General features: G+C 43.3%; 4 protein-coding genes across 5 annotated transcripts; all 4 read right to left on the minus strand.

Annotated features, from left to right (window-relative positions):
* Positions 1 to 1,616: 1,616 nt before the first annotated feature.
* Positions 1,617 to 18,963, minus strand: LOC139343714 (transcription factor MafG). 2 transcript variants are annotated; one of them, XM_070981483.1, is made up of 3 exons: positions 18,236 to 18,963; positions 6,085 to 6,157; positions 1,617 to 5,985 (listed from the first exon to the last, which is right to left on the minus strand). In XM_070981483.1, the coding sequence occupies exons 2-3, from the start codon at positions 6,118 to 6,120 to the stop codon at positions 5,533 to 5,535; spliced, it is 489 nt and encodes a 162-aa protein (XP_070837584.1). In that variant the 5' UTR covers positions 6,121 to 6,157; positions 18,236 to 18,963; the 3' UTR covers positions 1,617 to 5,532. The 2 variants fall into 2 exon arrangements, with proteins under 2 accessions (XP_070837584.1, XP_070837585.1); XM_070981484.1 differs by lacking the exon at positions 18,236 to 18,963 and adding an exon at positions 17,476 to 18,207.
* A 191-nt stretch (positions 18,964 to 19,154) lies between these two features.
* pycr1a (pyrroline-5-carboxylate reductase 1a) lies at positions 19,155 to 22,663 on the minus strand. Its single transcript, XM_070981282.1, has 8 exons — positions 22,519 to 22,663; positions 22,220 to 22,291; positions 22,033 to 22,103; positions 21,679 to 21,858; positions 20,836 to 21,057; positions 20,622 to 20,714; positions 20,092 to 20,255; positions 19,155 to 19,784 (listed from the first exon to the last, which is right to left on the minus strand). The coding sequence occupies exons 2-8, from the start codon at positions 22,284 to 22,286 to the stop codon at positions 19,616 to 19,618; spliced, it is 966 nt and encodes a 321-aa protein (XP_070837383.1). The 5' UTR covers positions 22,287 to 22,291; positions 22,519 to 22,663; the 3' UTR covers positions 19,155 to 19,615.
* Positions 22,664 to 24,081: 1,418 nt separating this feature from the next.
* On the minus strand, positions 24,082 to 24,993 carry LOC139344001 (myeloid-associated differentiation marker-like protein 2). Its single transcript, XM_070981874.1, has one exon. It carries the CDS (start codon positions 24,991 to 24,993, stop codon positions 24,082 to 24,084), a length of 912 nt encoding a protein of 303 aa, XP_070837975.1.
* Positions 24,994 to 30,347: 5,354 nt separating this feature from the next.
* On the minus strand, positions 30,348 to 36,603 carry notum1a (notum, palmitoleoyl-protein carboxylesterase a). Its single transcript, XM_070981495.1, has 11 exons — positions 35,984 to 36,603; positions 32,969 to 33,021; positions 32,748 to 32,843; positions 32,330 to 32,390; positions 32,188 to 32,246; positions 31,988 to 32,090; positions 31,700 to 31,891; positions 31,486 to 31,583; positions 31,195 to 31,342; positions 31,059 to 31,106; positions 30,348 to 30,951 (listed from the first exon to the last, which is right to left on the minus strand). Exons 1-11 carry the CDS (start codon positions 36,310 to 36,312, stop codon positions 30,648 to 30,650), a joined length of 1,491 nt encoding a protein of 496 aa, XP_070837596.1. The 5' UTR covers positions 36,313 to 36,603; the 3' UTR covers positions 30,348 to 30,647.
* Between the last annotated feature and the right edge of the window lie 34,767 nt (positions 36,604 to 71,370).

Raw genomic sequence — 71,370 nt, forward strand, 5'->3', positions numbered from 1 at the left:
AACACATGAATGCATGAATAATTATAAGATAATAATATTTTACATTTGGGACTTTATTTTGATGCTAATGCTTTTGCACATCTACCAAATCAAGATTTTGAATTCCGAACTTTTACTTGTATTTTCACACTGTGGTATTAGTACTTGTACTATACTTCTTCCACCACTGGTAAAAGAGAAATAGAAACTATTGTCCTACCCTGCACTATAAGATCAGTAGACTATAATGTGAGACTTTTATCTTGCCAAAATTACACAACTGTTGATGGAAGTTGGCTTGGGGACTATGTGAGACTTCAACAAGTGTGGAGAAATTAATGACTTCTCTGTTTAGTGTAGTAAAGCTGTGCACTAGAGGGGAAATCCTCCTTCTATGACACTATGGCGTCATCTTGTGGAAAAACCCTGTTAAAGCACACACAGTCTTTACACACAAGTGCCAGCAGAGGGAAACCCAGACCCACATAATCCTAAACTGGAGCAAGGTAAACTCCCCCATGCAGTAATATTTAATATCTTGCTATCTGTAGTCTTGTCTTTCCTCTTTCATCTGGCAGGAACGCACATTGGCTTTTTCTCATTGCTGGGACATACTATCTGAAAAATCATGCTGTTGGAGGTGAGGATAAGAGTTTGTGTCCCTTCAAGTGATTTCAAATAACTGCTGATGTGAGGAAGAAGCGCACCTCCCGCCCGGTGTGGTATCTCTTACAAACAGGCATGTCCTCTGCCGTGGTGACATTTTGCAGAGTGGAGCTCCGTGCCGAGCTTTGGCAGCGTTAAGGCGTGCTAAATGAACGGCCTCGCTGATGGGGATGGCAACATTAATTGTACAGCGGGGCTGTGGTCGGGAGAACTGGGGCAGGCACCTGCTGCAGAAGTGGGTGAAGATGAAGAATGCTGTCCTAGATTGCCCACCAGCTCACCTTAAACCCAACCCGCCAAATTAATCAACTCTTCAGAGGCCATCCGGTTTGTCTGGGGCAGGCATCCGAGGAGCCTGTTTTAAGGCACAGGTCACACAGACCTGTAGGAGCCTCCTCCATTTAGGAGAACAATGCCACGCTGCAACGGTGCACAGGCACTGGGGTTTAGACTTGCCCTGCAGGATGGAGTGGTAAGATGTAGCCCGTCTTCAGCCATCTGTCTCTTTGTCTCTGCGCGCTGTCTCATGAGATGCGTTTTGAATGTACCGGGGTTGAAACGCTGCTGAGGAGGGTGATGTTTGATGAGGTGCGCTCAGACAGAGGGGGTTTCAGGAGGCCCACAGGGAGCACAGATGACTAACTCACTACTCCTCCTAATCTAGGACAAGCACACCTAGACATCCTTCATGACTCTAATGTTTTACTCGTGTCGGGCCAAAAATATGTCCACCGAGGTTAGCCAAAGTGGGTCGCCCAGCGGCTTTTTTTGGATCACAGAAAAAGAAATCGTGCCATCTAAATGATCGCTGTCTTCTAAAACCCACCCTGGACGGTAAAAAAGCCTTCCCCGCCAGTTTATTTTTGCAAGTATCAAACTGGGTCAATGACGCCACAGAATATGACAAAACCCAATTTCAACAGCGTTTAAACGCCTCCAAAGACAGAACAGCAGTGCTTAACATCCTTTTTCAAAACATTTTTATTGGTCTTATAGAAAATAAAGTAAGCTGTATCAACAAACATACAATATATACATCAATAACTTAGACACCTCAGAGAATCACGTTTAAATCCACAGTTGTTACTGTATATATGAATACATAGTACTTATCTACAGATTGCAAAAAGTACAATAATTTAATTTATAAATAGTTACAATTAACTATTGTCTGTTTTCATACAAAGTACTGCAATATTTTATTACAACCCATACAGAAAAATAACAAAACAGATTATTAACATTGTATTACTCGCTTTAGTCAGATTTTTATACCTTTGAAACACAGACCCACTCCATGGAGTAAGAGGAAAAAACCTGCACAGTCACCTGTTTACAAAGCATAATATCATGAAAAAAGCCAATGTCTCGAGAGCTATTAAATTCAACAAGTGCTGTTATTTATCCTCTCTAACATGTCGCTTGTAGAAACAACACAGAAACAAACAAGGAAAGGAAACGAGAACAACAAAAAAAAAAAGCCATAACGAATTCAAAATGAAATCTGCAGAACAAATTACAGTGTTAAGATCAATTTCAAACACGCGCTCAGCACACGATGGGAACAGAAACGCTGTGGGTGACGCTACAACAAACAACGAGCATTAATGACTGGTGTAGCAGCAGAGGGACCTCGGACGCACAAACACACACACGCACACACAGGAGAAAAGAAAATATTGCAAGTGGCCCTTGTGACAGAATCTACTGTGGCATCCGTTTCACCCAGTGCACGGACACTTCTATCACAGCAATATGTTTCAGACAGATATCCAAGTCCAATTTATGGATCCGGTAATTCAGCTAATTCAAGACCAGAGTAATTAGTGAGTAAGGCTTGCGTGCAACTGTCCCATGATTCCTTTAAAAACACTATTACATGTTAACATATTAGCTACTATAAACAAGGGCCAATTGCTTCTTCCAGTTCAAAAATCTGAGGGCAACATAAAAACACGCTTTACAAAAAAAACTACAAAACAGCAAGAATCATTAAATAACAGACCATAGTCACTTTGACGATATTGATTACTCTTACATCTACTCTTTCACACCTTTCCACTGAGTTGCATATTAAGGGTCACTTTTTCACAATGGTCATTAATACCTACTGTAGCTACATATTATACACCTGTATGTGTGAGAAAGAGAGACTCGTCACCTCGAGCGGAGATTGAGAGATTGGTTGACGGTGCCACTCGAACACCTTAAAGACACTTGACACGAAAAAAGATTCACTCCACAAGACTGCCACAGCAATAAGGACGCCAACATCGATACTGGGCTATGTCAAGAGTCAGATATATATTTTCCCACAGTTAACCAGTCAATGTAGATAGCTAAGCATGTTGACAAAGTGAGGACAGGATACTTGCGTACAGACTGTATAACCAGCACCCAGGTCTCTGGCATGGACTTTTGGCTGTAGATTAACACCACCAACACTGTAAGACATTCTGACCACCAGGAGAGCGAGATCTGGATGAAGTGCATCCTGTTAATGTCACTACGCGACTACGTTCACCTTGAGGTGTAAAACTCCTTCACTGTTAAATTCCTTTTAGAGGACCAGGAGAGTGACGCGACACTTGGCACAGAAGGAGCGCTGCTGGCAGCTGCTGCTGATTGTAATTCTACGTGATCGTGCTGTGTCTCTGTCTGAGTGTGGATTGAAGCCCTTTATGACATGCTTATTATAAAACCAGAAAAAAAAAAAAGGAAACACGAAATGAACGGAGCTGCCATCCCTGCCTGCCTTCTTCTCATCGAGAATGGTTTGTTCATTTTTAGAGTGACCTGTTTTGTCCTGAGCAAAACAAGCAGGAGCTTAGTGCATACAAACCCTACCGCTTTTAATCTGAAAATCTGAAGACCAGTGGATAAATTTGTACAAGTGGTGCTGCACCATTTGGCGATTACCCTTTGAGTTCATTGATGCAATCTCTTCGTTATAGTCTTGACAAACTGTAAACGTTCTCAACGCTTGGAGAAAAAAAAAAAAGCCCACAGGTAAACTACAAAACCGCTACCTTCACATTTCATTGAATCTGTCAAAAGCGAAATTTGAAGGGTTATTAATTTCCAGCCCTGCGATCTCATTCAGACCAATTAAGTGGTTGGAATGAATACGATAATGAAATCTTCCTCTCAACAATGAAGCCATTTACTTTCAGGTTACAGAGGACGTTTTCCGAGGGCTTCCAGCACCGTTTGCAACCATTATTCAGATTCTAGCGACGACAGAATTACTTTAAGCTTCAGGTAAAAAGTCTTTTGAGTTAATGTCCGCTGATGCCATTTCACCCAATTCTGTCTTACATGGCTCAAATGTGGTAAACTCTTAATGACAGTATGATTCGTAACTAACACCAAGGAAGCGGAGGATATCACAGATGCCAATACGCACAAAGACAATTGACCTTGTTTACACCACCTAGTTTAGCTCTACAGATTTGTTTTAAATAGCACAGCATTGACATCTATACAGTGAACGACACTGCCAACTTGTCACTTACACATCACATCACGCGCTACCCCACAGTACGCGCCTAGTCACTAGAAAAAGCTATCAGACTTCAATAGTAAGCCACTTTCGGTACAATTGCAAAAAAGATGTCACAGGATTTTTTTTTTTTTTACGTTTTCTTTATCTTTATTTCTATAAACAATGGAAGGTAATCTACCTAGTAATAAAAACCAAGAACTCAACATTAGACAAAGTTTTCTACACCTTAACAATTCAAACAGTAAAGCTTGTGTAAAGATTTTCTTTTGGAAATATCTGACGGCCCTGTCGACAAGTAATTACAAAAAATGCAATATATATCTTTTAAACAAAACAACTTGAACCTATTTTCTCTATGAGCAAAAATGATGTTTCAAAATGTCTGTGGATTTCACTGTCCCCACAAAACACGAGGATATTACTGTTATAACATTCAGGTTTTCAGATATTGTAGAAGAATCTTGTCATATTGGAATGGCACTCAGCTCTGGAACAATATCATTAAGAACTGCTGATCATTTTTAACGTTTCCACTTAACCATAAATATGCAAGACCTCTTTGTATTTTCAGTGCATACATATATTATTGCATCTACCAGTCATATCAATAATGACAAGTTCATTAAAGCCTGTCACAGACGCATAAACAGAAATGAATGCTAGATTTGGGAGCATTATTTCATGCTTATATTCTTGACAGACGACCAACAAGATCACAAATTGGACTAATTTGCTAGTTTTGGGTTAGTCAGGCTGTTTTGAAGACATCTGTAGCATCCACACCAAGAGTTTCTGACCGTTTGTTACTCATCCCGATTGAAGTCAGTGCATAATAACAAGCAAAGCGGTTCATACGCGGTCAGATACGTGCTGGCTCTTTTTACAGTTCATGTTGTGGAGTGGGCGAGGAGCAACGTCTCGAGGTTATTATTCTAATGGTTGTGAGACTGTTGTCTCAGTTCTTAGGACGGAAATTTAACTTAAGAGCTCAGTCTTAAAAAACAGACGCATCACATACCTTACCAAGACTCAGCCAGCTATTAAGTCTGAATTTGATGCCACTTGTAATTTTACCACCCAATATTTGTAACAATAATCTGATTTTTAAATGAAACGCTTCACGATTGCCAATATGTCACCGTTCTACAATAACCGACTGATCTCCACAATTGTACAATTTGAATGTGTCGTCCCAAAGCACGGTGCGTCTGTCGTCAGGTGCAGACTGCTGAGTCATACCTTAAGAGTGAATTTGGGAAGCATATTGTTAGTGTTAGTGACGAGGGTTAAAATGGAGAACTTACACAGGTGATCCTGCGCCGCGTTACAATGCACTGACTAGAGTTTAGTCTTGAAAATCTTCCTCCCGCCCCTTTCTGCTACTACGACCTAGCCTCCGTTTTAGATTTGACGATGGTGATGACGCTGGTGGCACCTACTTTACCGGGGATGAGGGGTCCTATGACAGAGGCCATAGGTCCCCTGGCTGAGGTGACGGGGCTGCGGGCCACAGTCCTGGCAAAGCTCTGCAGGGCCTCATACTTTGAACGCAGAGCGTCCAGCTCCACCTTCATGCTGGCATTCTCTGTGGCCAGCTTGTCCACTTCCTGCTGTAGCTGAGCCTTTTGCTTCTCCAGCTCCTCTTTCTGGGTGACACGCTTCACCCGGCAGCTGGCAGCGTAGCCCCGGTTCTTCAGGGTACGCCGCCGCTGCTTCAGCTGAAGGATTTCCTCCTTCGTCAGGCCCCGTAGATGCTGGTTCAGCTCCCGCACTGACATGGTCACCAGCTCGTCATCTGTCAGGCTGGTGCCATTTTCCCCTGGCTCCCGCTTCACCTGGCAGTGGGGGATTCGTTAGCATTTAGCATTTAACATTAAGCACGGAAAATCCTTCACACTTTGACAAATTATTTCTGTTTCATACATGCTAATTACCTTCAAGGCTTTGTTTCCCTTGTTTGTGGTAGTCATGCCACAAGAACCGCGTCCACCTGTACTGCTGGTTGGTCTGTGGGTAAGAAAAGCCAACGTCAGTATGTAAGAACAATCCCACCAGATAAAAAGCTTGGAGAAAGAACATTTCAGTGAAACACACAACAAGTATTCTCTGGCACAGAAGCTACAGCATGACTAAGTCCTTCAAATACACAAAGCACAAAGTGGGTCAAGGACTTAACACTTCCTTTGTAAGCGATGCCAGGTCTATTCAGCAAGTGGTACCTGGACTATTACTGCACCTGTCACTACAAGCAAACAATTTGGTGGTATGCATTTCCTCCTCCAACATCGGACTCTCACTTGAGTCCTGCACTGAATTCAAACTGCAGCGAGGCGAGTCACAAGGAGGATGACATTTAGCTGGCTGGCAGCGGTTCACAAATGATTTCTTGGAAAACAAAACTCAAGTCACTTTCGTTAAGTGCAGCCTCTTAGAGCAGAAACAGCAGAGGACGTGGACGGACTGAAGCAAAGCCTTCAGCCTTTCTCCTGTACATACAACCTCAGCTAAAATACATTCGCAGGGCAGGCTTTTGTCTACTTTATGAGTTATCCAGTCTAGACAGTCACACCTGTCTAGATTTGGCTGATGTGCGACTATAATCCCATAAATCAATGAAAGAGGGACATGCTGTAACGACTGCAGAGCCTCAGCTACCATCCAGAATAACAGGGCTGCACTGCAGTTTATTCTGTCATGTCAGTACTGAGGGAACACCAAGAGAGGCTGTGCAGGCAAGAAACCTAACCTACTGGTGTTAAGACAGACAGAAGGTTGGGTGCCTTCCACTGTGTGAGCTCTGTCCCAGGATAAACACACACACACAAGGTAGGTTTTCATCACTTTTGGGGACATTACAGAGACTTACATTCATTTCCTGGAGACTTACCTTCAGCATAACCATAACCCTAATCATTACTTGCCTAACCCTAACCCTAACCCTAACCCTAACCAAACCTTAACCGAAGTCTTCACCCTAAAAAACGATTTACACCATGGGGACTTGCATTTTGTCCCCACAAGTAAGGCGAGTCCCCACGATGTGACTGTGTAAACACATTTATGTCCTCACAACATGAGTAATACATGGTGATACACGCACACACACACTCACACACACAGTTGTGGCTCTGGGTGCTTTACACTACACACAGTAAATGCTGTGTCAGCGACATAGGCACCCACCACAGTCAGCCCAGCCAGCACATTGCCTCTGTAAGCTGATTTACACAGCCCAGCAGAGTGTGTTTGTGCTGAGCACATAAACAAATACATGTGGGCTATTACAACTTTTTAGTATCAAAACAGGAAACAAAGCAGGGGTGGGGGATATGGCCAAATTCATCTATCATGGAATATGTAATTTCATAGTACCTTAACTGTTCATATCACCATACAGTAATTGTTCTATACATTGAATTAACTATGGTTTAAAGTCGTATTTCATCAAATTTAATTATTTTTGGAACTTCTGTACAAACAAAAACACCTGCCTCACATGAGACAACAATAAAACCGACATTCTTTCTAAATCAAAGCTTTAAGGTTGCAAATGAGAACAATAATTTCAAGGGTTTTAAGGTGCAAATAAATACCAGCCTGACTTCTGTCAAAAAAAAAAAATCACAAAAATTTGTATTTTTGAGTACATCAGAATTTATTTTTTTTTTTTCATCTTTCATGTCAAAAAGCTGACAAAAGTCTATCAAAATAAACTACAGTGTGCAAGTGTCTGGTAATCATGTGACTCCAGCTTCAATATTTTTGAGAAAAATGTTGCCTCCTGCTCTTTACTTCCAATTCTACTGACCTCTTTCATATTGTTCGGTCACTCTCTTCTTTGGCGGTGCCACCACCAATCACCCTCACGTCACATGAGAACTTGGGTACCAGTCCTGCCGCCCAAATCATGTTACTTCACGTGTTTTTTTTTTGCTGAATCCACCCATGATTCACTACATAACAAGTCCCAAACATATAGCACAAACACTGAGGGATTATCTCTCGCAGTGGAAATGGTATTGCTAAATCTCTACTAGTGACCGCATTTCTAGCATCACACAGTATACACCATCATATCGCCCAACCCTAAACACTAAAAAACACTGCTGTGGACTAGTGTGTGCATGTGTTTACAGCCTACACACCCACTAAGCAAGTAATCATGTATGATGTGTGCAGAGAAGCTCAGAGAGGAAGGGAAAAAAACATAAGAGATGAGACGTAGCTCTGAGGTGCACTAAGATGGCCAGGATATTTCCATGGCAACAAAAGGGTGCTACAGGTGGACCGGTCACCTGAGCCAAACAGGGAGAGACAGACGCTTGTTAAAAATGACCTGAATACGACACTATCACACAGGCTGGGGACATAACATGGGGTCAGATTGTGACTCGCATTCTTGATGCTTTCACTTCAAAAAGTCCTCTGGCTCCTCATAAAACAGCGATGTTTCCCTGTGCTGCAGATGCCCATATAAAAAGGCCTTTCACGTTCTGTGGAGGACTTTTTAAATGTGATACTTTCATCCCCGTTGGGCTGGCTATGAATAGCTGACTGATAGTAACACCTACCTTTCACTGGCCTTTGTGGTGACTCATTTCCAGTAAGCATTTGGACCACAGATGCAAAACATAATGGGATAATGGTCTGCCTGATGATGCACAGATAATGGACAAATAGACAGGAAAGTACTCCACTAATAGCTACTAGGATGAGAGCGGGAAAAAAAGGCTGCTTCTTCCAAATTTCATACAAGCCTATCATTTTCTCCTAAGCCGCCTAGACCCAACATTGTTCAATAACCAGTTGAAATCTTGAAAATGCAGAGAGATGGCACATTGTCCAGGTTGAAGAGGCGTATTCGGTCACACAGCTGTGTAGGGTAACACAGTAGGCATGGCTTGGCATGGCTGAAAGCTCACCATATGACACTGTGGAAGGATTGCGCCCAGGCTGCAACCCTCCAGCACAGGCTGCTGCCAACAGACGGCTACCAATGACAGGGCATGGCAGCACAACACAGACAAGGTCCAATGCACAGCTGCTCCCTTCCACTACCAGGCATGTCATACCTCGCAGAGACAAAGAGGCCTGCTCGCGCAAACACACACAGCAAAAGAAAGGGAAAAACACACCTGTAATTTTCCCAAAAATGTGACGGCAAAATTTCAGACTTGCTGCATTGATTTGCAACAGAATGCCCTTGCGTTTGACAAGTTCACCCTTTTAACAGTCGCAAACGAGGCCAGCGGACACCAGTGTCTTCCTTGCACACTTGTATTACCTCTATTAATGATTTCAGGTCTTTTGTGTGTGCCGAGCAAAAGGAACAGGAGGCAAAAAGCTGCAGCTTGGAGCACAGGGGCAGTAGAGGTAGGGAGCAAGTGCAGGGACACGGACGTCTTTTGTAGGTGCTTGCTGAATTTTTATGAATCGCCTGGAAGAACGCTGACAAATCAGAGCTGATTGCTTGTGGAGGAGAGACATCACACCCACAGGAAATAGAAATCGCTGAGTGTGGTCACCCAGAGAAAGGGAAGGAGGGGATGGTGAGAGAGACGGACAGAGAAGGAGAGAGCAGGAAAGAAAGGGTGAGAAGAAAAGAGAGAGAGAGAGAGAGAGAGAGAGAGAGAGAGAGAGAGAGAGAGAGAGAGAAAGCAAACAGCCTTGTGAAAAATGCACGCTCGACACATTTGGAGGAGCTTGAGAAGAACAGGTTGAGGGGGAAAAAAAAGATACTGATCTCAGCAAGGACCAAAACCAAGGTGCCAATTAGGAAGTTGTGAAGTTGAACTAACACGACGCGAACAACCCCAGCCAACCTTCAAAAGCTGTCTGTGTTCATCTGAATCTATAGAGGGCAGCTCACGAAGGTGGGGTTGGCTTGGGTTGAGACTCAAAAAAGGCAGGGTGGGGGGCTCTGGTGGGATAAATGCTGATGTGACATGATAGGTCCGGCCTTGAGCCCGTGTCATGCTTTAATGATCTCATCCCCTCCACAGGATCTCTCCAGGGGGGCTGCCAAAGATGGACACCATTAGCTAGGGGACCCTTTGTTGAGGGGGAACCGAGGCTACAGCATCCACGCACTGCGTCCCCTGATGAATATTTATCACTGTCGTTCGCTGCCTAAGGTGGGGGTGGGAGACAGAGGCGGGGGTGGGAGGCTGAATAAAGATGCTCAGGAGGTGATTCTTCAAGGATACATCCAAGGCTCTTCCATCAACGGCTGTCTCAAAATGGCGGTGGGCTGGTGGGGTGGCGAGGGGGGATGGGGGGCTGGATTTCTGGTACTCGAGGTGGCACGCATGGTGGTTCAGGGCTGCAGGGAGAGCCAGCTCCACTTGACAGCAGTGTAACAAGATTATCAGGGCCATAAGAGCAAACAAAAACCCCAGCAACCTGCCTCAGAATCCAGATTACGACAGCGCCTGCTCTCTGAATACTAAACATGGCTGGGGAGGAGGCTTTGCTGAGACATGACAGTGGATTGTATATCACATACCTAATCACATGCACATGTATCCACACCGAGACAGATTACCAAAACCACACAAGCACATATAAATTTAACTTGTCATGATCAATTCTTGAGAAGAAGCGTCCGCGCACTTGGCACTGGCAGCTTGCTAATGAAGTGAATAAAACTAGACAGTGGACGTGCATGCTGATGAAGGACTGTTTTCGGGAAAGCACAGGCAGCATCCAACAACGGCAACTCAGTTCTGTGAAACTAACAGCTGAATATCATCTCACACCAAACAATGCATTCCTCTCCAAAAGAGAGGACAAACAATGTGGCTTGTTTTGCTCATATGCCGAGTTTAAATTTCTTTCTTCTGCCATGACCAGTCCGGACTTGTAAAGGTTTGTACAGCCAAGAGAAGAGACATATGAGCTTTGGCTCAAGTACAAATTCAGCCTTAGATGATAGAGCATCTTAGCATCTATCTCAATCCATTGTCTTTGCAAAACCTGCACATCTTAAGCCCTATCCGCACGGGACTGGCACTACCAGGGGGCAGGGGATCTTTTTAATTTAGAAATTATCTCCCACGTCTGTGTTTTGTGCGGCAAATTCACACAGGGTACGTCTGTATTTCGCTTGAATTTACTCACATTATCCCTCGGATGTGATGTCGGGGCTCAGCCTAACATCCCCCTCCTGAATTAGCATCCAAAAAAAAACTGCACCCAAAATGCTGTCAAAACTTCAGCTAATAATGGACATCTCCATAATTCTCGATCTGGAAAGAAGCAGAAAAAAGGCGCGAAGAAAACAAAAAAACCCCAGGGGGAGGGGGGTAATAGTCCCGTGCGAATAGGGCTTTACGTGATTAACACAACACAAAAGAAGGGAGCTAGATGTGAAGTCAGTATGATCACCTATTCAGTTTCCCTGATCAATAATGCATCAGACTTGTAGCCTCTCGCTCGATTATCATGGACTTTCCACAAGAAATAGGATGATGACCACAAAGATACTCAAAAGCACTTTCTCATTAAGCTTTGGCTCATTAATATATACTCAATGCTTATTTGTTCTCTTGTCCACTTGCTCCATCAGGGTTGAGATTGTTAGTGCACTCAGCCAACCTTGTCACCCTCTACGCCATAAATAGCCATTCTCAACACTTCATGCCTGATCAGAGTCACTACTTTTACTCCCTTCTAGTTTGGAGTTGAAATGATCGCTTACAGTAGATATTCAGATCTAATCATTCCTCCCTTCAGCTGGGTGAAGTCAATTATCAAGCACGCCGCATGTGTTGGGCGCCATTTAACTGCAAATTAAAAATCAGACTCCTCTGATAGCTCTGGAAGAGTTACTGGAAAACTGGTGCAAACTTGTGTATGGAGAAAACAGTGTGTGTTTGTGTGAGAGAAAGGTACAATGTGAAGAGGGGAGGGAAGCTATTAACTACTAAGTATTCAGAGCGTGAAATAAGAGTGACAAAAAGAGGGAGAGGGGAAATCATTCAGCAGCTTTCAGGGGGAAATGTGATACGCTTGTAGCAGAGGGGAAATATTGAGCCAATACTTTTGACCAGAGGAAGTTCAGGGCAATGCTAAAATAGCAGTTAAACAAAATCTTACACCAATGTAAAGCATGACTATGGCTGAAGAGTTTAAGAGTAGGCAGCGACTGCCGGTATTGGTATTGTACCTAATGTTGTTCTCACCTGAAGACATGGGAAATAGAAAAGATGCTGAATACTCGGGAATTTCTCAGCACCTCATGACTCAATTCTGTGATCATAAAAAGATTATCGATGCATCTTGATGCATCAAAGCTTTTTTTTTTCCCTCACTGTGTGACTACTTCCTACTTTTAAAACATGATGGATTTGTAATGATCCCTAATTAAAATGAATTGTGGATACTTTCATTATCTTTGCTCACGCTCATCAAATCTTCAAGAAATAGCCTAGCGTCGTAGTCCGTTACGTTTCAGCATCCAGTTGGTTCAACGTCACGGGCGATCATAAAGGAGAGAATTGGATTTTAAATTTCTGATTGTTGACCTTTCTGCATAGAGACGTAATCTTTTAAAGGAGAATCGAGATGCATCCAAGAAGGGTTCCCCCTTCTAAGCCCTATTGGCCACACTGATTTAATTAAAACACACTACAATTAACATTAATAGAAATAATTTGCTCTGAAAGGAATTTTGCGATTGATGTTTCATCTGAGGATTTAGTGATTCTCGTTTCAGAAGTGCCCTTTTCCCCTAATACCGTAAATGAGGATCTGAAAAAGACTGAATTTCTACCTGCTGCATAATAAAAACCAGGGGGAAATTGCATGTGTGCTCATGAGCTTATTTATTAGCACCTAAATCTGGGCCAGTCCCTTTTGTAGCCTACATGTTTCTAATTTTACAAAGCATTGCATTTTAACTCAGACCAGGGTAAATGCTCAGTCTAATGTCAAATAATAATATAAATATATCAACAGACAACGCTCACCCTGAACCATTTTGTAATGCACTTATTTCGATGCCTTCATTTAGAGAAATCAGCGTGAAGAGATAATAATCTTAACTGTGGAATTTACATTGAAAATGTGAAACTGTTCAATCATAACTAAACTAAGATTAGACTAGCATCTCAGGATGACGGCAAGTCAAACTATAATCTAGTCAAACGTGGTAATTCTGCGATTTATTCTTGTTAAATCTGTGATGAATTTCTAAGATATTCATCAGTATTGCTTTATTTAATATCTGGTTCTAAGATGGAGACAAAAAGCAGGTGATGAAAGTTAAATATCTGTAAATATTCTGTAACTTTCTGTAGCTTCCTGGTGCACAATATTCCCCATTTGATAATTATATGTTCTTCGACAGCAGTTTGCAGACTGACGCACGCTGATGACTTGTCATAATGTGAAAACAGCCACCAGAACATGATGTACTATAACAAACTGAGGCACTGAAAAAAGTCACATACAGAACCCAGTAAGTTATACCATCCAGAGCAGCATGTGAGACATGTATGTCTGAAATTTGCATCCAGTTCATGTGGTTTAAAGTGAAAACATGAATCACCGCCCGCAAGGGATTTTGCATTTTCTGAAGTCACTGATAACGTGAAGCTTATTTAAAGGGACTCTGGTTAGACTGGTTTGCATTAACCAATGTTTCGATACATAGAGAATCTATTTCCAAGCTCAGTTGCTGCTGTTTACTCTCATAACTGCTCTGTTAGTACAAGCAGTATGACAGGAGAAGAGACTTCATTGGCCTTCCACAGCATCTGCCTGGAGGACTTGATTAAACAGGAAGAGAATAGCTCTTGATACTTCGGCCTTGCACTGGCAGAGGAAGTAAGGGTTGCAGGCAGCCCACACACTGGCAAAATATCCAGGAGCTTTACTACACTGGTTGCATACATATTAAATGCATATTGCATTGACCTAACATCTACAACACATTCTTTGCCGCACAAAAGGCTAAACTAGAGCAGTTCAATACATTCTAATGCTCTTGAATGTAAAATAATATTGGATGAATTCACATCTTTGATAGGTATCACTGCACAGCTGAGATTTCTCTCTACCACTCTGTGATAATGCCATCAAACAAACAGAGCTCAGCAGTATCACTGAATTTAAGGGGAAAAAAAAGAGAGAGAGAAAAAAAAAAACAAATTTATCACCTTATTTTTCCTGGGGAGTGCTTTGATTCAAGTGCAGCCAGTTAGCAGAGTTATTACCTGAAAGTAACATCGATGCTAATTTCTATTAATAACACTGCCAGCGCTCAGTTCAAATTATGCCCAGTGATTGATGAGGTCTGCCTACAGGATATTTGATGGAGCCTCACACCCAATGTGGTTGTCGAAAAGAAAAAAAATACAAATATGTCACTCCAGCACACAGAGTCCTCAATGTCACGCCCCTCGCACTTATTTTAGCCTGAACCAAAGCTTTGAGTACTGGGACAAATAACTAATTTAATCACATATCAAAGGATGTAGAAGAGGACAAAAATGCTTAACTGGTCTAATGGTTAGAAACCTTATTTTTTAAGAGTAAGGTCGCAAGTTTGATGCCCACAGCAGTCAGTGCGTCCATCCACAGATCAGCTGAAATATTCTTTCTTGAGCAAGAAACTGAACCACAACCTACTCACCCTGTGTACCACTGCTAAATAAATAGCTGAATAAATATCAAATAAATAACTCTGTGTTGTATTTAGTGATAGAGAATGCCAGCTTTTATACATTTCATCTTTGTCATTCTGCTTTTGTAAATTTGTATTTTGCATGAATAAACACTTCACATTTAGAAAATTTGATCGGAATTTCGTCTATAGGTAAAAAGGCATTGGCTGTACAAAGCGAGTGACAAAAAATATGAATGCTTTATCTGCTGCTTATACAGCATAATTTAACAAGGTAGAATAAAAATATAGTAGGCATTCATTTGAGAAGACTAGTCATTTACAATGAATCTGTTAATTTTATCAAGCACCGATACAGGCAGTACTAGTGGCGGTTTAATGATCTGCCTGAGCTCCTTTCCAATGTGGGTTACACACTACTTATCTTAGAACAAGGTCTCACTATCTTTAACCTCCTTAAAAATTGTTTATACATATCTAGCCCGGGACGAGTCAGAACAAAGGGAGAACAGTCTAATTTTGTCTCCTGAAACTCTGGAAACTCTTGATTTCTTCCCAATGTCATCCACTAGTTTCATTTGACTCAGCTTCTCACACAAGCATGGGTCCAGTTTAATCGCTTGTTTTTAATGTCAGTTCACCACTGATGTGTCCCAAACATGCATCAGCCGAGATAAAAGTAGGTTACATGAAAAACAGCAGCCAGTGCACGGCTCTACGCTTATGCTCTCCATGTTCTGTCCGATATTGGCTAATCTAAATTATGAACACACAGAGAGCAGTAATGAACATGCCAAGTCTAACTCAAGTTCCAAACAGAAATTCATCAAACACACTTGCTACTCTGTCTGGATGAAAGTATTGCTTTGAGAAGTGGAGCGGGCATATCGCAATGCTAAGCAATCATAATCCGCACCACACTTGCAAGAGGTTTCATCACCAACATTCCCTCCCTGTTGCAAAAAGAGGGGAAAAAAACTATATTGATCTTTTTCTCCCTTCCTTCCAGGCATTCCCATTTCCCAGTGCAGCTTAAGCAGCACTTTTGTGGACAAATCCCACATTTGTGTTCCTTTCTGGAGGCTATTAATTGTCCTGAATAGGCGTAACTACTCCCAAGGCACAGCTGTGTTGGCCATACAGAGGTGTTGGTGGCCAGACTGCGCTCTATGCTGTGCAAAGTCTTGCCTCCTGTTTCGTCAACCTCAAATATCCTCTTCTACCCTCCGCCGCCTGCCCATTCTGAGCAACGCCACTGGGTATGAGTTGTGCACTCGGTTCACCTCTATGGTATCCTGCCTTATTTTATCATCGCTACCTCAACGCAAGAGGCGATAAATCTCAGAGCTGATCTTCACCACTCCCTGCCTCCATCCGCACGCCATTGCCAGCCCCATTGGGCTCTTATACGGGCCCTCATCTGTTCTGGTTACCTGCAGAGAAAGGCAGCGATGGGCATTACGCTTTATTGCAAAGCTGAGCTTCTGATGTAGGGCTGGCCTGTCTGCTAAACACACTTCAATGCCCTGCTCGCATGAACAGAGATGATGAAATAAGTTGGATATCTGAGCAAGAATGGGTAACTTCTATCGGTTTAGCCCTGCCTATATATGCTCAACAGTTTCCAAGGTGACTTTTCAAATTGCACAGAGATTCTCCATGGATAATTCATTACCTGCCCTCCATAAGCGTGCACTCTAATAGGCAGCAAATTTCATCATGTCACACACAGGGAAACAAGAGCATCTGCCAACCCAAAATAAAAGAAATGAAGTGTTATACGGCATTAAATACTGTCACAAGCAAGCTGTGTTTATATTTAGCATACTATTCAATTCAACGGAAAAAAAATATGAGGCATTTACAGCACAATCCAAAATACTTATTTCCTGCACAAGCATTGTATTTCAAATGCTTCCTAAATTATGTGTTGCTTTCAACTTCCCATACATCCCATAATTACACATGACCCAATTTAAACAGCCACTCATTGCAAGACTCCATTATAACAACACAGGCATAATATATTGCTTATCATGCATTTTTAAAATGGATTTGACATCGCAGTTGACACTTAAGCACTTAGTCTAAATGTACTCACACCGTGTTTGTTGATGTGCATCATGACAGCACTGCAATAAAACGCACATTCTCGGCTGAATGTAGATGAGGCTATTGATAAATGCATGATGGTCATCACTTGATGCTCACGGTTTGATGACTGACTTGCACGACAGATCGGCACCGTTTCGATCCATCTCCTTAATAACGGCGGCTTGGTGATAAACATCGACCCTTATCCACCGAGCAGACCTTTGTCCGGTGGTGCCATATTTCGGGGTGGATTCTGAGAACGTCTAAATACATCATTGTGATGATTCAGCACGATAAAAATACCGCTACTTGTTTGTTGCCTCTGATAATTAAACAATAGTGTGATTAACTGCCTGGCTGATATCAAAGCCAAGGACGGCGGGTTAGATTTGGCTCTGCCATTGTTACAATTTAACCACTGGTTAAATGAATTGTCACTTCAGGTGAACCAATTCAACACGAAACGATGGTTTGGACGCATTTCCTAACAGACGGCATCCATGCGAGCATTTAAAGCCGCACAAAAGCACAACAACATTGCTCAGATTTAGCGATCCCGCTCATCTTTGACAGAAATGTTATGAGGAAAACATTGAGAACCAACCTGATTTCGCTAAACCGCTGCCTCGGCTCGCTCTTGCTCCTTTTCACAACGAGGTGATGAAGCAGCAGGTTTGAACAGCAAGAAGCGCATGAGTTGACAAACCACCGAGAAGCGCTGTGATACAGGGGGCACGCGACGCCTGGGCAAACTATTTAGCACAAAAGCAGCCTAGTTACACAGTTTCTGACATTCCGCGACTCTTGTCTCCAGCCGCTCATCGCCTGCTTGTGAAAGTGGCAAACAACTCCCCGCCTACAAAACAAGCAAGCGAGGAAATCCCCGTGCTCAGCCTTCCTACTATAACTGTGGCATTACACCACAAGGAGCGATTCCTCAACCGGGGAGGGAGAATTCACCGTTAACGCGCGAAACGGCTCGCCGTCGCGCGACATCAAACCGCAAATCTGACTGACATGTTTTATTCGCAGATCATGAGTGTGTACAAAAGATTAGCTGCCATCTCAGCATAGTAGCAGCCAGACCGTTGTCAGTTACCGGCGACTACAAGTAGCGTTTCCGGTACGAGCTTTCAAAATACACTCGCGGTGAGTGAGAACACGCGTGTTAATCGCTTCGGTCATGCGGACACTCTTAGTTTGAAAACCACTTCTTTTACAAATCGGGCTACCTTGACGAGGACAGATGTACGACGCTAGGTGTGTTAGCCCACGAAGCTAGCCGCGGCCAGCTTGTCAGCGGCGAGGCGAAGGCATGCACACTCAGCATAACAACACCGACTCTGTTTGGTTTACAGACCCACCTGACTTAAAAATGACGCCGTCTCAACTCGCTGCTGTCAATGTCCTCTTCTTATACCGTCACGACGACGAGCGAACATTAGCGGCACGGATAAATTTCGGTTTCACTGACAGAAGCGGCAGCGCTTCCAAACGCCAGCTCGTGCTCTCCTTGTTGATTCCTTTCTCTTGTATCGAAGCCAGACGTCATCGTGTTTGGTCACGTGGCTTCATTCATGAAGGATGTTTCCTCACAAGAAAAAAAAAACCTTTTAACCAAAATTGTACCACCTATTGTTAGTGCGGCCGCTACGTCTATTTAGTGGGTAGAAAACAGCACTGCTTGCGCTTTCGCACAAATTAATCACATTCACGTTTTTACTTAATGTTTAATAATATAAGGTTTGGAAACACTTTATTTGCATCATTAAATATAGCACGTGGCACATCATGTTTTAAAACATGCATAACTACAAGCATGATGCAGATCTTGACCGCTACACTGCATAACACTAAACAATTATTGAATAAACCTAATTTTGCCAACTACCATCAGACGGGACTGACTAAAATAAGGTTTAAAAATCCACATCAAACACATGTATTGAATTTATTATTCTCTTTGTCTGCAACCAGATCTTTCCTCAGTTGAACAGCTGCTGAAATACACATAAATACACATATTCTCACCCAGGTATCCATCCGCTGGTGTTACTGCTGCCTTCACTTCCACATACTATTCAACAGAGCTCTCAAGCCCTGCCAGACTCCCCAGACTACGATAGCTGACATATAAATAACTATTTATATAGTTTTTCATTCTTATTTATTTTTAACACGTATTAGCATTTTTGTCTTTCTCTCCCATACACAGCAATGTTCAGCAGATATCCACTTAAAAATTACATTAATTTAAATCACAGTCGCTGAATGATGTTATTAATAGTATAATTTCAGTCGTGTTTATTTTGTTTTATATATGTATCATGTCAAAATCTTCACAGTTTTCCTGTCTGCCCTTGCACATTTTATTCCTGTTTCTATCATTGTTATATCTGTGAAGTCACTGCTTTTTTTTTCTTGCACCAATAAAAAAAAAGAAAAAAAAGAAAAAGAAATTACGACTAATGACAGGGACAAATGATGTCACAGCAAAGGAATTAAACCTTAAATAGGGCGGCATTACAAATATAAAACATAAAGCCTCACTAAGAAATTTTATTACAAAAAGAATATATGGCTTACGTTTTCCAGTACTGTCCAAAATTTAGCTGTTTGTCTAGAAAGAAATCCACTTGGTTAGCTTATTTTTCGACGCTAATCTACATGTAGTGGTTTATTTACAGCATGTACTGCATCTTCACTGACGTCACAGGCAACATTAAAATGTGCTGTTTCCAAGATCACTTCTTCTTGGTCCTCGGGTTACTGTTGTTGAACATACTGATCCCACGAGCTCTGACTCCAACAGCTTCTGCAGTCACTCCTGGCTGCTGCAACACTTTGTCCAGAGTTGTCTTCTTTATGGCTGCTGGAGAGATTTTCTCTTGGTCGGCCAGACACTGAAGTTCCCTTTGTAGATAAGGGCGGAACATAGAGACATTTACAACATAGTATTAAGTATACAAATTTAGCATAACATATAGTACAGTATAGTATAGTAGTGTCATAATCATCTTATTAGTAACCAGAGACATGCAAAAGTCTCATTGTAACATTATTTGCATGTAGCTCCATCTGCTGTCTGAATTATAAACTTCAAAAGAAATATATCACTCTTTGGACATTTCCATATCACAATTAACTTAAAAGCCTTTCTTGTGCATCCCTTCCCTTTGACAGGAAATATGTTTGTCTCACACTTTTCTTATCAGCTTACCTTGTCCGAACACAGGAGGCCTCCACGGCGTTGATCAGGAGGCTGCGGAAGCCGCCACTCTCCATGACATGCAGGGCGTGGATGGTGGCGCCCCCTGGTGAACACACGTTGTCCTTGAGCTGCCCAGGGTGTTGCTCAGAGTCCAACAGCATTCGAGCAGCCCCCTTTAAGGGAACAAAAAGGGAGATCCACATTGGACTAACAGTACTGATTATATACACAGATATTGTGTGTTCAGTTTGTGTCTATAAACAACAAAGACAGGCTGCAGCTGACTCTATCTGGATTTGTAGATTCTACAGGGACAGTGTACATTAAACTGTTTATATTTTCTCGTAAGATTATTACAATGGCCCTATGTGCAAAAATAAAGCTGATAAAACTGATTTAAACAAAAATCAAGCACCGCAAATCTTGAAAACCTTCATTAAAACCGCCTAAACCAACAGTAGCCCTTATGACACAGGAAACAAAGCAAAGAAAGCACCTACATGTAGCACATAAATTGGTTAAAAAGATAAAAGTAATACCAGCAGGGCTTGGGCTCCCAAGCGCACGGCCAGTCTCCTGGGCAGGCCCATTTTCACTCCACCATCAGCGAGAGCATCTACAGCTGTAAACGCCTGCAGGGCCGCAATCAGAGGTGTAAGGATGAGGGAAAACAATGCAAAAGGAACATGTTTCACATTTGCTACGGGTAAGGTAAGACTGTAAAACACATTCGACATTATATAAAAGCCTCACGTAAGCAGGACCGCTGCCGCTGAGGCCGGTGACGGCATCAATGAGGTCCTCTTCCACCTCAGTGCAGTATCCTACGCTGGCCATCAGCTGCTCCAGTAGCTGTCCATCCTCCACTTCTGCATGGGTGCCTGTGGCGTACACAGTGGCCCCCTCACGCACCACCACTGGAGTGTTGGTCATGCAACGCATTACCTTTGGAGCAGGGCGATACTGGTGCAGCTTCTGTAAGGGATAACAATGTGCTGAATGAACTAGGGCTGCAATTAATGTTTATTATCACTGTAGATTATCTCGATGAATTCATTGTTGCAGCTCTACAATCAACTGTTCTGAAACTATAGGAACAAAAAGCTGGACTGAGAGGATCATTTATAGTTTACACACTGACTCAACAGAATAGTCGACTTTTCATTTGCATTTGTCCTCCATGTTTTTTTTTTTTTTTATTTTTCTTAAATTGAAAAGCATGGGTGTCTCGAGTCCAAGCAGCGTGTTATGTTATAACATGTGACTGTTTTGCCTGAGGGTCTGACACCAGAGCACAGAAATACAGCGAGAGAGAGACTCATGTTAAAATGAACAACAAAACCCGAAATTTACAAGCATTAGCCATCATCTACAGCTGAGAGATGTGTAAAAACATGATTAATGATTCATAAATGGCATGTCATAAAACTATGAATCATCTCAAATTTTTATTATCATAAAACTGTGCAACATTATAGTTTAAATAATGTATTTTCTGACTCAAGACATTTTAAGTAGTTGGTGAAATAAAAAAGATTTTGTCAATATTATCCAGTTCTGCTACTAACAAACTCTGTTCAGAGGGCTGTGACTTGCCTTCTCGATAGAGCTGATGGTGACACCTGCAGCACAGGACACAATGAGATGCCGATCTTCAATGTCTGGTCCAATCTCATCCAGTACAAAAGGAATGATGTGTGGCTTCACAGCCAGGAACAGAACATCACTTTTGTTCACTGTCTCCTTGTTGCTAGTGGTGAAATTGACACCCAATTTCTGGAAAAAAAAATACTATCATTTAGCACTTTGCTGGGGAGGTATACATAAAAATCCATTACACGTAAGCAAAGCAGTATTATATACCTCGAAAACCCACACGCACAAACATATTTGTAATGAAACAGAATCACTGATGGAATAAAGCAATGACATCCCTAATTGCCTACCCACCCGCAGTCCCTGTACAGTGGGGAGATCTGTGTCTGGGGAACTGGCTGTGATTCTGTGGGTGGCAATCACGCCTTGAAATGGGAAAATAAAAGAGGTCCAGGAATCATTTCAGTGTCTGATTGCAATCAACATACATCAACAACACAAATGTCAATTAGACATGCGTGGAGTATGACTGAAAACTCACCCGCTGCTGTGAAGCCTCTGACCAGCGCGTGGGCCAGCTGGCCTGCTCCAATGAAACCCACACTCATTCTGTCTGTGTGAGGACAGAGGTGACAAGTTCAGCACGGATGAAACCATTTTATCTCAACAAAAGATGAGGATTTTCGAAGTCTGGCAACGGGTGTGCGGCTTGTAGCCTCTTTACAGCTCTGGGGCCGCTGTGCTGCGGTAGTAAACTAACTCTTACTTCCTTATTAAGCAGAGCAAACGTTTCTGGAAACATGGCGGCAGCAGACATATATCCGCAAAGAAAAGACTTACGTTTTTACTTGAGAGCTCCTCAGTTGGCCGACCAACTCATCCAGAAACTGCTTCACAAAAACACTTTGAACTTACAGTACAATACTGTCAACGTGGCCCGGCTGTCTCGCGCTCTACTGTACCTGCTGAGGTAGATTTGGCTGGCAAGCGAGCAAACCAATGAGTTTACAGGATTAGAGGATTATTCACACGTTCGACCAATCACAGCAACACTTGAACAAGTTTGGGGCGGGTCTAGCTGAGCTCGAAACCCAGTTGCATCAGGTTGTGCCGTGGGGCAGAAAAGTTGGTCAGGCTGTCCGTTCTTTACTATCATCTGCTGGTGAGACGCTTGAAAGACATGGTGACTATTTCCTGGGAACATATTGTCCTGACCCAGAAATTCAACTTCTAGCCTAATTAACAGTAAATAAGTAAAGTAAATAATACACGTGTTTCTTTATTGCCTCCATCGAACAACTACATTTCATAATCTTCATTATATGAACCTTATAGGCCCTGGGTTTGATCAGCAGACCTACTTTGAGCTTATCAGTGTTTCATCAGGGATTGTAAAACTAAAGCTTTGGCATGGATCTGACAAAGGCTCAAAATCAGTCAGAATACTCTATAGTTCACTATTAAATATTGATTTTAGTTTTGATTTCAACCTTAACAATACACAAATGAGATTACTGATTTCACTGTGTAATAGAGGAGTTTTCTCAAAGTTGAAAGTAAAGCTTCACAAATCAGTTAAGACAAAGCAAAGGATCCAGAAATCAAAACGACCAACAAAACATACTGGCTGATATTTTATTGAACATGGAGCATGTCAGAAACGTAGCGAAAGACTGCGCTTATCCCAAATAATCAATCAAAAATACTTTTGTCAAAATTTTGCCATATAAAATTCACGTATCAGATACATTTAACATTCAGTGGAAAACAGGAAAAGCCCAATAAACCCAATCATCTGGCATTATATATGTGAGAGGACATGAAAACAGATTGGAAAAAAATACAGCAAAATGGCTTGAAAGCCAATACCAAAAGCTATGCTCAGTGCATACAGTTCTTAACATATGCTATGCATCTCTATGAGATATTCAATATGGCTTTCAATACATAATACACACAAATACTTAAATAAAGTGTTCAGCCTCTGTGAGATTGACTGACATAACGTCGTTCTGATATTCTAAACATTATCCCATACTCCCATTGCTCTGTCCTGTATGAAATTGCCAAAAGGAATTGGGAGCAGAGGGATGTATTTGGTGCTTCCCAGGGTCCTCTGTGGACAAAGTTGCTGTGATCAGCTCATCCGCGCACCTGGCAGGCTCTTCCTGGTAGGTCACTGCAGAACTGGAGAGAGGCCTTTAAGTTTGTAGCATCAGTTTTGCTGCCTACAGGCTCAAATCTAGACATATAGTGATGATAAGAAATGTCACACATGCATATAACACCATGAATCGCTGAGTCCTTCATAGAGACTGGACTATGGAGGGCATGGTGGATGTGGCCTCAAACTTTCTTTATTTGTCTCTGAGTGTAAACAGTCTGGAGGAGGGAACATTTTTTTTAGACAGCAGAGCTGGAGACAAAGCGAATCCTCTGGGAGTAAACAAGATCAACAAAATATAAGATCATGTTCACGTTTGTGAACACTGCCACCACCAGCTTACTGTCCCAGGGACACTGTCCTCGTGGGCAGTCCTCAGGACGAGCCGTGGTGCCGTACTTCTTGTCAAAGCTGAAGATGGGCCAGATCAGTGCAGTGCTGAGGTAGAGGATCACGGCGAAGAAAGTGTAGACAACCACAAACCGGTCAAATGGGAACCGTAGGGCAGAGGTCCTCCCAGAAACTGTCATTATGATCACAATAACAGTGACAGAGAAGCACAGACTGTACACCACCACGCAGTACTGGGTGGCAATGTAGAGGTTGTACTCACTGTCATTGGCCAGGGCCCCAAAAATAATGCAGGCCACAAAACCCTGGACCACCTTGAGAAGGCCGGACACGGTGGCCATGTAACCCACCACAGCCCCTGGCTTGGCTCGAGTGAGGAACACCTCAACGCCGTAAGGGATGCTGCAGATGCTGGAGCAGACAGTGACAGCAATGCGGTATATCTGGACTTCGCAGCCCTCATCAGGGCAGTCTGTTTGGAGGAAGTACACAGGGTAGACCACAGAGGCAGTGATGTACATGAGCGTTGCCAGCATGGCAAAGGCCACAGTGAAGTTATCCCAGGATATGGGCATGCACGTATGGAGCCGGGTAATGTCCAAGGTGAAGACAACCAGCGTGACAGCAAAACAGAAGCACCACACAAACATGCAGAAGGTGCCATAGGTGGCGCTGTAGCCTGCACTGTGGGACACAAGGGCCATTATGGTGCAACCAAGTAGCAGCTGACACATTCGAGCTATACCTAAAAGTGACAACACAGCGTCTTTGTTGAGGTAGTGTTCTCCATGAGAATCCATGGTTTCTGTGGTCCCCTCAGAAGCAGCTGTTTTCCTTCGTGAGATCCTTGATGCCCTGTTCTCGGTCTTGAAGTCCTTGCTGCCCACTCTTCTTTCGTCACAGACCTCACTCTGTCCTTGGTTGCCTTTTATAGATGGCCCTTAATTACAAATGTCTGTAATTTTTCCCTAAGCTTGCTTTGTAATTACAGTGGTGTGTTTAAGATCAAGTTACATTTAGACACTGTTATGTACAAGTGTGTACAGTAGCCTGCAATTGTAAAGGGTATTTAGTGAGACATTGAAATAAGAAATCTTTGTTTTTAAAGTAATGTCTCTACTTGGCTGCAAAAGTCTAGAGAGTCTAACTTGCGTAAATCACATAAAGGTCTTTTTGTTGTGTTTTTAAAAAGTTTTTAGAGATCAAGAATTTGATCCTGGTCTTACTCAAAGCTGTCGTGTTCGTCCTCTCAAATCTTGGTTTTCCCTTGCTTGCTCTCTTCAGTCACCAAGTTGCCCAGTGTATCAAACGGTCAAAGTGAAGTGAGGTCCTCTACAAATCATATCCAGAGATCAGTCTTCCAACAATAGCCCTCAATGCCAGACAGGTGGACTGGTTTGTTATCCTGTCAGTCAAGTTCCATTACTCAGTGACTCGGTCCTTGTGGGCCCTTAAGTGCCCGTCAAAATCAGTCAACCTGTTGGCTCTGTCTCTTCCTCTTTGTCTCGGTCTTTCTTTCTCCTGTTGCCTCTTGGATTTGGTCTCCCACTGTTTCATGCTCACACAAACACACACCCTCTCCTTCCTGCATGTGTGTGTCAGTGTGCACTCGGTGGATTGCTGGGACTGGCTGTTTAAATGAAAGTTTGTGCCGAGCCCAGGGTTACAGGCCTCGCCAGCTCTATAAATAGGGGGTCTATATTCCACAGAGGGGTGGGAGGCTACATGTGGCAGGCAATATGGGAGTCGTATTTCTTGGGAGCACCCAGAGAGGCTGAGTCAGAGCTCCCTCAGTAAGAAACTGGCATTTATACGCAGTGTAATGACAGGGAGGAAGGCTAAGACTCCCATTAGAGACAGAAATTACATACAGGTCCAGAGGGATGATTATGCATCAGTGATGACAGATTTGAACGATGCAAGTCAGAGGGAAGTGGAAATGGATCACTAGTTACTTAAAATACTTAAACCTGTGATATTAGTGTGCTGTGATGTTTGATTTATAGTGTGCAAGGTGATTCTTAGAGAAAACCACTGCCTATAACAGTTCTTGAAGTTGTTTAAATTGTACACTGCTCGTCAAAAGTTTTTGAGCACTCAATCTAACATAATGTTTTTATTTAGTCCCATGCAGTGCAGGGAATATCCTATTGTGAAAATCAAAAATATGAACAAGAAATGTGTATAAGTGAAATAAGAAATGTTTACAGCTCTGTATTTTAATGGAAATGGCCAAGATCACCCCTAATTAATAATTAGATTACTCTAATTGGGCTTATTGGGCATATTTGTCTTATAGTTAAGGTCGCAGTTCATAATATATTTCTAAAGGAGACCTCCACTCCATCAAAATCTGTTTACAGGTCTTGGGCAGCATTACTGCACATGTGAAAAAAGTAGTATAAAGCCTCCTGTGGCTCCAGAGGATGCTGGAAATTGAAAAAGATCTGGGGCTGAGAAGAAATAAGAAGCCCAGCAGACCTCTGAAGCCCACTCCTCATCTCTGCTTCAGCCACTGCTAGTGTGGATGTGGAGTTGTATTGTGGGTAATGTAGGCACCAGGTGTTTACAAGGACAAGAATGCACGGAACAAAGTAGGATGATATCTCTGGTTCTGCTGCATGGATTGTTATCCTTTCAGGTTCAGGTTATCTGTGATGGAGGATCATGGGTTTCTCATCATCAGCTGTTATTTTATAGAGAAACTGCAAAATAACTCCTGAAACAGGTTCTTCCCCCAAACACCCATCAATTTTGAATTTGTTTTCCAGCCCAGAGAAGTCTAAGTGACCCTAGATCATTATTGAACCACAACGGTGCAATTAGGCTCTAAATATTTAGGGAACCTGCTTTCCTTTAGGCCCTGAGCAGTCTGCTCAGTGGTTTGATTGAATGGGTTTACGCTGTGATTTGCAGTATATTCAGCTGATTTCCAGATCCACTTCCAATAGTACAAATCTCGCACTAATCTTCTCTTTCCATTTAGAAGTTTTAAGAATAGCTTCGCTACAGTAGCACACCTGTTAATTCCAGCGTGTTATGGGCATTGTTGTTCAAATGATGGGAACCTGTTCCACCTTAAATCTGTGCAGATTTTGATGCTAAGCTTCCAGTTTATTTTACCAGTGACTGGTGATTTCTTATATTCTTATTCAACTGTTGCTCACAGATATCTTTGTCTCCTTTTGCCCTTACATTTGTCAGTCTGGTTGTCCAATTGCACAGCATTTTGTTCTCCATATAGAATACATAAAAATCCTACATACAAAACAGCTTTCTGCACACACTGTGTGCTTTCTACAACACAAAAGCATGAACAACCATTCGCTGTATACACTGTAGAGTCATCTGACTGTACTGAATCAAGCTTTTGTGGCAGGTGATTCCAAACTCTGAACGGTTAGGCTCAGGAGGGATCCCTTCCCTGGAAAAGCTCTTTCATTTCAGCAAGCTTTGGAGTGGAACTAGCAGCTTCTGCGCACTCTCAGGAATTAGCCAGCTGGAATATTGATCAGCTGTTCTGGGTGATGAGTCTCAGCTTCTCAATAATACTGTTATTTCCTTTGTGAGGTGTTAAGTCTACCAGGTGAATTATGCTGCATCACGCTGTTCCATTGTGAACGAACGGTAGTTAGTAGCAGAATTTATTTCAGGAAATTAGGAAATCACTCTATTACCTCTCCACATGAATGTGATATCATCTATGTTTGCAGTCTCGGGTCACAGCTATGGTTAGTGCTTTTGCTTCATCCTATTCTTGTCTTGGTATGGATGCATGAAGAGAGATTCATTCATAATCTACTCCAAAGCACACACCTTGTGCAAGGTTTCTTTGTGGAAAATATACACAGATGATACTGTGTCTGACCTGCGGCTCTTCCTCACTACATGTCGGATTGTCCTTGAGTCAGAACCCCGTGGGCTCCCGATGGTGAGTCCGGTGCCTACGCGGTGCAAATTGTACGGCGTGTTGGATAAATAACTGCAGCCCATTCATCATGAAGACGGTGAGCGCACCAAACAAAAAGACACAGCTGAATATGGGTCACAAATTTTGTATCGCTCACATCAAACAGGGTCTTGCTTTAGTTACTGAATATAAGACTTAACTGGAAAATGTATTGTAGACTGGTTTGGTCTCTTTACTGTCTCTGAAGACAGAAGATTGACCACATTTCTTGATATGAACCAAAAGCTGCTAAAATATGAGGTGCTGGAAAAACCTTTGACTGTCAGTGTGTGTGTGTGTACACTAAGCCTCATATCTATTATCAGATATGTCAAAATAGTGACAAACCGCGTTTGGATCCTGAGGGAGCTGTTGACCTTACCTCCTGCTAAAGGTTTGTGCTGTGAGTGTGAGAGCTGTGCAGATCCCACTGAAACATGTTCCACTATCAATAACAATAATAACAATAATAACAAGACTGTACAGCAGTATTTACCTTGTAGAATATGTAATGTGTCTTTTCCTTTAGGTCTGATACAAAGACATGCAATCAACACAAAGAGAAAACACAGCAATGTATTTACAATTTACAAAGAATCACTTCTCTGAAAAATGCACTTATAAATATGATTTACATAACAAAATAAATATGTAAATTACCAATGTAGCTTGAGTTGTTTTTTTTTTCTGTTAAAAAATATGTTACAGAATAAAATTACAATTAGTAATACCTTTCCTTCTCTGGTGTGATGCGAAATAGAGGTCCTTTAAAAACATTTATAAAGACATCATTACATACAACGTCGTCATTATATTAAAAAGCGATCTCTATCATGAAATATAAGAAGGGAGTTACAATGGTGAACACTTGAAAGAACCTATACAGATACTTAAAAAAAATATACAATGCACGATATTTGTCTCCCTTTAAATGTTCATTGCATTGATCTGAGGATTGCTGAACTACTGAGGTGATTTAACATGAATGTGTGCCCTATGCTCGGGCTCTAACAGTCCTCTTGTGACGATGTGGCCTGTGAAAAAGAGGTATCGACTAGATGCAATGGCACTGTGGTGTATGTATAGGTACTCATAGACCTTGAAGTGTTTCCAGGTTTTCTTTAGCACCACAATCAGTTTTCGGGCAATGACTCATCGACTGAAAATATTCCGCCTAGATTTCAACGCTGTCGGGAGTGAGTTACCTCTGCAGGGATCTTTTCTCTAACCCCATGACAATCACGACTACGACATACAGTATGCCTTTTTTTTTCTTTTTTTCTTTTTTTTTGACTGTTTCCTTTCATTAGCAAGGAAGAACATCTGATATTTGCCTGTTTGTAGCTTTAATTTCAGTAGCCTGACTATGTAAAGAGTGTGTTAACCCAGCCTGGTCAGTGGTGGAGGAAGTATTCAGATCCTTTACTTAAGTAAAAGTACAAATACTGCACTGTAAAAATACTCCTGGATTCAAAAAGAAAAAGTATGCAAGTGTAATCAGAAAATTGTACTTAAAGCATTTAAAGTACTTTATCCAGGAAAATTATCAACTTCTCACATCTGTGAAGCTGGAATCATGAAATGTTTTATGTTTTTGACTTAAATGATTATCAAAATATCTTCCTGATTAATTGGCTAATTGACTAATCATTTCAGCTGTACCTGTATAAACTATTGGGTAGTTTCCTTTATAGCAAAATGTAATATATTTGTCAGCAAAAATTTCAATTTGTAAAGTCACGAGTAACTGAAGTTGAAAAGAAAAAACTCAAGTAAAGTACAACTGCCTAAAATTTGTACTTAAACACTTTACTTGAGTGAATGTACTTAGTTACATTCCACCACTGAGCCTGGTCTGATACCACAAGTCGATAAGAGGAGATTTGGTGTCACCTAAATACAAAGTTTCCTTCCTGATCCAGTGCTTTTCACCGTATTATGTCCCCGTTTCTGCCTTGATGTCACTTTTTTGTGTGCTGAGATGTTGTGGGAACCCAACTTCAAACCAGTTTGAACAAATTATACCCTTATATACTCTATAGTGATTACTTAACAAAGACAGCATCCTCACGTCATCGTGGCATTTTTTTCTTTAACAATGACGAAATAGACTCTATATGGAAGGATGAAAATAATATAAAATAACAACAAAACATCAATGAGCATCCTTAAAACTGGATTACATTCGTGATTTTTTTTCTTTTTCAAAGCAAAAGATAATTTAAATGGAGAGTAGCAGAGAGTTTAGCCTTGTCGTGGAGGCGTGTTGCCCCTGTACTTGTCACCAGTTGTGATGAAAGGGATTGCGGGACCAATCTATGCCCCTGTGTTTGACTGAGGCTCGGACTAAAGTAAACGGGAGGTCAGAGGGGAATCGACTATAGGTAGAATGGGTTGTGAAGGTGGATGGGTGCTTGGAGGTATCAGGCATGGGAGACCGGCCGGAGAGACCAGTCAGCCCTGCGTGGACTTAGCTTGGAGATACTGTGTGTAACATGTGTCCCTTTAGCTGCCACTGCTGAGCATGCCCAGTAGCTTGCTGGGGTCCATGCCCTGCTGCTGGGCCATCTTCTGCACGTCGAAGCCCATGTGCATGAGGAACTGAATGACGTTCATCTCTTGTCCTGTGAACTGGTCTCGGATGGTGGGGCAGGTGGGGTTGCAGTGCGGCCACGGGCAGCTGTCAATCAGATGCACAGGGCAGCCTTTGGGTGGAGCCTTGTTGTTCCTGTTGTCGTGGAGGCTGCGGTCCCAGCAGTGCAGTGCTCGGGGCAAGGAGGTGCCTTTAACCTGCACGTCAATCCAGTAACTAGAACACAACACAAGGGGGTGCTGTCAGCTCACGCGTACAAAGTCTCCAACACAAACTTCACAGCATCCCCTGCATGACACTCAGGATACACTGGATCTACTCACTTTCTGGTGATAACTTCATGTGATAGGCAGGCTGGAGCGAACATAGCCCTGAAAATAGGAATTTACAAAAAATCAGTCTGAATTCATGCAATAATCCTTTTTAAATTAAAGTATTTCTGCAGAGATTTGGCCTTACGGGACATCTTTGAGCGTGTTCCTCAGCTCAATGCCCAGGTTTTGGATGTAGCGCCACTGGCCTTCCTGCACAGGCTGGCCTGTTAGCTGGATGTTGTCCACTGTCAGCTGGGCCTCATCAAACAGCCACTGTACAACAAACACGGGGCCTACACAGGGAGAATGGAAGAAGGTGACATGTAAGATTAACATATGGTATATATCTACGCAAATGTACTACGCAGATGTTTGGGGCTTGCATGTTGGGGAAGCACGCTAACATTAGCATGTACAGTGTGTGCATTTTACATACTTTTAATTGATGGAAAGACTCTATATCCAAAGAAACAGTTCCACTCCTCTCCTTCATGGGCTTGCCTGCACTTCTCTGGTACCACTCCTCCCCAGTACCTAATGGGACAGGTGAGCAGGACAGATTTTAGCAAACCGATGATTAGTAAAAATAGAAAAATAGTCCACCTGACAAAATCTTGACATTTTATGATAATATTCACTGGGTCCCATACTTGATGCCTCTCTTGATTGTTTCAGTGGGAGTGCAGCAGACAGTGTCCACACAGTCTGTGCAGTGGTACTGCTTGTTGTCCAGGAACCAGCCAGAATCAGACAGGCCTCGCACTTGTATCCCAGTGTGCCCCAGTCCCTCCAGCAGCTCTGCCACACTGTCCACGTTCAGAAGAACTCCAGTTCCACCAGCGCTGCATGCAGAAATATGACATATTCTTATGAGTGCCCATACAGGAAGAGGAATGAAATGCAGATTTTGAAGTGAGAATCAAAATGCACAAACATACCTGCTTCCTGCTAATAGGAGAACTTTGGCGTTGTCCAGACCCTTGGTCAGCAAGTCCTTCACAACCTCCTGAATAATCAGTGAGCCCATGAAGGCATATCCACCTGCACAACACACAAAGAGAACAGAACTGTAGAACAGCACTTTTCTTAAAGAGGGCTGCATGTTATTGTATGCTTTGAGGATTCAGTCATGCCTTACTTTGCTCTGTTTTGGCTGTAGCGCCGCTCCACACATCACTCGAGCAGTACGGGACGAACCTGCGCAACAAACATCAAGTTAAAGTCGCGAGCTATGATTAAAAACTGAGCTCGGATGAGCAAGCAAACACGAGTCAACTTACACCATGTTGGCATTCCACCAATGAGGGTTTTCCTCGGGCAGCGGAGACAGGATCCCCGTGCCTGCAGAGACAGATCAACATGTATCATTAGCCGTCCTGGCTCTCCCAGACACATCCTCCTCTTCCTCATCATCATTACCACATGGATTACAGTTATTACACTGCAATGAGAGAGGGAGGCGTCTCTTTCCTACTGCAGCGGGCGCCAGGTAACCCTACACCGCAGTTACATTATGACGGGGTTTCGGTTGCAATAACACTGCAGATGAGCACAGATACATCCGATCCTTTTAATTACTGAGGCATTACAGTGGGATCTGGATACCTTCATCACCATGTTAGGGGGGCAGGATTTGCTGCAGGTGGAGTGGTGCTGATAGGTGTGTATAGTGAATTATACCAACGAGCTGAGGCTGACCTGTTTTAGTTTGGGGCCACTTGGATGAGCTCATCAATCTCCTCATGGTCTCATACCGGCTGTCACAGTTCTCCTTGTTGTAGCAGTACCAGCCACCTGGACATAGACAAACAAAAACATGGAGCATTTCTCACACAAACTGTTTTTCAAGTATTCATCATTCTTAATTGGGCACTGAAGGGGCATAAGCAAAGTTAGCAAAATTAGTCCTTAATACTGACCCTCTAAGAATATCAACCACCGTCTGCTGCCTCGAGATTCTTTCAGGTAGTACCTACAAGAGGATATAAAAAAAAAAAATCAACACATCATATGCTTGACTTTCATGCATTTTTTTTTTTAAATATGTGAATATGATGCTAAATTCCTCAAAATTTCCTCAAAATAATTGTACTCTGCCAACGGATAGATACATCCACATTCCACAATTTTGATATGGTGTTCTTTCTTCAGAAAGATGAGATAAACACTGAAAAGAAATACCTTCACTGTTTCTATGGTATCCAAGCATGAAATATAAACACATACGGCATCATCACTTTCATCTAAACAAGGATGTCCTGTTACTCTGTTGATTCCTATCTCTACAAGGTGACAGAAAACAGCAAAAATGAAATTCGGCCAGTGTGAATTCAGTGAGTGCACACGGGAGAACAATGAGGTTGTGTGTACAGTAACTGATATAGAGATCAAACAGGAGATACACATCATCTTGTCCCCTATCCTGTTTGTACTCTAGATGCCAGTAGTAGATGGTGTTCGTCGTGTTTAATGTAGCATCATAGTCTCTCCTCTCTGAGCTCATCATTCCTCAGCAGTGTCCTCACTGCAAAATCAAATGTAGATCAAATCAAGGCTCCCGCCCAGAGGAATTATATGATAAGAGATATGGAGAAATAGCACAACAGCATTTGGCCTGTGCAGATGTAAACACACGGTCTGTCTTTTGCATAGGACCCACATTTGTCCTAGATAACGTCCCTTAAATGCACCCTGGAGTAGACTTTAGAAAGAAGTGGATGCACGCTAGAGTAGATGCGTGCTGTATGTTGTCAGCCCAGAAGAGGGCAATGCTATCGTGATTCTCCCATGCTGCAGGACGCACTCATGTCAAATGCTTCATCATCCTTTTTTTGCAACAGGATTTTTTTTTAATACAGTACCGGGAAATAAGAATCACAGATGAGGAAAATTAAAAACAATTCTAGTGTGTAAAATAGCTTTAGCCACAGAAGCAAAATGCTCCAAATGTGCTTCTGTGATGCTGAGAGATTTCTTTTTTTAATCCAATCAGTATCCACCCGACTTTACCAATGACTAAACTCAAGAGAAAGCCAAAAACATTTCAGTGACTTTAAAGAAAACAGACTTGGCTGAAGCTCTGAGCTGTTTGCTCAGACACTGAATCACACTTTGGCTGCAGTTAATGTCTTGTGCTATTATTGCGAGCCACAGTCAATGATGCAGGCCGAGGACAGTGCACTCTACTTTCTACCTCCAAACAACAAAGTGAAGGCAGGCTTGGCAGGCTGACCAAGCCAAGAGGGAAAGGCGCTCTAACAAGTGCAACTCCAGAAGATGAATCACACTCTTCCACCTTTCTGTCTAGAGAGTGATTTTTCTCTTTGCATCCTCCTTCATGTGTAACTGGAATAACACCTCTCTGGAAAAACTGCTAGTAGCTGATGGATTAGCATCTCAACTGACAACAGCCACGGTCATGAATGAAATGGCCATCTGCCAGTAACTGTCCCCTGCTCTAGTCCTCATGCTGCGTCTCTAAAGAGCTAAGAGCTTTACGGCACTAACAGACAGCTCTGTCTACCACTTTGGGGTTTAACAGGAATTAGATGGGATAGAAAATCCATAAAGAGACATGTATGGCAAAGCCCATTTTAGTTGAGTCTGCCCAGCACTGAACTGGTCCTAGATGAGTTCTTATGCACAATGGCAGACAGTCATCAAAGCCTCCTGATATAGCACAAACAACAGTAACAGCAAAGCATTTATATAACACTGAAAACTGCAAATACTAATGGCTAGACAACATGATAATGATTCAACAGTGCTTCTCAGTGTGGCTATGTTACTGCTCAATAAGTGGCATACAATTAATACATTAATGCTAAAACTTGATTCTTGTGGTGCAGAATAATTAGAGACACAAGTGAAATCCACTGAAAAGACATGTAGGAATATGAAAAACAACATCTTTTACAGCTGTTTTTCATTTGAAACCTGCCTGAATTCAGTTATTTGTAGAAAAACCTATTTAACCTCCAGCATACAATTTGACTCCCTGCAACCAAATTGGAATATAAATGTCTGGAGTCCATACATTGTTTATGTATTATACAATAGGAGAGGCAGTGGATGGGTGTAATATTAATATGCTTTTAGTGCCATGGCTTATCCCGTGTTAGTGGAGAAACCATGCAGGCTCGCAGGCTTTGCTTGTGCCAAATGGATTTTTGCTTAACAGTGTCAACAGTCAATATCATTGCAAACAAATTTAGTGATCCGCTGTTTACCGCATGGACCATAAAGCAATAACATTCACAAAAACAGCGACGAACTCCTCGGAGCCTTTGGCAGCACATTGTACACGTTGTGCAGTAGCCAAGTAGAGAAACCATACTGTTAAACGGCTGTAAAATCACAATTCAACAAGCGTGGCTGCAATCATCAGAGAGATGGGCGGGGGTCTGAAAAGTTAAATCTAAACTTTCTGCAGAGCAAATCCTGCATTCTAATTTGAAGCAAAGGAAATGAAGCATAGGCCATGTGGCTATCCGCAAATTTCACGCTTCGCTGACGCAAAGCAGCTGTCTATCTTATCCCGACTCATTCTGTCCCAGAACATTGCTCTCCATTTATTTTTTTCTTTATTTATATATTAAATTTGAATTTTTAGCTGTTAATTATTATAGGGATCGAAATCTGTTTTTTGTTTTTTTTTCACGTTTGCAACAAAGCAGCCCGAATCACGAAAGTCTTTTGCGTGCAGCCTCCATTGAGACGAGCATTGTTGTCCTCAGGCCAGATACATGTGGGTTACCTCGGGCAGCGGGATGACCAGCAGGACGGGGTGCGCCCTGCTGAAGCGAAATAACAATTCCTAGCAGCTCCAGGGCGCACTGGTGCACAGCTGACCCTGCTCTGACCTGTCGCTGATCCATTCACACGGGAATCCTGATTTATCACACTGTGCATGTGCATTCTCAGTTGGTACATACCCCGCGGAACTTCCGTCGTTGCAGGTGACTGATGTATTCTCCAAAAAGTTCAGCCTCATGTCGTGGTCGAGCTTCTGCGCCGAGCACGGGTAGAGGGACTGCGCAAGGTTCTTCACTTGTGTCATGAAGTTATCCATGTTCTCCTCCACGGCGGTGAAATCCAGAGGGAAGCTCTCCGTGGTGTCACCCCGGTCCGCCCGGTATGTGGGAGGAGGTGGTGCGCGTCGCGGTTGTGGGTTGCGGCCACCCCGGAACCTCCGTGCGCAAAGCGCTCCGGACTGCATCAGCACCAGCAGCAGCACTGAGGAAACCATTCTGATCGCTGTCATCTTATCCCCGCGTTAGATGTCCTTCCTCCAGATGTAATGTCTCGTCGAGTAAACAGAAAATGTTACTGATGGAGCTGAGAGAGAAATTACGCACGGTTTAAAAGACGCCACAACACTTGTCATCCGCTCCCAGGAACGCATAAATTGAATGTCAACTAAATAAAAAGTCCTTTTAGATCAGTCACAGTCATCCGCTGAATTCTCTGGATGTATTTCAAAACTTTCTGCCGCTTGCCAATCTGTCTGGTACAACTCAAGCGCTGCTGGACCAAGCGCACAAGCCTGAACGACAACACTTGTGCCATGCTCTTGTATTTTATTCAAACTTTCCCCCCTTGTGTGTCCGTCCAGCCAATCGCAGGAGCGGGGCAGGACTCAGGGCATGATCAAGCGTGGCAGACTACCCCCCTTTTTAATTTATAGAGGGAAAAAATGTCCATGCGTTGGTTCCTTTGATCCGCGAAGTTTTATTTGATGTGGTGGCTTTTATTGGCCTTGAAATGCCCATTTCCCATTCCACCACAAATTTATGAAGTGAGAATACGCATCTTGTTACACACTTGCCTGAAAATCAAGTGGGGAAAAAAAAAAAAAAAACATCATCAAAACGCGTGCAGAGCTCCAACAATATTTGGCCAAGCGGAGAAATTTTTATCTCAGGAGATGTTACCTGGTTATCATTGTTATTATTCTGGCAAATCAAAGTATGACATCATGGCATATCATCCTTCTTTTCTCCACACACACACACACACACACACACACACACACACACACACACACACACACACACACACACACACACACACCTCTTTTTAAGAATCACTTTCAGTTCTGTTAAATTGCTCGTGTATTCTTAAGGTTCTGGAAACGGGGTCTTGGATACTTTCTTAATCCAGACGGGGCCTCCAAAGATCAAAGCCACCATCACTCTTTCTCCCCCCTTCCTCTCGCCTCCTCCATCCCTCTTTAGTCTCTTCCAAACTTTGCTGGTCTACTGTATATTTGAAGTCGAGCAGAGCATCCTGATGGGACGCCAGCTTTTTAACACAGGAATGCCTCGTTACGGATGAGGAAGGCTTCCCTCGAACAACCTCTCATTTTGAGGACAAGATTAAGTTAAAGTGTAGCCTGCAGACCCGAAGTGATGAATCATCAAGGTAACACTTCATGGTGGTGTTTTGGAGATTTTTCTCTTTGATTGAGCTCATTCTTACCACGTGAAACACTCTGACTTTGTAATTCAGTGTAGTTTTATGGACATTGCAGTGATGAATGGTAATTTTGCTACTGCTAACTACAAATGCACATCTTTACATCACTACCTTTTTAACACCTGTACATACTAATATAAAAGGAACAAGCCACTGACTCTCTGGCAGTTTGCTTATGTGGCCTATCTGATGCAGCCTTGGTGGTGAGACTGGAGAGAGCTCAGGGGCCTCACCTTGGGACCCTGTTCTTTAGATATCAGTTGTGAGAACCATTGACGTACACCTTAACTTTCCAAGTTCAGTCTAACACCTTCCTCCTCAGGCACTGTGATTTTTACAAGCCTGTATTAGTCAGTTCAGTCATTTTTTCCCCCTGATCGTTCATGTTTTAAAGGGCTGTAATCATACCTCATCATATCATTATAACTCAGCCAGAAAAAACATTTTTGCCGATGCTCACGTGTGCCCTGAACACAACAACATCATCTGTAAAACTGGTCCGCTTCCTCTCACAGAAAGAAGCTCTATCCCCGTGGTTAATCAGTGTGCCTAAAGGATGTCGAACTGTTTTGGACCAGGTAAGATGGATATGAAGTCACCAGCGGGACTGATGGTATTCATTGGGAACTTCAAACAGATCCTTGTATAGATTAAAACATGTGGTAGAGCCCAGAAGGAGAGGCTCTGTCACAGATTGAGCCTAGTCACTTTGACCCATACCTCCCTGTTTTATCACACGTCATCCCCAAAAATGTAACCCTTAAATCACTCGCAGATGGACGCTGGCCTCTGACACACTCACTACCATGAAGAGATGCCCCGGCGGTGTGTCGAAACGTCCTCTGACCCAAATGAGTGAGAAGTGTGAGCTGCAGATGCTCTGACTTTGAGCGATCTGAACGCGTGGATTCAGCGAGCGAACGAGGAGGATTCTGTGTTAAACTTACCTGACAGTGTGAGAGAGACTTAGAAACACTGGTCAACTCTGCCGCTATTGCTGCACAGTGGTTTGTTCTCTACTGTGCACCTTGTTTGAACTCCAAGCGTTAAGCCTTTCTGGCTCTCACTGGTAATTCTCTCTCTCTCTCTCCCTTTTTCTTTGCCTCCCATCATCTGTGTGTAGCGTGGACACAAATTTAACCATGCAAGTCCGAATGGATTAATCCTAGATTTAGGTCATTTGAAAATGACCCAGCTGTTCTGATGGCAGTCCCTCAGAAGTGCCCCCGTAGCTCCTGTAGCCCCTGTAGCCCCCACCCCGACTCCAGGCCTCCTGTGAAAGTCAAAGCCTGTCTTTCATCTCCGATCAGTTGCATGTGCCCTCACAGATCCACAGGTTTTACTGCTTAAGTCTGGGCTGGCAGCATTGATCATGTGACTGCTGCCTGCCTGGCGTTTAGACACATCATAGCTCTGTGAGCGCTCTCCATCTGCGCAGCCTGCCAGTTCTGCTCACACATCCCCATCGTCCGTCTCCCCATGCCTGTTAGTTTTGATTTGCACATGCTGTTGTCGAGGGTCCATCCGTGATCATCAAATCCCACTAGTTGGAACTGTTAGGTCAGGTTACATCAAAGAGATCAGGAGGGATCAGCCTCTTGAAAGGGACAGGCTCTGGCTCACATCATCAGAAACAGGTGGAGGTCCTCATTGGAAGAACAAAGGGGAGATCACCATCTATAAAACTTTTATATTTCATCGAGGAGTTTCTTTAAATTCCTTTAAATTGCCACCCTCTCCTACACAGAGAGTGCAAACTACACAGCACCAGCATAAAACATATGATTGCAGGTTGGAGATGGTGGGACTCAGCTGCAGCACTAAATCCTATAAAGGTCACAATAGCAAAGCCTGAGACTTAGTGGCATTATGGCCACAAAGTGTTTAAGCGTGGAAATCTGCTAAAAGCCAGGAAGAAAGGGGAAGTGGAAGTGTATGGAACACAACTCAGGTGTTACAAATTAGTCGAAAAGTTGTTGGAAACCTTCAGAGGTTTCGTATCTGTCTGTATCATAGTAATCTTGCTTTCCCCCGTGGCTAACATTTCTCTGCTGCACCAGACTTTGACGCTTTGTTTCCTGCTTGTCATTAATAGGAAAGTACAGAGTAACAATATCACACTTAAAAAAGAAATATTGTTATTCATGCAAACATATAGATTTCATTAACACGCCGTTCTGACTGCAATGTTAGAGAGCTTTGACGTTTTAGACCATCTGCCCCTGAGAGAACGTTTTGAGCTTCTGTTCTGTGTCACGTTGAGACAAACCTCTGGAAGCAGGTCCCATTAATTTCATGTTGAAACTATTGTTTCAAACCCAAAACAAACATGTACAGAGCTTTTGGGTGTTAACATGCTGTGGAGCTCTTTTCATGTGCCCCCCACCCACATGTTCCTGATATTACCCAGAGAATCAGTAAACAACCTTGATCCTGACTTAAGTCAAGAAGTGCCATCTAAGATGTGGATGTAAATGGGGAGTAAGAGAGAGTAAGAGAGGCAGGAGACATCTGTCGAGCAGGCTCTCATTTCGTAAGAGGAGGCCGTCTATTGGTTACAGATGATGCCCTGTTTGATAAAAATGAACTCTTTCAAGATAGGACAGCTTGCATTAGGGGTCTCTCTGGCACCAAGGGGGTAATCAAATAGCTCAGCTGACAGGTCAGCTGTTTGTTGTCCATCTTTCATCTGAATGATGTTCACAAAATAGCTGCTGTTGCCCATAAACAGCCACATCATTCACAGGAGCCGAGATGGATGTTTGTGTCTGTCGGGGTGGGGGTACGTGCATGTTTTCCCCTGCAAGTGCTGGCGTACAGGAGGATGAGTGAGGTGAACCCGGCTGTCTTGGAGGTACCGGCGTGTGAGTGCGCGGCCTTCCTCCAGGAGTTTTCCATTCATGCCTAGTGCTTGAATCACCCTTTGCGATGCCCTCTGCCAGGTAGACAGAGGATGGAGCAGAGACCAATTACCATTCAAAACCTGCTATTATTATCATCAGGGAGGCGGCAGCCCTCCTTCCCCTGCGCTTATTCTCATCTCCACCGAGACAGAAGGAGAATCGGGCTCTTTTGTCTCGGAAATGTTTATTTATGCCACAGATTTGCCAAAGGACATGGAAAAGCCCTTATTACAGGTCATGACAGTAGAGCCACAACACATTATTCATTTTCTGTCCTTTAACCTGGTAGTCTCTTTGGGGAAATTCTTTTGAAGTCCACACCCTGCTGTAAAACATGGTCATTATTCAATTATGCGAGAGCTGTATGTGAAATGGTTTAGAGGCTGTATTCCTGGAAGAAACTACGTTGGAAGAGCCGAGAATTACCATCATTTTGAAATATGTTTGATTTATTAAGTATACAAATAATGAATGAGAGGGAAATGTCGACCCGCAACATGAATCCAAAGTTCGGTCAAAGCTCTTTTTTGCCAGTTTTTCAGAGAGGGATGAGGACTAATCCTTGGCTAAAGGCAGAACTCATTGGAAATATCCACTAAAACAATCTGCAGTCTTGAACTAGACTTGATTTCTACCACTAGGGGTCTCTCGAGCTAATATTCACAAAAGCTGGAGCTCGATGCCATCCTGTTGGGATCATGGGAGCTGGTGTCATCATTGTTTAACCACCGTTGCAGATGAAAATGAATAATCGTAATTCATCATGAGCAATGCAAACAACAGTAAACAGCAGAATGGCTAGCTAGCTAGTTTGCTAACTTCCTTCCTCACTCTTTGACGTATCATCCAGTGTTTCCTTTATTTCTCTGGAAGTTCGAACAACTAAAGATGTTAAAAGGCACATGACACAATTTCCTTGAATAAGATTACACATTTCAACATTGTCAGTCATTTTCATGCAGAAATGTTACCTTTAATCCCTGTCTGGGAAATCAGCCCATAATGTTGTGGGTACACGGTATACGCCTCCATCCACGGAGCCACTGGGACACCATTAGCGTATGGTATGCGCCTCATTATTTCTGACACTCTCTTAACACCAAGCAGCCGTTTTCTTTTATCCTCTCAGCGAGAAGATGAGGCTACTGTAATCAAAGAAGACAATGATCAGTGCCAGCCTCTTGGCCTGGCCTGGTACCTGCTTTGATGTCATATTTTGGTGTATAGCAGGCTGTGGCCCATGCCAAAGAGCACCCATCGTCGCCAACTGTCTGACAGGCTGCCTTTCATCAAAATGACATCACTCTGCTACTTGATTACTTTCCACAGGCTCTTCCAGGCCTGGGAATTTTCTCCCAGGAATCTGAAATCATCATCCCCGCCTTTACACCCTTAGCCTAAAAATAAAAAGCACATCTGAGACGCTCATAAATTGTGTGGCATACATACAGTATTTGCATTCAAAGCTACTCACAAATACCTCTCAACTGTTGGTACTGTGAGGTATTTGCTTTTTGATTTTCTCAGGCGTTGTTCTGCCATTTCTCAAGACAAGGATTTTTTATTTTTTTTCTTAAATACAGTGTACTTTGTGAAACCAGATAGAGCTGAAGGAATATTAATAAGCAACATGAGGCGAGAAAATGAAGCATGGAAAATAAAAACAACTGTACACACTGCAATCTTTCAACTCAACATTTCCCCTCCTTTGATTTTCCCTCCATGGTGGAGAGAGCAGTGATAAATTACAAGGCAGAACCTAAAGTGTTTGCTTTTGGAGGAAACTGCTGTGTGAGGTGGATATTTATAACCAACTCCTCTGGCTGGCAGCATTGCCACTCTGCCCAGCGTCGGCTCCACAGGACCGCCGCCTGTCTTCACCTGTAGGTCAGGAGCAGACGGCCTCTCCTCCCCACATCATACAGACTCTCCTGTTGATGCCCTGAGGATCAAGACATGTCTGCGGGCCCCTGACCATCCTCTGACTGGAAGCCAGCGTTTGGGATTTTCAAAAGAAGAAAACATTTCAAAGGATTAGAGAGTGTTTGTTTACTCTCAGCAGAGGGGATGTAGAGAATGACTGCATATCTTCAAGAGGCTGAAATGGGATAGACAGTACATAACTCATGTGGCTGCCATGTCCGCACTGCTCTTTGATGTATTCAGATGCATACAGCCCGTATCCTCTTACAAACACCAGTCGGTATAATTATCATCGTGTGATCTAATTAGAAACACGGACTGAGATGCATTGAAGTCAATTTAACCGAGGTGGAGTACTGCTTCCTACAAAGCCACCTAAGCCATTGAAATCTGGGTGTCTTCCCGCAAAGATCTCCTCTTTGCTTATGAGGTCACCTGTGGTCGGCCAGTGGAAACATTTATTCAAAACAAAGGTATCTGTATCTGTTTTGGAATATACGGCACCCACTTCCCTTTCTCCTGTGGCAGGAAGAAGGTGGTCATTTGTGGGAATAAGAAAGTGTTACTCAGGCTTTACTCACAAAGAGTGCATGAGGAGCCGTCATCGGGACACATCATCCTGTTTTCGTGATGACTAATGGGCAGATTTCTACCAGCACCTTTCGCTATGTCTGTCTGGTTTTGATCTGTTAATAATTCTCAAGAATCAGGCTCCTCATGGACACTCCCTAAAACAGAGAAGGCAATATTTGTGAACTATATATAGATTGTTCGTCAGTCTATGAGTGATTCCACATTTTTCCTCTTCACTGTAGCTCTGTAAACTGAGAAAATGTAGGATGTAAGTAAATACTCTGTATTGCTACCATCAGCTAATATTCCTAAAGTGAGGGCCGCAGACACAATTAAGGCAAAACATCAGGAGAATAAGATGAAATTCCAGCAAAGTGAACGCCCTCACATCTGGAGGGCAGGTGTAGGCCTAATTCTCATGTGTCAGAACTTTCTCCTTAATTTACTCATTTAAGAGTCCGCAAAAGTAAGAGTGAAGTGGCTGTGTACCTCTGGATTTGATACAGGACAGGATTCAAGTCTTGGGGAACCCAGAAGGCCCTCTAAATGAAAGCACGGCAGGTAGGTAGGGGAGAGGACAACTGTAACATGTCTGAAGCGTAACCTGTTCTCCGGCCCTCGCTTTGAAACCAGATGAAGATCGGCTGCGGCCCTGAAGTCATTACACCTTCAAAGGTAATTAACACATGGCTTTTGTTTGAGCCCGATGAGCCCCAGATTATGTAGGTACAGATGGTCAGAGGGGCGGACGACAGATACCAAGAGCAAGGTGTGCTTGGATGTGCTTTCATGTCAGCAGGAAGTGCTTGACCCCTGGCCTCGTCCTGACCTCAAATCGAGGCTGTCAACGCCACTTCCTTGAGTGCCCTGTAAAGATTAACATGTGGACAGAGACAGGGGGCCTTCGGACCCCTGCGCGATGAGCAAGACGACCCAGCTGGCATCTCTGCCCTGCAACACCTTTTGCCAGTTATGCTAATGTGAGGTTATATAAGATCAAAAGCTTGTTTCATCTATTTTTACTCTGGTCTTGAATGAAAATGCAACATTCGGTCGTGGATACAGTGACGTTCGTCACCATTGGCAGGTTTGTTTCTGCTCTGCTTTAATGTTTTGAGCTGGCGTATTTCTCAAGATGGTAAATATCGCACTTTCTCCCTTTGCCATCAAAGGGAAAGAGGTCTTGCCTTGACCTTGGAGCCACTTTACCCTTCAACCCCTCTGATCTTTCTCCCAGTACAGTTATATGGACTCTGTGTAGAATCATGTGTAGAAAGGTATTTTGAATCATCAATCTAATGCCACCATACCATTCATCTGCCATCAATTTTGTTTTACTAGCATAACTTTAAAGTTCCTCTGCTGGCATTGATTAACTCCCTAAAAACTCATCTCCATTTATCAAAATTACATATTTTTTTACTGTGAAAAAAAAAATCCCTTCCCCTGCCTTCAAACAGCTTACATGTAACTCTGCATCTTTGCCTTCATTTAGGATGTGGATTTAGGATTTGTTTTCTTGCCGAGAGTAAGATGCCATTGTCATGTCTGCATGTGGAGTATGAAGCAAGCTGCAGTAGCTGGCTAAGTTAGCTTAGCATAAAGAGCTGAAATAGGGGTGAACAGCTAGCCTGGTTCAAGAACTGCCATTTTTATTCATTAGCTTCGCATGGATTAATAAACAAGATGCAACATAAATTGTTGAGTTTTAGAGGTTCTGGGTGGTGGATTTTATTACCTTGCGATCGAGCCAGGCTCGCTGTTTCCCCATGTCCAGATACAGATCCATTTTTTCATCTAACTCTAGGTAAGAAAGCCAATAAGCATATTTCCCAAAATGCTGAACTATTCCTTTAACTTTGCTTTTACTCTGAGTCACGCTTTACTCAGGGTGATGAAATAGAAAGTTCGCATTGATGGGCTCCAGTCATTGTTAAATGGCATCCTTACAACACATCCTGACTGGTGCAATGATGCTTCACAAGGTCATTTTTGTGTGTTTGAGTCATTGTGAGCTTTTGATTTGGGGTGATCCAGCGTGATTCAAAGGGCTGAGTAATGCTAAACTTGGAGCCAACAATTTTTTTGGACACATGGATCCCGTGTTGCTAGAATCAAAGCGTCTGAACATGTAAATGTGTGAGAAGGTGGTAAGATTCAGACTCAGATAGCACTAGTTAACGCCACATGTCGTCAGTCAGGAGCATCGGAAACCTCCAGATCTGCATTATCCGTGCCCCTGCAAGCATCAAGCACACACGCAGAGACACACACACTCACACACAGAGTGATCCCTACAGTTTAATATGAATTATCTCAAGCAGACACTTGGATCTGTGGGTCAGCAGTCTGTCTCAGGAGAGTGTTTGATGATTGCGTTTTATTGTTCCAGAAGGTCAAGATCTTCAAAGCTCTCCTTCTGTTCTCCACAGGGCACCCGGGCAGCAGCTGTCAGAATACACTCGGCTTTGTGTTTTTATACGAGAGAAGAGGTAGGTCAAGCCCACTCTCACAGAAATGTTTTTACTGGGGGGTAGGCACTCAGTGGACACCATAATATTGTTGTTCTGCCCTTTTGTGCTCGAGAGCGGGGAGCGTGTGAATCCTGTCGGATGGGACGTCACCTCTCCCGGGTCTGACGCTGATCAAATAGCCTTTTTGGCATGATTCAGCAATATCCCCGTGTGTGAATTGGTACAGACAAAACAGACCACCGCTTGGGCTTAAGGTTCAGTGTCTTCCCTCTTGTGCTCCTTTAATGCACTGTGTTAGAGCTTATACACTAAGGCAACACCAAAGTCTTGTACAACTGATGTTATTTTGACAGGTTTGCACAGCTCCCATAAAGCATTCATGGTCGCTGCTGTCTAGAGTTCTTACAAGATTATACTTTGTCGGAGGCATTTGCTATTTGCAATGCGACAAATGTGATGACACTGATAACTGTGGATATTTTTAGAATGTACAAGGCTCTATCTGCGGACAAGTGAGGGTCTCTTTTACCGAATGGGACCGGACAAAAACAAAGGCCTGAGCATCTGTAAATGCAGATAAGGAATGATAGAACTACAGCCGGCCCACATTGCACCATTTTGTTTACTCTGAGCCCTTTAAACAGACGTACCACATATTTTCCTCTTGACATCTTCCAGAGCAGAACGCAGTCAACAAGAGGCGCTTGGCAAAAATAAAACGTGTCTGTAAATTAAGGAAAAACAAAACAGAGAACATTCTTCCAGTTCCGATCCAGTGACAAGGAAGAGCTGAGGCTAGTAACAAGCTAAGTGCTGGTGGTTTAGATTTGTCATGAGAGTTGATTGCCCCCCCCTATCAGCTAGGAAGCCAACGAGGATGCCTGGATGGTGTGGCGGGGTGCAGAATAGTTCACTGTTCCTCTGACCTCCTGCACCCTGCGGCTGACCACCCTGAAACGCTGACTTTTTCTTACGCCGGCTGCGATGCTGCTCCACCCGTGTCCTTCCCTCTTGACAGGATGTCCATGAAAGACTCCCTCCACCTGTTTTCACACCCAGCAAGCTGAAGAGGCTCCTTTTCATGCCGTTGCTATGCATTTGAAGTGTCCAGTTGCTGAACACATACACTCGAGACGGTCTGTGGTTTGTGCCTTTGATAGCTGGAATGCTGCTTTGGACTTTCTTACGCAGCTACGGGTCAAAATGCACCAACCCGAAGCCAATTTATTTTCCAGCTGTACAGACATGTAGAATAGTGACTTTCTGTAGCTGCGCGTCCTATCCTTATGGAGCCCAATGAAATATCAATTTGTTTCCACTTAACCTGGTGTAATTCCCCCGTTTTTTCTTAATTGCAGCTCAAACTGAGGTGATGAAAGCAGCAGCCACCTCCTCTGCTTCACAACACATCAGTAGTTTGTCACTGTCAGATAGAGATTATGTTTTTCGCTGCAGGGGGAAAAATCAAATTAAAGTAGTGTGGATAATTCCTACCCCACAATAACAGAGCTGTTTTATGTTCCCCTTGAGAGCCACTATCATTGAAGACAGTCGTTTGACTCGGTTTGCCAGATTTCTTGAATCTGCAATTCCCAACATTCCCCAGGCTTTCCAGTTTTAACAAAGCCAAGAAATAACACAACACAGATTACATGCAAATATGGCAGGATGTTTGAAACAATTTATTGGTTTATCTTCTTTGCAGCATCAGTATAAACAGTAAAATACACACTGCAGCGAAGCAGCTTGCTAGACTTTTGTCATTTCATCAGATCTTTAGCGAAGCAGCGTACTTGGTGGAGAGCGGCACAGTAGCAGGAAGGGGTTAGCGCTCAAACAAAATGCTGTCACTTTGATCATTTCCTACTGGTCTTTGATCTCGGCGCCCTTGAAAGGGCCGATAATGATGTTTAATTGATTATGTGGAATGAGCAAGTACGGTTTGCTCTCATATCATTCATTCCTCCCCTTTTTTGTGCGCTCTCTCCGAAAGAAGATCGCTCGCATGCCATATTGCCCCTTCCCTTTCTTCTTCTAAAACAAATAAAGACGTCAAACATCAAAGCTGTTCTTGGTTAATAAAAGAAGACCTCAAATATTTTCCATTATGTTTGACATGGTTTTGGGTTTCGCCAGCCAGAGGAATAACAACAGGACAGAATAAAATGACGCTTTTTTTGTGTTGTTGTTGCTCCGTTTCTGCGTTACAGAGGTTAAGCAGACCAAACTTGAGCCTGTTCTTTGATCTTGTTGGCTCTAATTATTCAAAGGTAGTCTTTCTCTCTTCTACTTCTGAGACACTAGTCCCCCCGCTCTCTCTTCTTACTGTCCCTTTCCACCCTCGTGATTATGATATCCAGAGTTCCCGGCTAAAACAACAGTCTGTCAGAGGATTGCTTTCCTTTGAAGTCGATGTCAGTCAGTTGTGTTTCTGTCCTGGGCCAGAGCACTGACCCCTGACCTGCAGTGATTGCTTCCGTGGCGCAGCCAAGCAGAGATAACTGTAAATGCAGGCCTTTGATATCCACTTGAGAGCAGGAGGTTGAGCCTGAAGGGGAAATACAATGATGGTCAGGCATCTTAGCATGTGTGTGCACACACTCACACACAGATAGGCAGACAAGGCACCATATGGCAGAGGTCAAGGAAACATGGCTGTGACTTCCTGATCAAAGCTGAAACATAATGATATTTGAACCTCTCTGAGGCCAAATCAGAGAAGATTTGTGGGGCGCTGCTAATGAAATCTTTGTCTTAAATCTTCCTCCTGGTGTCACTCTTTTGTGGTGATTCGAGAAAACATATATGAGAAACTAATCTGATATTAACATGACCTCAAAGAGTTGAAGAAATGGTCTGACATCTTAGGAGATGCACTTACTAACTAGTTAGATGAGAAAATTGACACCACCCCTATATCCATCCATCAAATGTAAAGCTAGAACCGTCAGCCAGTTAGCTTAGCTTAGCACAAAGACTGGAAATGTAGGGGAACATAACAAAATCCACTGAAAACACCTCTAAAGCTCAGAAATGAACATGTTATATTGCGTTAGTTTAATGTCTACAAAACTGAGACATTAAAACAACACATTGCAGTGATATGGACGTTTATATGACGGACTATTTCTTGGCTTGAAGCAGTGACTTCCTGGAGTCTTTGCTAGTTGCCTTGCAACTTCTCAGAGCCAAGAAGTAGCGTGGCACAGAATCGCTTTAGAGGTGCTGATAGGTGAATTTTGTTACCTTTGGACAGCTGTTTCCCTGTTTCCAGTCTTTATGCTGAGCTAAGCTAAGCTAAATGGCTGCGGGCCATAGCTTCATATTGACTGATATAAGAGTGGTATTGATCCTCTCATCTAACCAGGCCAGAAAGCAAATAAGTCAATTTCCGAAAATCTGGAACTATTCCTTTAACTATCCTATAAATTCCTTTAAAATGAGGACAGGAAATCTGGAGCTACTTGAGTGACAGTGACCTCTGAACTCTTGCAATGTTTACTTAAAGGTATACTGTGCAGAATTTTCCTGAAACACAATGCATAGACTCTAAAAGTATTCCCTTTCAATCATCACTATTGACCCACTAGAAGTGTGCGATTGTGTATTTATCTGCAGAGACTCTGCTTTCTGCCTGTATTTTCTTATTTTATTCTTATTTTGCTGCGGTCGGGACATTTGTGAACCGCATCATTTGGGCTGTGGGTGTGTAGTCCCGGGCGTTGGGACTTTGTAGAAAATTTAGTGGCCAGGTGCCAACCATAAGCAACCTGCATCCAAGAGAAAGAGGCAAAAATGAGGGACGTAGCGGCTTTTCCATTACAACAAATGCAACATTCCTGCAAAAGTAGCTTGCAGTGGACATGCTTAAATCTAATGTTTGCAAACACTTACCGACAATTCCTGCACAGCATACCTTTAAGACTTTAAGTTTCATTGTTAAAATGGACTGCAAAATGCAACCATGTGTGTCTCTTATAACAGTCTCACATTAAAAGCACCATCTTGTTGCATCTGAATAAATGAGTGCGTTGTCTGCTTCCACTCACTCAGAGGTTTGTCTGAGCGAGGCCTGCGAGACCGTCCAAGTTCAGCAATGTCTGAGGCGATGAAGAGGCAGAGAAATGGAGACAAAGAGGCTGTTGAGAATTCTGCTTTTCTAGCAGGAGCCACTTGTTGAGACATATTAGAAAAAGTGAATCACAGAAACAGAGAATGTAACGCTCATCATTCAACACATACATCAGTGATGGGAGCCTGTTTTGTTATTCGGTGGATTTTTTTTTTTTTTTTGTCCTTGCAGATGCCTTTTTTTTTTTTAACAGATGTTCTTTCGTCTTTGAAATAAGTATTATGTCAACGTGACAGTCCATTTTCATCTGTGTCCAGATGGCCGACTTGAAAATCACATACACAAAAATGCACGGATAATATCCATTCTCACATGCGTATGAATATAAACAATTGTAACTATTAAAGCTCCATTTGGCTCGTGAGTCAAACCCGCTGTCGCAGCTGATTAACTCTTTCAGAATGGTGTTACAATGCTATTATAATCATGTTTTGTTTGAATCAGCCCGAGTGAGTGGATTTAAGTTTGAGACTCTCTGACATCGGCATATATAGTCATTACAGGAATGACTGTTGACATGTTCTGCTAAACAAGACCAGAGTCGACCGCGCTCTCATGTGAGGAACAAATGAAGATGAGCAGATGAGAGTTCCTGATGGAGACTCACTCTCTCTCTTCATCCTCTGCTGTAATTATGGCCTTTCCTTGTTCACTCTGTACTTCCAGTCGGGCTGTGGTATTTTCTTTCTTTCTTTTTTTTTTTCTGAAGGAAAGAAAAAGCCAAAGGCAGCGAGCATGCTGCTGGACTGAATGTCATGTTCGAGCTCAGAATAGTAAACACAAAGCCTTGTAATTTGCAGAATGCTTTTGTCATCTTTACCTCTAATTTCTCTTTCAGCACAGAGTGAGTGCCACATATGAAGAGCGGGAATCAAAAGGAAGCCGTGGAATGCGTTAGGGTAAAAATGAACACAAAAATGAGTGACGGTTGCTCACACTGGCAGCCTATATGCTCCTCACTTCACACCCAAATGACATTCAGTTTATATCATTTTATATTAAATTTGTCCCAGAGCATAGAGTGACTTGCAGCAGGCACTGTGAGATACAGAGGTTATAAAACATAAAAGGGTTAAAAAGCCAACTTGCATGGTGGCATCAAAAGCATGCACACAGAAAAACAATGCTTTTTGTAAAGGAAAATGATGACTGATCAGATTCACAATCAAACTGATCATCAATACATGAAAACATGTAAAACTGACGTCATTTTGTATTAAATCATCTTGTCAAATAATGACGCCTCTGGTTCAAAGACGTGTTATTGTGTATATCAGAATAACAATACTCAGTTAAATCACTTGATCCATAGTTTTTGTCTGCATGTAGACTTTTCACCACAGCACATTCCTGCAGCATGGACATGAAAGTATTTAAACATTTGAAGCCAAAGCGCTGATTCTTATTATAAGTCAAAACTTGGGTGATGCAAATCCGGTATGACCAGATGTGTGGAGCAAAGTCCTGCAGGACGTCAAGCTGCCGCACAGGCAGAATGAATAAGCATTTCTGCAAGTTCCTTATCAACAGTCCTTGGTAATATCCTGACCCTGAGTCAGAAATGAAATGGAAAATATGGCTATGTGTCAAGCAGCTTATGCTGTTTCAAACAGCTACCTCAGGAGGGAGCTGCAACTGCTCAGGATGCTGCTGTAACTGCAGCCACAGCCGTGGACTGCAGGCTCTGTCACCTGTCACCTTCTCGACCTGTTTGTCCAGACGTGTGCTATAAGCAGCAGCTTCAGCCATTATTTCAGGTCTTCTTGTCTCTCTATTGTCCTGTTAGTACTCTTCTTCTTGTGGCCTGTCAGACTTTGTCAACCTGCTGGACGACTTCCTCCAGGTGGCACATGTTGTTCTTTCTTTGTTCTGCTCTGTGCATGTTAAGCACAATTCTACACTTTTGTAGGTTCATATTCATCCTTTTGGAATAAGTGAGGAATGCATGTAAACCACTTGTTTAGTTGCCTCTTTCATGTCCCTTCTCTAATTTAGTCCATTAGTCCTGCATGTCAGAGTCTCTGAGATGTAATTTACTTTCATTCTAAGATAACCTCCACCAGTTACAAGTGTCCTCTGTATTTATGATTTTCATCCCTGTCATTTAACTCAAGGAGTAACAGGATGAAAGACACTGAAAAGTTGTCCCTTAATTCATAGAAATTGCATTAAGTTGTACAGTGATTTTGGCCTGCTCCTTTTTCCTTACATACACTAAACAACGGCGTGTTGCGCTGTCTTTGAAATGTAAATAATTTGGCCGCTCCCATGGTAACACCTCCCATGTAAACAGCCTCAGCGCCATGCACCAGCCCTCCGCTGATATGAACTTTGTTACGGGTAGACTCGGGCCAGAAAGAGGGGACTACTTGAGGAGACTTTGAAAATCCCTTTCATGTCGTGGAAAAGCGATGAACTTCTGTTGTAGTTTATTGCCGGTGTGATTTTTAAAAGCATCCCCCTGGCTCTTTGAAGTGAGAACGGGTCTGTTTTTCCTCTGCAGCCGTGTCACTGTGTCACTGCTCATCTGTTTCTTGTCTCTGATTGGATCAGATGAAATCCTTTTTCAATGTCCAAACTGGTCAGACTGAAATAAAACTAGTTCCATCACAGAGCAACGAATTACACCCTGCAAATGCAAACAGGTGGCTTAACAGATCTGGCGATTGATATCAGATGAGGTGAAGATGATATGTTTGATGCTCTGCTGTTGCTGTACACTCTGTGTTAACCTTGGCTTTACAGAAATGGTGTTGGGAAACACGCTCATTTTGCTTTCTTGACAAAAGTTTTCATGAGATGTTTGATACCACTCTCATGTCTTTAAGGTAAATGTGAAGCTACAGTCATCAACTGGTTAGCTTAGCTTAGCATAAAGGCTGGAAATGGGGGGGAACCAGATAGCCTAGCTCTGTTCAACAGAAACAAATCCACTTAGCACCTCTAAATCTCACTAATTAACATGTTATATCTCATTTGTTTGACTAGAAAAAGTTGAAAAAGAAAACATTTTATGCAGGGTTTTGCATCAGATCTCTCTTTCGCTGCCAAGGTGGAACGGTGGAACAAGTGGCAACATTGTTGCCTCACAGCTAGAAGGTCCTGGTTTGAATCCCGCTGTGGGCGCTGGTGGCGTGTCCTTCACCATGCCTTCAGTGCCTGCTGCTTGAGGAAAAAGGGGCCTTTCTGTGTGGAGTTTGCATGTTCTCCCCGTGTTCACCTGGGGTATCCTCCTTAAAAAAAAACCCATTAAAAACATGCAATGTCACCAATGGTGACAAACGAGAACTGGGTCCCCGGGCGCCACTGTCGGCTGGCAGCCCACCGCTCCTGGTCTGCCGTGGAGGAAGGACGTGACGGGATAGGTTAAATGTGAGAAACAAATTTCACAATATGCATGGCGTGTGCATTTTCCCCCCTCTGTAAACTCTGTGAGTGTATGTGACTAATAAAGGGATTTCTTTCTTTCTTTCTTTCTTTCTTTCTTTCTTTCTTTCTTTCTTTCTTTCTTTCTTTCTTTCTTATCTGACACATAACATTAAGTTATTTAAGTATTATTCGGAGCAAACGAACAAGATATAACGTGCTAGTCTGTGAGTTTAGGTGCTTTGTAGGTGCTGGTAGGCAGATTTGGTTAATTTTTTGGTTAAAGGCAGGCTAGCTGTTTCCCCGTCTTTCCATTCTTTATGCTAAGCTAAGCTAATCAGCATTTTAACCATGTACACATGAGAGTGGTATCCATCTCCTCAGCAATGCAGCAAATACATCTTCATCTCAAAATGTTGAATTAATCCTTTAATATGACTTTGTATAGCCCTGTACCTATTAGCTGAGAGTAAAACCAAAGGCTTTAGTGAGTGATTGATTTTTAAGAAGATTGTTGCATTCACTGACAAAAATACCGCCTCTTCAAAGCTGGCTGGAGAGACCATAATCGTAGTATCTTTCCTCACTTTTTACTGATTTTGTCATGCATGCCTTCATGCTGCTGAAGCCAGTGCTTCATTATGCTTTTACGGCCTATTCCGGTCATACTCGCGCTGCGGTCACACACTTCGAATTGTTCTCCTGACAGCTGTCTGTGCCTTTTATAATAGCTACTTGAAACAGAGAAAGGTTTTATTTTCCTTCTGAGCATTATTTTTACTGATTCATGTGTGTTTTTATGATGTTATTTCAGCTCCGAGCGGGGTCAAAAATAGTCGCAAAGTGCTATTCCCAACCATTTATATACCTAACATATAAACATTTTTATGGCTCAAATGTAATTTTGTGGGCTGAAGTAAGAAGGGAAGACAAAAAAGACACGCATTTTTTGATTTCCTTCCAATAAATGTTTGGAATTGTAATAACCTCTGGGACAGACAGCCTGTTACTGTCTCATGTGGCTAGAGGATCCGGGTTGCTCTCTCTCCCTGTGGTATGCGTGTCCAAGGGCTTGTTACTCTTTGCGGTCTTGGTTTGTTTAATGAAGTGGTAATCTGTCTACACAGAGGATCACCCTTGAATCCTAAGTTCACTATGTCAAGTGGCTCTGTTTATAAACTTCTTAGTGCCTCTAATAAAAATGGCTTCACTCCCCCCCGTGCTTGAGAATGGTATGTCCGATATAATGATGTATTTCAGCGGCCTCCGCTGTTCTTTCTCCTCTGTGATGCTACCACCTCTGGGTTTGTATATGTTCGACCCGTTGCTGACATTGAAACCTATGCTTGTGGCTCTGCTGTGCTGAGGGCCAAATGCAAATTGTATCCTAGCGGGCAGCTGGCGGGGACGTCCTCGCAGGCCAAAGGAGGCTGCGTTCTGCCTGACTCGGGTGTGTTTGTGCAGCCATTTTTTAAAGGGTGCTGAAGACTTTCCAGCTGCGGCGCTGCAGTTTGCCCCAGGACCATCAGAAAAACAACATCAACAGAGAGGGGACTGAAAACACGATCCACTCCGCCGTGTGTTTGAAATGTTAACTAAAGAAAACAAGCCGGCTAATGGTTTTGTATTTATATATTTTCTTTGCAGACTTTGAAGTCAGAGCTCACGTTGCATGTCGGCCCCGGGCAACTCTCGAAAGTAACCTAACTGTGAATGTAAAGACACCACAGAAAGCTTGATTTCACCTCTGCCTCTGAGGACTGCACAGATTTCCCTTCATTTCTGTGTTTAAAGTCGAGCCAGAAATTTGTCAGTTTTCACTCAAACGTTGCCACCACTGCTCCAGATGCCAACAGCCAGGAGTATTTTAGAAAAGCACTTTTCACATATTTGATGACGAAGAGGAGTCAATGGACCACTTTCCCAAATCAAGGAAAGAAGAAATTGTTCACTATGAAACTTGCGATCACTACAACTGCTGCTCATGTCTTGTGCTTACCTTACAGCTACAAGGAACAAGAAGTGAGACAAGGGGCACGTTTGCTTTGCAGCTCCGATACCTGACTTGTACTGTGGTTCAGTCCAAGGAATATAAGGTGAAAGACCATTAAATAAATCAGCCAATCCACTAAGCTAGTTTCCTCAGTTTCGTGTAATATTTGCTTTGTAACTCAGTAATGTTTCCTTACCCTGCAGTTAATTTATAAGTTCATTACAACACCCTGTAATTTTTAAAAAATTATACTGTAATTGAAAATAGGCTTCCTCTGTTGTACCAGATAATCATATCACTGTACCCCATATTTATTTTGTAATTGTCCCATAAATACTCAAAAATTGCACTATAATTTGCAGTCTCATCAAAAGTGTTTTTTCTATGCGTGAAGTCTGAACTAAAAGGCCATTGTTAAATGTTATTTTTTGACCAGACAATAAATTATTTTCTCCATCTTTCAGAAGAAATTCTTCCTTTTTTGCATTCAAGCCTAATTTAGTGACATCAGCATTTGCCGGGGAGTTTTGAGCTACTTTCTATGAAGAGAATGGTTACAATGAAAGCTATGAGAGCCTATAGAGATCTTAGTTTTGTGATCATCAAGTGTGACGGGGACACAATGACCAGAAAATGATGTTGTTGAATCTCATAACACCATTCACTTATATTTTACTGAAGTGGAGGCCAAAGTCTCGGCTCATCTGAAAACCCAAAATATCTGCATGGACAGACGCTATTAGTCGCATGAGAGAATATGTTTTGACAACTTTTGGAGCCACATTTAATGTTCTAAAGAAGATTTGGTGCAGTCTACTAGATCCTGTGTGTGAGTGCATGTGTTTGTTTTGTTTGCTAGTGTGTGTGTGTGTGTGTGTGTGTGTGTGTGTGTGTGTGTGTGTGCATGGGTGTGTGGGCTGGGGGTTATTACTGCTTCTTGTTGGTTGCGGTGCAGTCCTGTCTGTCCTGTGGGACATCTGTGGGTTGCGTGATGGGCTTTGTGGAACGGTGCTCCGTTAGCAGAGTTAAACAGGCACAGTCACGAGCTCTACCAGACGCCATGGGCACAAGTGGCCTTGTTTCTTTGAGGCTTCGTACACACGCACATATGCCAACATACTGCAGAATAAAAACACAAAATGCCACTGATGCACAAACATTGAGCACAGTCAGCTCTAATCGCAGACAGATATCCTGACAAATTTCTAGGAAAACTTAACGCCATGGAAAATGTTTCATTGGAGGACCTATAACACTGATGTTCCCTCTATCCTTCCCAGGCTGGCCAATTCTCACAAAACTGTGAATGAATTGTCGTGCAGCTGCCAGTATTTTTGGTCTTTATTGGCCTACCAGCGCATGTTTGATACATCCCAACCACACCAGCACCCACCACCCATTTATCTGTGATGTGCGGCCTGCACCGTCTCCGAAAGCCTTTTCACAGCAGCCAAAATCCTACTTTTATTCCTAATGTGTAGCTATCCAGCACTTTAATAGTTGGCTTTTTATGGTTATTGATTTATTTTATTTGAGGAGGGAGTGGGTGTCTGTGTGTGTAAGCGTTTTATCTCCCTCTTGCCCATTTGTCAAAAAGCGAGCCATAAACCTCCCTGGATGTTGAGGAAAGAACATCCATTACAACTACCAACCGTTTCATTCAAAGCGACATGAGATCCCACATAAGATGTGTCATTTGTTAGAGATGAAGTGATACTGGCTGGTAAATGTTGTGTATCAGAGTGGTCACTGCACAGCGCTCTCTTATTCTATAGCCGAAATGCTCTCTCATGGCAGACCCTGATAGATTTTAAGGGCAGAGGAGGATAATGAAGACCAGAGTGTAAACAGGCCAGGGTTATGTTAAAAAGAGAGGAAAAACTTGGGGAGATCAAACAGCCAGTCTATTGACTTTGATGTTTGTCTCTTTCGTACTGAGCTGTGGCGGTTTCAGACATTTTATTAGTCTTCCACCAAGACGCTTCATCTCTTCTTCCTGCCACCTATTTTTCACATGCAAATTTTATGTCTTACTGGCACAAAGTGGCAGTGTCTTCCGGTATTTTTTGCACAAAGCTAAATTCTCAAATGAAAGCATAAAGCCTCCCGTGTGCATTTTCAGGTTTTGGTGAAATATTTCATATAATGGATCACAACGATACCTTTAAAGCATCTGCATGCTGTTCAGTTAATTCTAGCAAGATCGTAACCATCATGGCTCTGCCCCTCCTGCGTGCTTAATGAGAAGACAAAGTGACCTCAATGTGTTGTACTTTCATCCTCACAGGGGATGCTCTTCATGCTGTTGTTCGGCCTTGTTTTGTTTTCCTGCGAGCTCTGATTTTAGGAACAAGCCAGCACAGCCACACACACTGAGGTGCCAGCATGGGAGGCCCGGCCGGCTTGGCAGGCAGGCTCAGTCCATCAGAGCGGTCGGCCTTTTATGAGATTACATGAAAGCGCGGGAAATAACGACGAGCGTTTGATCATCGGAGACCAAGCTGATTTACAGCCGAACCCAACACCGTGGCTTAGCCCTGGCAGAGCATCACCTACGCCTGCCTGAGAGAAAGATGAGAGTGAAGCACGGCCCCCAGCGCTCCTCTTTCACTTTCCCGCAGTTTACTACGAAGGCTTCAGGTAGAGGTTTGCTGCCAGGCCTCCTCCACAAAGCTTTACCTTTCCTGGGAGCAACTAATGAGCTAATGCAGAGGAAATCTTTAACTTGTATCAGACACCCATGCTCAACGGAAAGGAATTAACAGCATTCTTGTCAAACAAAATGGAAAGCGTCTGTTTTTCATTTCTGAGCGTGATGTCATGGGATCACACTCCACTTTTGAAGTTGTTTTACCTGAGTGCGGCGGGATTACTCCCCACATGTTTGTGTTGAGCACAGCCCCGATTCCAAAAAGTCGGGATGCTGCGTAAAATTTAAATAAAGCAGAATGTGATTTTTTTTTTTTTGACATTCACTCAATTGAAACCATTCTGAATTTGATGGCAATACATTTCAAACACGTTGGGAGAGGAGCAGCTTAAGACTGGGAAATTTTTGGAATGTCCCAAAAACACCAGTTTGGATCATTCCACAGGTAAATAGGTTCATTGGTAACAGGTGATAGTCACGATTGGGTATGAAAGGGGCATCCTCGAAAGGCTCAGTGACGGAGGATGGAGCGAGGTTCACCACTTTGTGAACACATGATTGTATAAAGGATGTTACTGCATGAACTCAGCAACACTTTGCGTTGTCAGTAAACACAGTTCATTTGCAAATGATTGCATTCTGGTTTCATTTACGCTTCACACAGGGCCCCAACTTTTTTGGAATCGGGGTTGTAAATAGTTGATAGGTGATTGTGTTATTTGTGTTGGCGGTTGGAAACTTGGAACAGGTTGAAAAGAAGCACCTGGCTGACTCTCGGCACCAGTTGTAGATGTTTGCGTACGGTGTCGCGCCGTTACAACTTGTTAATATAAGTCAACAAAAGGCAATAAAGCTGTTATTGCTGTTGTCTAATACTTCCCCTCTGAGCGCAGTCTGACGCATAACCACCAAAAGCTGAGTCAATGTCAAGGCCATGAGGAAAAGTTAGACTTACCATTAGGGATTAATTAGGAAATTGTTTGATAGCATGTTGTTTTAATGACTGATATTCCACAAAAGCAGCTATGAGATTGTTTAATCGCTTTGTGGTAAGTGATTATGTAAAGCTGTCCTGAAAATCAACACACTAACTGGTTTTGGATATGTTTGCCCTCCACTGTGTGTCCAAAAGATATGCTTTTGATGAGCGAATGCCTCACAGAGATGGAGACAGACGAGAAAAGACAGAGACCCACTGGAAACCGCAGTAGTCAATGGCATGTTTTACAAGAGACAAAACATTGAACAAAAGAAAAAATAGGATAAAGGATGTATTTGCTTCAAAGGTCTTACTGTAAGTGTAATTTTCAAAAGGGCTGGGTTGCCCCCGTTCTGTAATTAAGTTCTTCTCATTGGGTTTGTCTGGAATTAAAAGGACTATTGCCACTTTTCAACATGGATGTTTTTATATGTCTATGTTTGTCTGTGGTGAAGGATGAAAGGGAGATGCCTTCCCCTGTCTCCTGAAAAGTCTTTACACCAGTGGAAAGTAGACGAAGAAGAGACTCTGCAGCGTTTGAACTTGTGTCTCGTGCCTTACTAGTCTTCAACCAGGCAACAGAGGTGGTTTCATTTTTATTGTGTGTGCTTGACACTGCGATGCTTTTGTTTTCTGTCCATAAACTCTGTCCAGATGACTTTGGATGATCCCAGCAGTAAGGACAGTGTCAGAAGTGTCTGTCTGTCCGGAGGTCTTAACTCCTCTTGATGAGAAAATGCTTTATTCATCTTGTCAGACCTTCCAAAGTGTCGCAGCAAGTTAAATCAAGGTCTTCGTGTTTATTGGAAATGCATTCATCCACCGTTTTGCCCAGGGCCCCAGGCATTCAAATAGACTACATCCAGTTCAGTTTCTTTGACTTATTCTCTATAATAATCACATGCGACTCTTTACACACATCTCATGCTCGTCTCCAGTCTCCAGTTTGACATCAGTGCAGTGCCCTTTGCTCTGGAGGAAACCGGAACGACAATCTTTTTCAAGTATCTTACAAAGTGAAAATCTGATGACAGTAGTTGAGACTAGTGGACTGTAAAGCATTATCTGTGGTTCCGTGGTTTCTTCCTCAAAGTACAGCTCGGGGGCAGCTCTCAGAGTTCAATCACAACCCCTGCTCTGCTTCCAAGACTGGTCTTGAAATGACAATGATACACTGACGTCAGACGCAGGCGTTTTTGCTGAAAACCAAGGCAGAAAAATAATAATGGCACAATGAGAGCGGAGCCTGCTGATTTTTCCTGGAATCTCTGATTCATTGGAGCCAATGAATTGAAGCTTCTTTGCTGTCTTTTGCTTTTTCTTTTTTTTTTTGTGCACCAGACGTTATGGCTTCCCGATGAAGGATAGTCTGCAGCATTCTTCAAAGGCACTTAAGATGTATAATTAATAACAGAAATCAGTAATTTTAAATTACAGCGGAGGACACCCAGGTCTCTTTGAACCCATCAAATCTCTATGGATGACTTGTGGTCCTTTAATTAGCTAGGATTGAAGAAATTGGGTGGGGTCTGTCTACCCTGTACCCACCACCTACCACAAGCACCTCCACCCAACACCCTAGGGTAAGAAGAAAAGGAGTTATTCTCGATGCCTGAACATTTTCCTCTTATCTAACTCCAAAACATAAGCTGAACTCATCCCTTGACAGCAGTGATTTCTCCTGCTTGGAAAATGTCTCCTCAGTCAGACATTGCTAACAAACCTCACCAGCATCCCGCAGGCTGCTGACGGAGCCTACCCTCGTCCATCGCGGCGCTTTTCTGTCAGTCAGAGCTCCGACACGAACCACAAACCTCAACCGGAGTCTGTGGTGGTGTCTGTAAACTTCATGCGGTGTGGTTCACGTATCCCTCCGTCTGTCTCTTGGATCCGGACGCCACGGTTTGTATCTCAGGCAGCCCTGTGCAGCCATCACATGCTTGTCTAAGCTCTGCCGGCTTTGTTTACGGCTCTCCCTTCCAGCCACGACAGCTACTCCGAGGTCTGTCAGAGAGACAAGAGCTAAATATAGACCAGGCCTGTCATTATCAGGATCATTTGAGAGCGAAGCTGTTGTTTGTTTGAAGCTACTTTTTCCCATTATGTGATAAGCCAGGAACCCAAACAATGACATACAGCAGGGTGCAGGAGTTTGACCAAACTTTAACCCAGAAGAATGTAATAGTGCTGAACTCTGCTGTACTAAAAAGGACTGATGCTCTTGAGGTGCTTCCATCAACCCATGCAGTACTCTACAAGATGATGCCAGTCACAAGAAAGGGCCACATCTTTCACAAGTGTTGGGACAAAAAACGTCTGTCCCTCTCCTTCTTGTATCGGCCGTGCCATGGAGGTCTTGGTGAAAAGCAGAGCATGTGGCCAGTCTCATGTTTCTCTCTACTCTCTGTGGGTGGTCCCATGGGGGGGCATTTGATTATTCTGGGATAATCTTTTGATTACAATTCAATATGGCCCTCTGGAGAGAGAGCCATGGAATTTCCTTTTTCTGCCCTGTGTGAATGTGAATGAAGTGATTACATGAGCAAAAGCAGGCAGTTTCTCTGTCCTACCTTGAAGTCAAAAGAGCTTCATGTTTGATTTTTTACCAGTTTAAGTTTCACATCTTCAGTGGATCCATCCGAAAGTTCTTTCACATAGGACTATGTGGATGGCTGGGAGTAGAAATATGAAAATAAATCACAAAGTGTATCCATGTATGCATACTTGGCAAGATTTTGTCTTTCAACTGTTCGTTTCATTGTGCGTCTGGAGACAGTTTGGGCATTCAAGGAAGAAGTGATTTAGAGAAGAAAGACGACACCAGAGCTTTGGAAAAAGATTAATGAAATATCACCATACACGCAAGTGTTTGGTCTGGATGACGCAATTATCCGCCAGGAAAATTCAAAGAAAGTGGAGGGCTCTGTGTGTATCATTCTTGTAGGCTACTTCAGCCAAGTCGCTGCACCCACACGCAGTAGCCAAGATGTCTTTTACAACTTGGAGCGCAGCCCTTGGTATTACCTCCAAGACCTATCGGAGCGATCCGCTGTCTGTTGCTATATACCGTTTTCTCGATGTGCGGTGGCGAGCAGGTGCACCTGTCTGTGCACAGTCTGGAAGGAATTTCGTCTTAACTGCGAGGATAGGGCTACAATCCCTCGGGGTTATTTAGATGCAAGGATGCAATTGAGAACGTTTCTGCGTGCCTCCCTGTTTTCAAACTATTTCCATCCTTTCCTCCATCCTTTTCACTGTCCCTTTTGCTTTCTGTGCCCATAAAGGGACAATGGATTAGCCTCCTCTATTTCCATGTGACCTCATCTGTGTTTGATTTTTCTGCCTACTTGAAATTGGCCACGGGGTTAACATTGAGTCCTTTGATCAGTCCTGCCAGGAATTGGACTTGTTTATCTTGTTTATCTGATGATGGCCCCTTAATGGGGGGCATACATTTAGCAGGGGCATGCCTTGATGTGGGCCTTGATAGCTGCAGGACACAGAGAGAAGAGAGGACCAGAGCTCTGTAATGGTCGGAGGTGAAGGAAGGACGATTACAGATGTGGCTCAAGGGCATCTGAACCTTGTCTCTCTCAGCCTCTTTCCTCCAACACTTATCTGACCCCATACAGATGGCCCCTCATCATCAGAAAGCACAAAAATGCAGCATCCTTCCCCTTCCCTTTTCAACCTAAGCCGCTCCTCTCTGTGGCTCTCTGAGATTGACGCTTATTAATCCACATGCTGACGGCCTTTCTGGGCAGTCTGTAAGTGCAGGAAATGGCACGTAATCAACAAGCTTCTCAAATGAGACGTTCCCCTGTTCATTGACTTGCTGACGGAGATGTGAGGAAACAGTGCGGGTAGACAGCCAGGCCCCATCCCATCACTTGCCTTGCTCGACCTCAGCCCCCCGAAATGAAAGCTTTCCTCTCCTGCACCGCAGCTGGACTCCAGGGAGCCTGCAGAGGGCCTGTTTATTTGTGCAACAATGTAATCAGGGGGTCTGTCGTTGCAAGACCTAGCCTTTGCACCTTCTCTCTCTCCACCAGCCCCATCCTTTCTTCTGTTCCCATCAGCCCCCCCTCCCTCTTTTACCATCTCTCTTTCACCACCCTCAATCTTTTTTCTTTGAGCCTCATCATTATCCAAATCCTTTCGCTGACCCTTGTTGACCTTAGGATTTGTTTGATGTGGCGCTGGCAAGGAGAGAGATGAAATAAAGTTGAAAGTTTATTGTTTAAAGGGGAGATTTCCATGATTAGGGTTTCAGAAATAAACCTTCCATTTCTTGACCCAAGAGATTGCAGAGTCCCGTGCGTTTCTGTGTGTGCAAGAGGCAGCAGGAGAGAGACATCTTGTGGGCGTGCGTCTCCGTGTGTTAATGTCCCAAGATGCCCACTGATGTCGGTCGACACATGCACACTTTCTCCTGTTCCAATCAAAGGGAAAAAATGTGTAGTGCGGTAACATGCTAATAATTTAGTCTGTTATGTTGTGGTTTAAATCACGAGATTCCTTCAGTTAAAAGGCAAGCGTAAGTAAACAAGCTCACACATGTGGCCGCAACATTGCTGTTCTTCTGTCCAGAGAAGCTCTCTCTGTGGGAAAAGGCGGTGTTATCCATCCTTTTCATTCAGCTTTTCCCACCAATATATGACAGAATCCAAGAGGGGCTTTGTCCAAATGTACAGAAAAGACAAACGGATTGCTTAAAAAGATCTCTGTTAAAACTTCCGCCCACTTATTTCATGCAGTCATGTATTTTTAAGCTTTTGAACCCTGCAGTAAATTCAACATTAAGAGTAAACTCAGTCAGGAGCATTAATCCTTCCAATTCATTGCATGTTTGCATCTTTATAACCTGCTGTGTTTTGCTGCTCTGAATTAAAAGTCTGCAGCTCATCCTGCTCTCTTACTCAGAATGAGTTCCAAGCGAATCTGTGATGTCTCTTATTTCCCTGTTTGTCTCCAGAGACAGACAGGCGGGTTAGTTTGGGCTGGTCCGCCTTCTGAACAACAGCATCTCCAGTCTGCGCCGCTCTGCACAGAAGAAGCATCTTGTTTTTCAACTGGTGGTTTTCTTAAGCCACAGTGTTTGATGTGGGCTTCCCTTAATCACACAACATGCTCTCTAAACATGAACTACATTCATCTTCGCTCCACGACTTCTGGACTCCCCCCCACCCTCCCCGCTTTGTCGCTGCTTTTGTTGAGTTATTGTGCAACAGAGTAGTGAGACAAGAAGAAGACAGTGGCCTTGATCTCAATGAAGTGATTTTGATCTGGCCAATCCAGCAATTAGCCTACTGAGGGAAGAGTGAACCTCTAATCCTGGATGGGACACATGTGTTCTTTGTAGTCCTAATGTCTCTCTTCCTCCTCTGTCCACATCACTATCTGATGGGACGCAGAGTAAGTATTAAACCAATGCCTCAGATGGAAGCCTACCATTAAGATGGAGATGCTGTGCTCTTTGAGGCTGAGGACTGTTAATTATAAGCTGTGGGCCCGATGTAGTTGTGTTTCCTCCATTTTGCTGAATAGAGGGTTTGCTCGGCGCTGGCTGGAGACCTGGTGCCAGGCTCTGGAGTCAGCGTGTCACTGGCGGGTACTTTGCGGGTATGAGACAAGGCATGCCGCCACGCCAAGCGTGACTCCACAGGAGTCCCATACGGGGGCAGAGATGAAAGGCTTTTATCTCCCCTTACCTCCTCCTTCCTTCCCACCGTCCTCTTCCCCTTGCAGCTCTGACTGACAGGGCAGTAGGTGGAGGATAGAACTAGAATAACCAGACTGGTTGTTAACATATCAGTCGCTGTTGAAGCTTCAAGGGCATCTAGTGAGATCAAAGCACGGCATTCAGTCCAAAAGCATGACATTGTCTTGCACAACAATCCATCAAGGCTCCAATTCAGCTGTCACTGAATGAGGAAGTGGTCATGAACGGCAGTGGAAGGCCTTTCACTGTCTCCTAATGGGCTTTGATGATCCAGCACAAAGAATGTGTCATAATGGCCTCATACAAAGTCTAATGTCATTTTTTTCATTTGTTTATTGTTGTCATTAAACCGAGAATGACCCAACCCACACCTTCGTGTATTCAGTAAATGATGATTAATGTCTGACAAGTGACTGCTACTGAGCAAGTTAGGGTGTGTTTCTTTCTTTCTTTCTCTTTTCTTTCTTTCTCTTGCTCTTTCTTTATTTCCTCCTGTACATAGTAGCTCTTTCTGCTTCCCTCTCCGGGGTGCTGTTGTGAATATCTCCCATCCCCTCTGGGACTTCTTTATTTTTCAGTTTTGTTTTGTTTTTCAGGCACTCTGCATTTACACCCAGCAGCCCTTTGATGTTGTTGCCTGGGTGCTGGTGGACAAAAGAGGCTCCATCAGCTGGATTTAAGGATGGGGTGGTGGGGGTTGGGGGGGCAGGGGGGGCGAATAAAGAATCAAAGTAACTGGAATGGGGTTTGGAGGCGGAGGACTCCATGTGAAACTGTGAACCATGTACCCCTTTTAAATATGGGCCAGGAGTTCACAGTTGTCATTGCTTTCCTCTTTTGGCTCTGTTCCCCTGTGTGCCACATGTCATTGTCTCCATATGTCTATTTGTGGCCATGCTCGTTCATGCCTTTGTTGGCACTGTATGTTCTCATTCTTTAAGTCCGCCAATGGGGCAACAGGGACCATATTTTCCTCTTTGCAGTCAGGTGATGTGAAAGACCACCAGCTGCTGTTGTAATAAGCGGCTCTTCTTTCTGTGCGCTGACCGCCGCCGCCTGGCTTTTTCAGTGCCACGCTGTTCTGTGGCACCTTGCTCTGTGGCACTGAGGTTACAGCCTCTTCCACTCTGTGCTTTCTACCCGCCTAGCCATGCACAGCAAGCGCTACTGATGCCACTGCAGCCCCTCGCACCCCCACAGTGGGGGAGAGACAGTCTGTGCTCCCTCAGCCCATCAAATCCCCGCAGGACCACTCTGGTCCACTGGAGGTGAATTCAGGGAGCAGCCTTTGGTGGTGCCGACACAGCGGCCCTCTTTCACCGAGGGCCTCATTAAACCTGACAACATCCCCTCAGCCTAGGCTTTATTGTTCAGCCAGCTTAATGCTAAATGGCAATTAAAGGCATCACCAAGGTGCAGGTATTAATGCCTTTGAGGAGCACAAAGGCTTTGTAAGATAAAAATGACAGCTAAATAGCAATTGAAAGTTTTCTTTGCCTTCGGAGGAAAGATATACCTTTTGTACAAGCGAGGTCACCCTAGCCTTTCTTGAGAATTTGAATGTGCGAAACAACAGTGTTGAAGCACCCATAATAGACATTTTTTGATGGCAAGAAATCACGACAATGTGAAAACGAACCTACAGAGAATCAAGACCTGAGTCTGCAGCCCCCCGCCCCCCAGCGATAAGGAACTTTATAATGGTTTCAGCTCGTCATTTAGCTCTCAGGTCGGCATTTTAATTATTTTGGTTCGCTCTCACCACTTTCATAGCGTCATTTCCAGGCACACCAGGCAGCTGTGCAGGACTCAAGGTAGTGGAGCATTTAGCAGCTACAGACACAGATATTTCCCTCAGGAGTTGGTTGAGACCAAAAACAGAGTTAAAAGAGCTTAAAAAAAAAAAAAAAAAATACGGTTTCTATGTCTTAAGATTATGATTATTATGAAGCAACATTTTTAGGAATTGGGGTTTTTTTTAGGATTTGTTTGCAATTCTGTAAACACTGCAATTGAAAAATCAACTAGAACAGATCTGCTTGATCCCCACCTGCTGGACCTCCACATTAATGTCATGGACAGCTTTTATTGTTTGCAAGGTGGAAAATTCAGATAATGTGGTCAAACCGACCACAGCCGTTTTGTTGCCAGGTTGTTTTCCCCTCTAATTAGCAGATCAAAGCATAACGTTCTGTGTCACTTGTTTAACCCGCCCCACGTATACAATCATCAGAGTCTGTTTAGAGTCCATACCCGCCGGCCTCTATGGATTACTTGTGGACATACATCTTCACTTGTTATTTATTTGCTTGTGTGCAGTCACGAAAGAAGCAGAGGGTAAAGAGCATGGGCTCCACATGCCGGAGGGGCTCCACTATGTAAACTACCAGACTCGAGTTGGCAAATGGATCCAATTGGGAATGGTCATAGCACAGATGACTGAAAACTGTGTAAACAGTCTGTGAACCATCAATACGTACTTCAGCATAGTGGAGGGATGCAACTGTAACATCTGTCTCACCAGCTCCACTGCAGAGTGATTAGGCCATATTTATAGGCGGCACAGGAAACAGACCCACAGCTTATCTTGTTGCGGACAGGTTTAACACAGCTGGCTTGAGAGGACAATAAGAGATTTCAAGGAAAGACAAGACACTTGTTGCCCGTACAGTATTTGGTAGCCGTATAGTGTGCTGTCAAAGCGTACTCCTCTCTGAATCCCGTCCAGCAGATTTTATCGGCAGCTTTTGATTCAGAGAAAGTGCAGAAATTGAAGACAGTTCGCTGAGATTTCACTCACTCCCTCAAGACTTCAAACACACAGTGAAATAACAAAAGGAAGTCTGGCAATCGAACATGGCTATGTTTGTCTGTCTCTATCATTACCACATTTTGAGGTTTTTCCATTTCAAAAATCTTGTCTGTAGCCATATAAGATAGACTTAAGTAGTTTACTCAGCTGTGGATGAACAAGCTCTGCTTCCCCTCTCAGCGTCTGAGATGCAGTGAAGAATGAAATTGCTGTGATGGCTGTGTTTTTACATTGTTGCTGAGCATCTGACCTTCCCTTTCATATTGTGACAATATTTCTTCAACTAAGAGAGATGAAGGAAGGAGATAGGGCCGCCGTCAGCAAATACAAGGTTTCATAACCTCAAAAGTACACCACATGTTACGCCCTGTCCTTTCCCTGTGCTTTCTCCACCTGGGTCAGCAGCCCAACACCCTGGGATGCCAATTCATAGAATAGCTTGTGTGTAAACTTTTCTCACGACCTCAGCGGGATGAAGATCTACCTGTGATTGGGCCTTTCTTCACAAGAGCAGTTTGACACTGCATACTTTAAATATCAGTAATCAATAGAAAACTTCATTTTTATACATTGTGGTTTTATTGTAATATTGGGTCGAGATTTTTTCAATGGATCAATTAATCTGGCAAGACTAATCTATTACATTTTAATAACTGAACAACATTTATCTTCAAATGTGAGGGCTTGCTGGTTTTCGTCTACTTCATATCATGGTGAGTATCTGCAGGCTTTTGGTCATCACTCTCGGTTGAGTCAACATGTGGTGTGCTTTTCTGCAATGACAGCAACTAAATGTTTAATCGAGTAATTGAGAAAGTAATCAGTACATCAGCAGCCCGAGTGTTTCTGACAAACTTGGGACCCACAGATGATGGATGATTTTTTTGCTCGGTGGTTCGTTTCTTTTGTAGTTGATACATTTCAAATCATCACTCTGAGCCATGTCTCAGTTGGACGCTTTTCTTTTGGAAAGTCTTCATCCAGCCCAGAAAATCGAAACCAGCAGCTCACTTTAGAGACCTTAATCAAAAGCACATTTCAGTAGACTTGTCACTCCTATTCTACTGCTATGCATTTCAGTTCGGTTTTTATCCAATGTTGAGGTGTCAGATGGGAGTGGGGCAGTGGATTATACTGTAATCTCGGACACCTCACACCCTGCTGTTAATGCCACCTTAAATTGCTCGTTTTCTTCTTTGTAAATATTTCCCTTGGTTCTCCTGTCAGGCAGCAACTGTAAGTCAACTAAGTCCTCACTCCCACGCAGCTCCACAGCTGAGTGATCTGGGTTTCAGTGCCAGGGGTGAAAGCTCCCCGGTGCTGTTAGTCAGCGGGATCAGTGCTGGATGGGAGGAAACGGAAGAGGACCAGGGGACACCTGGCCTTTTCTCTTTGGGCGCTCAGACATGTCACGGCTCTGCCTCTTGAATCAGGATGCAGGATATTGCCCTCCCATTGATGTGCGTCCTGAAGCTCCTCAGCCCATGTAGTGTATCAATGCAGCATCCAACGGCATCACAGGGATATCGTCGCAGTAGACGGCCCAGCTTCCACTCTGTGAGTCACTATGACGCTTAAGACCAAATTATAAGCACCTACACCCCTGGGTCATTTAGTGTCCTAAAAAGACTGATTTACAGCATGCTGACCAACATGGAGCTCTGTGGAAAACTCTGCTCATCTGTTGGATAATATCACCATATTAAGACTGACTGAAAACCTTTAGATAGAGTGAGGGTTGACAGGAAAAAAGTGAGAAAAAGAGAAAGGGAGATTAATTGTTTATAGCCAGCAGTCCCTTGGTCAGACACCATAAAAGCCTCTGCACAGTAAGTCAGGTTCAAAGGAGCCTCTCTCTTTTCTTTGCCTGCTACATCTCTCTCTGTCTCACTGTGTTTCATCGCAGGGTGAGCGATTGAGCGGTTTTAGAGCATACCGGTGCTTTGTTTTATGTACAGAAAAGTAAGAGCTCCAGCGGCCCCTTTGAAGCCCTTTCAAATTTATTGTTGTTTTTCCAGGAGAGGCATTTTCTTTCTAAATTACAGCTCATTGTGAGTAGATCTGCTCTTTTGCTGTTTTTGGAGAGGGTTTACGTTTTATGTCTGGAAACAAGCTTTGCCCTCTCCTCTATGTCAGATGAAGGTAGGACATTTATGGGAGAGAATGGAGCAATACATCTGTCTTCAAGGATCAGGGCTCAACTTGTGTTGGCACCCTCTTCTTTTGGATCCTTATGTGATTATTAGAAATTCTCACTTAGAGCAAAAATCAAACCATGCGATTTTGATGTATTTCAAAGCCACCTGCCCCCTACAGCGGCACCCATTCATCATCCGAGCTCCAGTTGCGTGATGTGAAACTGTGCATTTACTCCGTCCCCTTCCTGATCCTTCAGGCCAGTGTGTTTCCAGCGGCTCTGTTTTATTTCCAGTCAGATGTCAAGACAGGCTGGTAAATCACCTCTCCTGGTCGCCCTGTTTTCAGGCCAGAGAAACAAAAAGAGCCTCAGTTGCCTCTTCCATTTGTCTGGCTCTCGAAGAGAAAAAGAGACACCTTGTAGCGGAGCACCCTGCTGTGTTTCCTATTGACCACAGAGTTTCACCTTCCCGCCAGCACCACAGGGCTGCATATGTGCAGGAACAGGTGCACCTTCAAAGTCTGAGGGTGAGCAGGAGCAACGGTGCAACTTGTACATATTTTTAAATGAAACACTCGTGTCAGAGATCAAATGAATCATTAAGAGCAGATCTTAAAGAATCAGATCTTACCGGTCTTGCTGCCGCAGATCTTACATATTTCAAGATGATAGTTCTCGATTACAAAAACTATTTGATTAGCTTGATGCTAATGCCAGCATGGCAACGTACTCATACAACACGTACTGTTGATCTCCAGCAGGTATAATGTTCACCATTTTCACCTTCTTCGATTACTTTGTTAGCATGCTAACATTTGCTAATTAGCACACAAACACAAACTTTGCAGGCGTCTGTCACAGTTCAGGCAACCCTGCAAAAACTACATGGGAATGCCATTAGCTTTGCAAGTATTTAGTCATAAACCAAAGTATTGGACAAATTACAATTTTGACCCAATGATGGCGCCTGATTAAGTTTTTAAAATGTTCATCCTAATGTGAAAGTTTGTACCAAATTTCTCAACCACACTCAAAACCACAACGATGGTGGCACTGAAGTAAAAGTCAGGGAATCAGCAATGTCAGAAGAATATATCATCTGGGGACCATAGATGCCTGTACAAAATTGTCATCCCTTAGTTGGTGAGATCTGGATCAAAGCCGTGGACTGCTCTACCCACTGACAGGCCTACAGATGAGCATTGCCATCCATAGAGCCATGCCTTCGCCGTGGCTAAAAATAAATCATGTTTCATTGTGGGTAAGTGCACACAGAGCCTTGATCCAGCTCTCATTCAACTCAGCGCTGCCCCAGTAAAGATCAATGGTTGCTGTGTGACCAAGTACAAGTGGAGTGATGAGTCTCATACCTGCACCAGAGAGTGAGGCAATCCCTTTGCTTTGAACCTGCATCACAAGGGATTACCGTCCAGGTTTGCGCAACATTGCAGACAGGAAGCTGTTAAAGACAAAGACCAACACGGCATCCTGACCTCTGACCCTTACATCCTGACCTCTCCTGCAATCTGACATGAGCCCTTGTCTACATGAAAGCTGTCCCGTTGACTCAAATGGGCTAATTTAGAGTTCCGGTGCCCCCGACCACTGTGAGGACAGTCAACATGCCGGCCTTTGGACGTGTGGAGGGAACTTAAGACAGACTTGTTTGCCCCAATACAAAAAGTACCCTTAACTCTTATTTACACGGGCTTCCTCCAGGCTTGAAGATTTTTGTTTTATCGACACACACTGACACTAGTAGCAGCCTGATCTCCATCATTGCTCAAATTTGACATCAAAGTCAGGCAGCAGTTTGCCCCATTCACCACTTTTGTCCACACTGTATGTCTGGTGTTATTGCAGCGAATATTAGCCCGTCGCCAAGGGCTTCACATGTCTGCTGATGAAGTCCAAAGGCCAGCCTCACACTGTGCCACCTGCCACCAGCTAAAGAGATTTTGGTCATTACTTGCTCCTTTTTAAATATCATCAAACATCAGCCCTTTCATCGTACCGAGTGTGTGACCTTCAGGTTCACAGCTTCTCTAAGCGTGACTGACGGATCTTGTGAGGGTCAGTTCTGGACTATTTTTATATCATTGCTTTTGATGGGACCTAAAAATAGAGCACTCTGCTCCAGTCAGCTCATTTGGGGTACGAGTCCACCTCCCCCCCATGCA

Source organism: Chaetodon trifascialis, chromosome 15 (genome assembly GCF_039877785.1).
Source record: "Chaetodon trifascialis isolate fChaTrf1 chromosome 15, fChaTrf1.hap1, whole genome shotgun sequence".
In the NCBI taxonomy this organism is placed as follows: domain Eukaryota; kingdom Metazoa; phylum Chordata; class Actinopteri; order Chaetodontiformes; family Chaetodontidae; genus Chaetodon; species Chaetodon trifascialis.

What these genes read in the sequence shown, in the direction of transcription:
- LOC139343714 (XM_070981483.1), bottom strand. Translation starts at nt 6,120, where the DNA reads ATGACTACCACAAACAAGGGAAACAAAGCCTTGAAG. An exon ending in AGGGAAACAAAGCCTTGAAG is followed by an intron (nt 5,986 to 6,084) that starts GTAATTAGCATG and finishes CCCCACTGCCAG; the next exon opens with GTGAAGCGGGAGCCAGGGGA.
- pycr1a (XM_070981282.1), bottom strand. Translation starts at nt 22,286, where the DNA reads ATGAGTGTGGGTTTCATTGGAGCAGGCCAGCTGGCCCACGCGCTGGTC. An exon ending in CCACTGTACAGGGACTGCGG is followed by an intron (nt 21,859 to 22,032) that starts GTGGGTAGGCAA and finishes TTTTTTTTCCAG; the next exon opens with AAATTGGGTGTCAATTTCAC. An exon ending in GCGGCAGCGGTCCTGCTTAC is followed by an intron (nt 20,715 to 20,835) that starts GTGAGGCTTTTA and finishes GCGGCCCTGCAG; the next exon opens with GCGTTTACAGCTGTAGATGC.
- LOC139344001 (XM_070981874.1), bottom strand. Translation starts at nt 24,993, where the DNA reads ATGGATTCTCATGGAGAACACTACCTCAACAAAGACGCTGTGTTGTCA.
- notum1a (XM_070981495.1), bottom strand. Translation starts at nt 36,312, where the DNA reads ATGACAGCGATCAGAATGGTTTCCTCAGTGCTGCTGCTGGTGCTGATG. An exon ending in GTGGTTGATATTCTTAGAGG is followed by an intron (nt 32,844 to 32,968) that starts GTCAGTATTAAG and finishes GTCTATGTCCAG; the next exon opens with GTGGCTGGTACTGCTACAAC. An exon ending in ACAATCAAGAGAGGCATCAA is followed by an intron (nt 31,584 to 31,699) that starts GTATGGGACCCA and finishes CTGTCCCATTAG; the next exon opens with GTACTGGGGAGGAGTGGTAC.